The 70,071-nt window shown below is 39.1% G+C and overlaps 7 protein-coding genes across 24 annotated transcripts in view; 5 read left to right on the plus strand and 2 right to left on the minus strand.

Annotated features, from left to right (window-relative positions):
* Window positions 1-917: 917 nt before the first annotated feature.
* LOC113460950 lies at window positions 918-8,301 on the plus strand. 2 transcript variants are annotated; one of them, XM_039130165.1, is made up of 3 exons: window positions 919-1,387; window positions 1,925-1,997; window positions 7,103-8,301. In XM_039130165.1, exons 1-3 carry the CDS (start codon window positions 1,154-1,156, stop codon window positions 7,141-7,143), a joined length of 348 nt encoding a protein of 115 aa, XP_038986093.1. In that variant the 5' UTR covers window positions 919-1,153; the 3' UTR covers window positions 7,144-8,301. The 2 variants fall into 2 exon arrangements, 1 of the variants encoding a protein (XP_038986093.1); XR_005513351.1 differs by lacking the exon at window positions 1,925-1,997 and having other exon boundaries at window positions 918-1,387.
* A 1,603-nt stretch (window positions 8,302-9,904) lies between these two features.
* Window positions 9,905-13,429, plus strand: LOC103717049 (triacylglycerol lipase 2-like). Of its 3 annotated transcripts, none has more exons than XM_039130142.1 (9): window positions 9,905-10,906; window positions 11,070-11,183; window positions 11,282-11,422; window positions 11,528-11,641; window positions 11,800-11,943; window positions 12,033-12,073; window positions 12,498-12,577; window positions 12,685-12,780; window positions 12,857-13,036. In XM_039130142.1, exons 1-9 carry the CDS (start codon window positions 10,697-10,699, stop codon window positions 12,865-12,867), a joined length of 951 nt encoding a protein of 316 aa, XP_038986070.1. In that variant the 5' UTR covers window positions 9,905-10,696; the 3' UTR covers window positions 12,868-13,036. The 3 variants fall into 3 exon arrangements, with proteins under 3 accessions (XP_038986070.1, XP_038986064.1, XP_038986066.1); XM_039130136.1 differs by having other exon boundaries at window positions 9,906-10,906; window positions 12,901-13,429; XM_039130138.1 differs by having other exon boundaries at window positions 9,906-10,906; window positions 11,800-11,850; window positions 12,901-13,429.
* A 1,870-nt stretch (window positions 13,430-15,299) lies between these two features.
* On the plus strand, window positions 15,300-20,885 carry LOC103717051 (ubiquinol oxidase 4, chloroplastic/chromoplastic-like). Of its 7 annotated transcripts, XM_039130154.1 has the most exons (5): window positions 15,303-15,620; window positions 15,856-16,031; window positions 17,803-17,896; window positions 18,059-18,174; window positions 19,581-20,885. In XM_039130154.1, exons 2-5 carry the CDS (start codon window positions 15,912-15,914, stop codon window positions 19,674-19,676), a joined length of 426 nt encoding a protein of 141 aa, XP_038986082.1. In that variant the 5' UTR covers window positions 15,303-15,620; window positions 15,856-15,911; the 3' UTR covers window positions 19,677-20,885. The 7 variants fall into 7 exon arrangements, 3 of the variants coding, with proteins under 3 accessions (XP_038986082.1, XP_038986081.1, XP_038986087.1); XR_005513347.1 differs by lacking the exon at window positions 19,581-20,885 and having other exon boundaries at window positions 15,300-15,620; window positions 15,856-17,554; window positions 18,059-18,493; XM_039130153.1 differs by having other exon boundaries at window positions 15,303-16,031.
* Window positions 20,886-23,501: 2,616 nt separating this feature from the next.
* Window positions 23,502-26,972, plus strand: LOC103717050. The gene is made up of 3 exons (XM_008805281.4): window positions 23,502-24,648; window positions 26,043-26,346; window positions 26,472-26,972. Exons 1-3 carry the CDS (start codon window positions 23,773-23,775, stop codon window positions 26,606-26,608), a joined length of 1,317 nt encoding a protein of 438 aa, XP_008803503.1. The 5' UTR covers window positions 23,502-23,772; the 3' UTR covers window positions 26,609-26,972.
* A 2,575-nt stretch (window positions 26,973-29,547) lies between these two features.
* LOC103717052 (formin-like protein 5) lies at window positions 29,548-34,032 on the minus strand. 9 transcript variants are annotated; one of them, XM_017845182.3, is made up of 4 exons: window positions 33,298-34,032; window positions 32,544-32,607; window positions 30,935-31,008; window positions 29,548-29,827 (listed from the first exon to the last, which is right to left on the minus strand). In XM_017845182.3, exons 1-3 carry the CDS (start codon window positions 34,006-34,008, stop codon window positions 30,935-30,937), a joined length of 849 nt encoding a protein of 282 aa, XP_017700671.2. In that variant the 5' UTR covers window positions 34,009-34,032; the 3' UTR covers window positions 29,548-29,827. The 9 variants fall into 9 exon arrangements, 4 of the variants coding, with proteins under 4 accessions (XP_017700671.2, XP_026664235.2, XP_008803508.2 ...); XM_026808434.2 differs by having other exon boundaries at window positions 29,548-30,519; XR_005513337.1 differs by having other exon boundaries at window positions 29,548-31,008; window positions 32,544-33,098.
* A 16,134-nt stretch (window positions 34,033-50,166) lies between these two features.
* LOC120111061 lies at window positions 50,167-52,799 on the minus strand. Its single transcript, XM_039127435.1, has 3 exons — window positions 52,781-52,799; window positions 50,792-50,934; window positions 50,167-50,760 (listed from the first exon to the last, which is right to left on the minus strand). The coding sequence occupies exons 1-3, from the start codon at window positions 52,797-52,799 to the stop codon at window positions 50,332-50,334; spliced, it is 591 nt and encodes a 196-aa protein (XP_038983363.1). The 3' UTR covers window positions 50,167-50,331.
* Window positions 52,800-65,126: 12,327 nt separating this feature from the next.
* Window positions 65,127-70,071, plus strand: part of LOC103717053 (probable plastid-lipid-associated protein 2, chloroplastic) — a 15,925-nt gene continuing 10,980 nt past the window's right edge. The window contains exons 1-2 of the mRNA XM_008805287.4: window positions 65,127-65,748; window positions 65,838-66,024. Of these exons, the coding sequence (XP_008803509.2) occupies window positions 65,255-65,748; window positions 65,838-66,024 (681 nt within the window). The 5' untranslated portion in view covers window positions 65,127-65,254. The remainder of the gene's footprint in view (window positions 65,749-65,837; window positions 66,025-70,071) is intronic.

Genomic DNA, 70,071 nt, shown 5'->3' on the forward strand with positions numbered 1-70,071 from the left:
TCCCAAGAACGCTGCATATACCGTAATAAGAACTCTGAAAACTGGAGTGGGTCAAGAGTAAAGAAGCTATTGCAGGGAGGCGTAGCTGCCTAAAATACTGAAGCAACTAGCCCTTTGTAAGACAACATGGCAATGGAAGACAATTCCATTTTGAATGGAGTGAAGAGGCACGAAGAAAAATCACCTGATTTCCACCATCTCGTACGCAATATACTTAAAACCCGGGAACGTCACGTGGATTGATTTTTGGGAATTAGAAGCTCCATGTTTGAAGCATGTTGGAGGAAATCTTATTCAATCAAAAAAAAAAAAAAGAAAAACGAGGCTTTCTTAGGAATGACCAAAACTACTTGAATGACCCAAATTTGGTGGTAGAAAGTAGATTAAGATAATTTGCACCTAATTTAGCTAGGTTGAGATGATTAACAGGGTCTCCAAATTGCTACCCCACCCAAATCTAATTGACTTCAAATTTTGTAATCAAACCCAATAAAATATTTGGGTAATCCTACTATACATGGCTCAAGTTAGTATGCTATGGGTGGGCCCAAGCCCAATGTCTTTTACTGTACCAAATCTGTTTTGCTAAATATGTCTAAAATTCCCTCTTTATTTCCGTTCCTTTTTTTTTCTTCTGTGTTTCTTGTAGTATAACAATAGCATAGGAAGAAATAAAACTATAATATTAATAACAAGCTTACTTGTCAAACTCTTCATCCCATGTCATCAAAAATGACCAAGGCAAACCCTTAATCCTCGAATTGCAACTAATATTTGATCTTAACTCGAAAAGTTAATTGTTATCTAAAATTCACAATAGCAAACTTTTATATGCACATCACATGCTAAAGAGTTGAAATCCACATGTCCTGATAGCTACTCATCTTCATGGAATACTTCCCTACTATTATAAATTTATAATATAACCCCGGAATATCTCTGGGTTTGTGGAGTCATAAAACTCCACCAACAAAGGCTAATAGTGGGCCGGATCATGGGCCAGTTTCCACGGCCCATGAACTAACTCCGATTCATAAGATGGTATCGGCGGGATAAATTTAGAGGATCTCGGAGAGCGAGGGAGGGAAGGAAGACGGGTAGCGCCTCCTCCTCCCTCTGATCTCGTCTCTCTCTCTCTCTGCCTTCCTTCTCAATGTCGCTTCTTTTGGCCTCCCAATATCCGGCCAATCGGTTGTCGACTTCGGTCGATAACGAGATGTTGTCACAGCGGCTCAGGAGTTCCGGCCACGCGGTCCTTCGTACCGTGAGCCCGGGGACCTGGGCGGTGGAGGGGAGCTCTATTTTTGGGAGCATAGCGCTCCCCCACCTCAGGAGGAAAGCGTCGAACAGTTGGTCGGCAGTCCAGGAGTCCTACGTCTCCACCAAGGTTCCTCCTAACTTCACCCCACCGCCTTTTTCTTTCTCCACCTTCTAGGGCTTAATTTATTATAGTTTTGTTCATTTGTCACGATGCGTGTTCTTGTGTGCCATCTTCGACTGCAATTATTTATATATCATGTATTTATATTTTCATGCTGGATTTGGTCGGCGTATGCGGTGGTTGTTAGTCTTTTCACGATACTTTCTTATTTTTCGTGATGATCGTGGGGTCCTTGTAGCTTTGGATCGTTTGGTAGGCGGCTGCCGTCTGCTTCAGGGACCTGTGCACTGAATGATTTGCTGAAAATGCATTTTATTCCCATAATTCCTTAAATCGTCGGGCTTTTTCTAATGTTCAATTAGATAAAGTTTGATCGTTCTTCTTGTTCCGGCGATTAAATTTCACGCGGATTGGTGTCTATTGCAGTTTCACTGATTGATCTCTATTGTCAGAAATGGAATTTGTTTCAGATCGACCTTGTAGTAATTTTCTGTCCATATCTGATTTGAAAACTTCTATCGTTTTCCCTGTTGAATGTTGTAGCAAGTCTTTGAGAGTCATCGGGTGGTTTGCACATTTGGGACATCTATAGCATCTATTCTGACTGCATGGGCAGGTTAGTTATCTTGGCATTGTTCTCGTACATTGCTTGCTTTTGTTGTTTTCTCTTGAGAATTTATACTTATATTTAATTAAATTGTAGGCATTTCATTGAGGCAACATTACGTGAAATATAAAGAAGTTTCTTCTTCAGCAATATTTGCTTTATAGTATAATTGTGGCTGAAGCAAGTTACTGTAATCGAATACTCTTTTTTATAGTTTTACTGGTTGAAATCAAACTCCTTTTTGGTGCTATGTCATCCACGAAACAACATAATTGAACATTTGAACATGCAATTAACCTTTTTCTTTTTTGTGTATCTGTTTTCAGAAGTTGTTCGTGTTTCACTGAGTTGGTTGATTGCTTAATTATTCTTATTGTACTCAAGGTCATGGTTTTTGGATATGGAGGCCCAAGATTGTCTGCTTTCACCCCAAAAAAGTTTGTAGATGCATTAGGATTGCACCTATTGCAAAACTGCTTATATTACATTTCATGGGTTCAAAATTTTTCCAAATGTGATTTTTGCCAACTTAAACACTTGAGTGGCTTTTTTTTTTGGGGGGACACCCATGTGTTCAATTAGGCCCAACCATGATGTGCATGAGCTTGACTTACCATGTTGTGGCTTAAATATGCCTTATGCTCTAGTGTCTAATGGGTGCAACAAGGTTTCAACCAAGGCCCGTCAAACCAGTACCTAAATCCGTATCAGTCAGTGAACGGATCGGTTCGGTATCAGCTCGATACTATACCAACACACGGCACGCTTAGGTGTACCGGTTCTGAACCGACACGCCTATTTTTTTTTTGACTTTTCAAGTTTAATTAATTGGTAATCAATTTTTTTTCAACTTTTCTTAATGATTTGAAGTCTAATTTGATATTTTTTATATTTTTTTGATATTTGTATGATAACCTAAATGATGCATCTTATTGTTTTAAAATGATACACAATCTAAAATGCTTAGTGAGATGTTGCATGCTACAAGAAGCAATATGAAATAATCTTAAATCAAGTAGTGAGATAAAAAATATAAAATAATGCAATCAATTACATATATTTAAAGTACAACACGTATACTGATATCTAAAATCTCAAACAGCGTTATAGTCTTGTATGTTCATCTCATAAGAAACGCACTCTAGGTTATAAGCACTTTTAGATCTTTCGCTGAAGCTCTAGCTCTGAAAGTATCCTCTGGATGATAAAATGGTTGTAAACATGCCTATCCGAATAAGCCGATAGCAAAATCCGACCTGTAAGATATTTCGGGCTGCGTAGGGTAGTAGCTACCGAAAGATGTCTCAGATGCACCATATCCATATGTGTATTCATATGGTTCATAGACTGCCTGTGGCTGCAGATAATAGAATCTAGTATATGACTCGAAACCTGATATGTCTATGGATCCTACTCCACATGTGAGATTATTTGCAGCTACGTAATGTCCTCCTGAATGACCTCGAGGAGCCCGTCTCCTATATGCAATTGTATCCTTGCGGGCTCTAACAGATCGTGTACTATGATCTTTATCCTGTGTAGCATACGTAAACTAGGACTCACCAGTGAATCGAAGACCACCCTGCGGCCGTGTCTCATAAATGGTGGTTTTATGTCTTCCACTTCTCCATGGCCAGCAGATTCATGACCATCAGAATTGCTGCTCATAGTCTCTGAATCTGAGTGAACTGGTTCCTCTTCCACACTCACAATTGGGGCTGTAGGTATCTTTTGTTTTTCTTTTTTGGTGTGCCGGGCAGCTGTTTGTTTACCCTTCGTGCCACTTTATACCTACTTATCCTTCGTGCCCCTCTTTCTTGGCTCTGTTGGGAGGATGTATTTCGCCTTTCTGATCGAGTCGACTAAGTAGTGTAGTAGCCTCGTCTAAGCATCTCTCGTTCATATCTCTGAGAGGATGTCTCGGACAAGAAGTCGTATGGTGACCCCTATGACTGATCATTCATGCACAAATAATGAGAAACAATAATTCCATATGCACAAAAAAATGAGAAACAATAATTAATATTTGGCAACACAAGCACTTTCAAACATAATAATGATATGTTACTTTTGTTATTAACCTCCAATATACCTCTACTTAAGGTTTAAGATGTTGCAGTTCATGTCCATATCTTTTGGGCTCAACATGTTATGGTGCTATACCATATCTTGCTTTCTTAGCACACGATGACCTACGAAAGTGTGCAACTATGTTGATGTATCCTTTAACATATATGTTATTTCTTTAATATTTTAGTTCAAGGTTTTAAAACCAATACAGAATACCGTACTATTTTCCAATCAGAAATGCATTGTATTGGTATAGTATCGATATTGATGGTGTACTGAAAAAAAAAAATATTTTAACAAATGAAAAACCATCACTATTGACCATATAATACCATTGGTACATACCCGTACGACTGATACATACTAGCATGGATTGTTTCAGTGTCCCGACACTTGTATCGCTCCGATTTTATGTTGGAATGGTGTGATACCAATGATAACATCTTTGCTGGCAGTTTTGATTATGCTTTGTGGTTTTTTTTATTTATACAAGGTTTGCCTTGTGGTTATGATAGAGCTCTTGGGCACGCATGATACAATAGTCAAATTACTTCAAATATCTAGCAAGAACGTTGATAAAGCAAATCATGCAAAGCTTGCAAGTCAAATTTTATGATGAAACCACAAGTTCAGAAAGTTAGAAGTTTAAAAATTCAAATAATATCAATTAGGTAATATGACTCAACTTTTATGTGATAAAGATGCTGCCAACTGACTGCATCACTCTCCTAGTGAAACAAGAAGCTCCTTGATAGTGGAAAGTTGCACTTCCACCTCAAGGATGCTTTGCAAAACCTTTCAATAATTGGTTTTCACCATGACTTCATGTGTTTTGTAGTGCATCATGGTGATCGACATCAGTCCTAATCACCGCACTCAGTAATTTGTGTATTTCTAAAATGCATCTTAATGATCGATATTAGTCCTGATCACCACGTTCACTACGGAAGAAATGCCGAAATCCCCTTTTCCTCCAATCCTATTTTCATTTGCATCGTTGACTGGAGTTCAATTGAAGATAGCCATAGTGGAACATTTTCAAATGATTCAAGTGCTACTTACATGGGGTGTGCTGGCTGGTTGCTGGAATGGCCATGCTGTGCCAAAAAACCTTGTGCTGTGCAATGGGTTGCCTCTGAGCAATATCGACCAAGGCTGCATAGTGTTATTGTCTGGCTACTTGGATGACGGAGGAGATTGACACATATTGTGAAAAAAAGATATCTCGGACCAGCAAGAACAGTGTTAGCCCTCATGGTCGGCATGGGTTGGCATTTTTTCATTTATGCGTGTGTATAATTATTTTTCCTCATTTTTTAACATTTTAATAACATTTTAATATTTCAAATTTAATTTCATTTAGTTCATTTGAATCTACTCCATAAAATGTATTGCCAAAATGTATGTTAAAACTGAACTTGTATACCAGGCTTTCGTGTGGTAGGTCCTAGCCTATGCTCATCACATGATAGTTAAGAGGGATGAATAATGTTAAGCGCTCCTAGTAGTAGGCTTATACCAAAGTTTAACTGTCAGACAAGCATTATTTTGTGCCTTATATTAATTATATTAATATTTGATTATAAGCAGACAATCATCAATTAACTCTTGTAGACACTTGTATAAGCTAAAATTCTTTCTTAAACATGACTTAGAGGTCACATAGTCTTCTGCTTTTGGGGGAATACATTCAGCCTCTACTTCAATTGGAGGCTAGGTATGATTGACCTAGTCAAAAGACCTTGCTTTTGCACCTAGGATTGCTGTATAAATGCTAGCCACAATCATCTGTAGTTTTGGGTTTAGGTTGTTTAGCTTTCATTAGGTTCCCAAAGTTTGATAAATCTTACTTTGGTCATTGAAGCTAATCACGTGTGGATGGCTTTTGTTAAGCTTTTTGTGAAGAATATGTAGAACACGAGAAACATCTTATTTTAAGACATTGATACTCGGTTTTACCACAACGCAAGGGAGTCTTGTTTATTGTAGTTTAGGCTTTACAGGAGGCTAAACCTATGCTTCCCTCTAAGTCAAGTTATCTGACTTCCCAAACTCATATTGTACACACCATCTGATAGTGCCCCCCCTCTTCTTTCTTCTGCTCCTTTAGTTCTCTATGAAGAAGTTTATACCCATCTTTCTACTTTAGATTATATTTTGCATTTTGTTGTGAGGCTTGTAGGTTGAATTTGCCTATTGACAACCTTTAATATTCTAAACCTTGGATTTTTGTTTCTAATTGTGAGGTTAATGAACAGGTTATTCTTGACATCAGCATCGTCGATCACAAATTGAGAAAAGGCTTGAATCAATTGAAGAAGCTGTAACTGCTTATTCAATAGTTGCTTGAGTATTAGTCATCAGTTTTGTTTGTTATTCTTATAAAAATTAATTGAATTCTATGATAATTTATTGTTTTCCTACAAGCCGTTCCCACCCAGTATATCATATTAGCAGACAATGCATTTGGGCAAACCTGTCTGGCCCTTATTTTTTTTAGTTATTGTTATAAGCTCCATCTAGAATTAATATTTCATGATCTAAATTATATCTTTTATGGTTTTAGATGCAGTTGAAAAATAACTCTAACCATCAAGAGATTGAAAAAATTGTTAGTTCTGGAAATGTCAGCACTGTAGCTTGTATTGCTACAGCTTGGACTTCTCTGGTTATCTTGTTTGTTCCTAGTCCTATCTATTTCTTTTTAAGCTATTATTACTGCTGAGATATGGATTTATCTATTTTATGATATGGTGTCTGGAATAGGCAAGGTATGCAATATAAAATGATTATCGTTCTTATTAATGAAATAGTTAACTATCATAATGTTTATTCTTCTTCAATATGAACAATTTTATGTTGGGAATTATAAGAAAATCTTTTGGGGGAAGCTCCTATTTTCTTTAAACTCATAATGGTTGTGAAGAGCAAATCAGTGTCTGCGTGGTCTGGCCCAAGTAGATGAGAGGTGGCATGCTAATTTATTTATTTATTTATTTAGGCATAGAATGGTTTTCTTATGTCTTGTTACCATTCCAATGCAGCTACGGTCTGGGTTGGAGGGTGGAGCATGGTATACCAATAGAAAATTCCGAAGGGAGCAGCTCAAATTGATGGGTCAAATGAAGCCACAGAGATGGTAATTTCTGAGAAGACCATTTGTAAGGTTCAGGAATTCTCAACCTGTCCATAGAATTCAAGAGTCCCCTCCAGTGGCTGATGCTGGCTCACTTACTGCTCAGCAGTTACACAAATCTTAGTGACCTGTAACAGCAGCTGTAATTTTGGTGTACTGTAGATATTTCTTAAAGAGAAGACTGATGATTGCTTAGACATGGTTAACCATATAGTTGGCTCCAAATTTGAGAGGCTTTAATTTTGGATCATATGGCATGCACAGTGCTGCCACCTTGGAGGAATGCTGAGTTCGTGGTTGCTGGTATTGAGATTTAGGTCTTTCTTTGCTTGTTTCTACTTCCAGCTCTGTTTCGTTGGCCTTGAGCACCTACTGAGAAGTGTTCTTTTAGGGCTCAAGGTCAAGAAATTTATCTACCCCTTATCAGAAAGCTTTTCAATATAATCTGTTCTAACAGCATTGTCATCTCTGATTTAGGATTATGGGAGATGTTTGCTTCAGGTTGCTTATGGTCAAGAAAAAAAGGGAATGAGGAAAAAGGTGAAGGAAAAGCACTTGCCAAGAACAGAGGACTCTGCTAAGGGGCAATTATTCACCAGGGTAACACTTGTTTGTGCGTCACGTTATGGTTTGTGTAGTGGCCCAAAAATAATAGAGTACAATTCTAAGATTTTTACTGCTTGTTTGATGCCCTTTGAGCTGCATGGGGTAGCCTTGTATCCTTCTATCAAGTGCTCTAGCATCAATTTTTGCTTTTTTTTTTTCATTTTTCACCTGTTTACATAAACTTGCTAGGCTTTGAATTCACCCAGAAGATTTAATTTCTTTTATACAGTAACTTGGCTTGAGAAGTTCCCACTGCTGATTTGTAATCCTCCTTTGAATGCAAGCTTGCTAGCTATTGATGTGGCCTTTCATTCTTAATGTGGATTGCCTTAGTGGTAATGTGGTTCTGCGAGCAGAAACTGTCAAATTGTGTTGCCATCTTACTATTCTTAATATAATTGGCCATGACTTTAAATTGTTAAAGACTCTTGAATTATTCACGAATTTTTTTTTTCATATACATTCTTTGAACTATATGAGAACAAGTGCACAACTCTTGGGCTATTCAAACATGAAAGGTTTTATGGTCTATTGATCATGAGTAATGCGAAATAATCTCATGAAGTGCAAAGTGATGATGCCATATATTGTTTGTGGTGGAAAGCTGCTGCTTGGCGTCACCTTTCAATAAATGCTTTGGCATGAAGGAAAATATATTACGCATTTTTCGTATTCTATTTGCTTGTCTCATGATCTATCCCAATTCTTTCTAGATTTTGATGTGGTCTTTATAATTTATGAGTTTCCCCTAGCTGAATTATTCCAAATTCCCGAGCTCAAGACTATAATTCTTGTAGAAGGAAAATTTCTTGATATCTTTATTAGCACTGACATGAAGGATAATTTCTCTAATCTCAAGAGTACCTTAGGAGAGGTTTAATGTGGTTTGACGAAGAAAGCATTGCTCACAAATGAGAGAAAATATCGGCATTAACCTTTTGAGTGGGAAGCACCTCAGACTTGCAACTTGAAGGAGTTTCTTTTCCTCTCTCTCTCTCTCTCTCTCTCTCTCTCTCTCTCTCTCTCTCTCTGTGTGTGTGTCTCTGTGTTTGTGTGTGTGTGTGTGTTTGTGTGATTTTTTGAGGAGGAAATCTCTTAAATATGCCTACACAAAATTGACCATAGCAACCATAAGAATGCAATACTTTACCTCGTCTCCAATTGGGAACCAATTTCAGTTGTAAGGGTAATCCAGTTTTCCCCTCGTAGGCAAAATAGTTGAAAATTTGAACTAATCAATCAAAACATGCGTTTTTAATTATTGCACCTTAAAAAAAAAAAACGTACAGTTCTCAGATTATTTTGAATGCAGTGTCAGGTTGTTTTGATTTTTTTTTTAAATTATTGCACTTTTATTTTCCTTTAGTGATGTTGTGTTTCTTTCTTAAGAATATCTAGAAACAGGGCAGCATGCTATTTTACGTAGGGGGCGTTTGGTATGGGGTGATCGTCTTAGGATCAAGGGTGATGTGGGTGGAGGTGATGAGATCACCGCGTTTGGTTGCACCATGGTGATCCTACGTGGCAGTGATATGAAATCACCTCCACTCCTCAAATCACCTTCCAACTCGGTGATGAGATACCCGTCCTTAAGGTCGGAAATCCAAGATCACCCAGGGCAGCGATCGTGGGTTGAAAGTTAAAGACAAAAATACCCCTTAAATTAGCAGAAAAATTGATATATCAATATACCATCAATATATTATATCAATGTTATATATATATTATTATATTGATATTATATATTATATTAATGATATATATTATATTATAATATATTACTAATCATATTATTATCCTATTATTATTGAAGGATAATTTTAAATTCTAGTAGAAATATATTATTATATTTTATATTTATATAATGAAAATATTTAATATATTACTATATTACTCCTATTTACCTTATTTTTCTAATCAAAATAATTATTAGTATTAAAAAAATCTATTATAAGTATAAATAAAAATATTAATTCTATAATGAAAAATAACATATTTTTATAAGATTAATAATTTATAGGAGTAATAAATATATTTTTATAGAATATATTAATAATTAATATATTGATAAATATATTAATTTTTTATTATAATATATTTTATATAATTAATAAATATATGATAAGGGCTACTAAAAGTAGAATATGTGACAAAATTATGGAGTTATTATAGAAATTAGTATATTGACTTACATTTTTAATTCATGAGAATTAAAAATACATAAAAAATCCATTTAAGATATATCACGGGTATTGTGGTATTATGTAGTCATAGATCTTGGATCTCTGTACCATACTAAACAAGTTACTCATGGATATTCGGAGATTTTTAATCACTGGACCATAGCCTACCAAACACATTGATCTTAGATCACCGGGGATCAAATCACCCCAGCATTCGGATCACCGTGGTGATCCTGTTGGGGTTACCAAACGCCCCCTTAGCCATTTGTCCTTGGGGTTTGATGTCCTCCTCGAGGATGACCACGGCAAATGGTTGTAGTCTACGGATTTTTAGGTTTCACATTTGTCTTCCAATATGTTTCTTCCAAAAGACTCTTTTCATTTGTAACAAACTTTCAAATCACCTCATTAGTGTGAACTAATTTCAGAAGAAAAGGACACCATGGTTGCCAATCATTCAGATCCAGTCAGTCTTATATTTTAATTTGTCAGTTTCTTACGGAACCCTTAGATGATTATTCTGTGCCTTTGTTCTCTAATGTGCATCTAGACTAATAGAAAAGGACCAAATGGTTCCTAGATTTTGATGCATCCATCTCTCACAATTAAGATGTTTTCATTAAGTGGGGAGCCAGAAGAATGGCTCTTTCTGCAATCCTTTACAATGGGAAAGAGTTCTACCAAAAGTTGTGCAGATAGAGGAAACCCACATCATGGCTAACAACCTGCGTTCCTTGCTTCCATGGGTTCTTTGCTCTGTGTTCATGATTGATGCTGCTATAGGGGTGAGGAAGGACTCAAGTTCCAGTCATGGCACTCGTGATTCAGCTTCACTGGGCCTCGTTCAAGCTCCAACCTCGAGTGACAAGGGTACATGCAAATCCCGCGTGGAGATTTATGGCTACGAGTGCGAAGAACACCATGTACTGTCTCGAACCTCATTTCCTTACTAATTATTTGGTTGCTTAATTACAGGGTTATACACCAAATCTAGTCCGAGTCATATACTGGATCGGCTTTTTGTAGAAGCATTTTTTCATGCTCATGCTGAATGAATGACGAAATTTAGGACTCAATATGCTGCAGGTGACAACAAAAGATGGTTACATTCTCAGCATACAGAGGATTCCAAATGGTCGTTCTGCTACAACCCAAAGAGCAAGGAAGACACCAGTCTTGCTACAACATGGGGTCTTCATGGTACGTCTGAATTCCGCTGAAGGAAATAAGATCCGAGGGAATAATGGAACAGGCAATGCTTCCTTCTAATGAGAAGTTAACTCTGTCATGGTTGGCAGGATGGGATCACATGGCTGATGAGTTCGCCGGACGAATCGCTGGGCTACATCTTGGCGGACAAAGGATATGATGTGTGGATCTCCAATAGTCGTGGAACAAAATACAGCCTCCAGCATACCAGACTTTCTCCCAGGGACCCGGTTACTCTTGTTCTCTGGCATAATTGAATGCTTCTTGCTTTCTGACTGATATATGAGCTATCTTAATTTCCTTTCTTTTCATTTGAACTGTGATACTGATTGCAGGCATACTGGGAATGGTCATGGGATGAGCTTGTGGCATTTGATCTTCCTGCCACCTTTGAATATGTGTATCGCCATACAGGCCATCAGAAACTTCACTATGTTGGGCATTCTCAAGTGAGTCTTTGTGGTTTCAGTCAAATCAGAAGATTAGGGTTTGTTAAACATTTTTTTTTGTGTGCATGTGTGTGTGTTGTTGTTGTTGTTGTTATTATTGTTGTTGTTTGGTGCTTGGAGGAAAAAGGAAGACTAAAACATTGAGATTGCTTTGTTAGGGAACCTTGATGGCCCTCGCATCCTTCTCTGAGCATCACTTACTGCACATGGTAAGGTCAGCTGCCTTGCTCTGCCCAATAGCCTATATGAACGAGGTGAAATCCCCCATTGCCCGAAACGCAGCCTATGCCTTCGTCGCAGAAGTAAAACAGAGTTGAATGGTATTTTATGTTCTCTTCAAGCCTCTATATCAATGTTGTTCATAAACCATGGGTCTTGGCTTGTTTTGCAGACCTATTACTGGCTGGGTACTTACGAGTTCGATCCGCTTGGGTGAGTGACCAAACAACCAATTCAATTTCAATCAGAATAAAGATGATCTTGATTTTGAGAAGAACTTCACATAAAACAGGCATTTACACCATGTACAGCTTTTTTTTTTTTTAAAGATTAATTAAAGTCATGTAGCTATCGTCATGAAGTAGCTTGACCTTTTAGACATTCAAAGAACCATGGCTTCGTCATCTGGGAACAGACTTGATTTCTGCAAGCATCAACTCCTTCATGATGTTCGAAAACTAAGACCATAAATTGAAACATCAGTGTGAATTGAAAATGAATTATACTGTAATGGCAACTTTTCTGTGATTCCAATTAAAATCATAGAGCATTTCTTTGTTGATTAAAACCAACTCACAACACCCCATACTCATTATTTTTCAACTTACTGAAGCGTGAGTTTTATATTGCATGACAGAGATGCTGCACATAGGCTTATTTCGGAAATCTGCAGCCGACCTGATGTCAATTGCAATGATATGGTAACATCCTTCACAGGTTTCTTTTCTTAACCTTGAATTCTCTTATTTTGATTCCTTGGAGAAAAGTGACCACCCTTGTTTAAACCCTCCGATTTTGCTTGTTCTGATTCCTCCTGACTCAAGGAAAAAACTGCTGCCTTAATACTTCTTATGTCCCGATTTTTCTTGAGCATGAACCACAGTCAACTGCAACAAAGAACCTGATCCACTTGGCTCAGAGTAAGTTATCCTAGAAGATCCTAGAGTAAGCTGCAATCAGTCCATATTTGATCTCTGTGTTTCTTAACAATCACAGGAGCTTTTTAAGCTGATGTATGGTTGTTTCTACTTGGGACATAGTGATTAGAAGAGGCACCATAACAAAATACGACTATGGTAATTACGATGAGAACATGAAGCACTATGGCCAAGTCGTTCCCCCAGCCTACAACATGTCCTCCATCCCCAGTGATCTCCCTTTGTTCCTCAGCTATGGGGGCCGAGACTATCTATCCGTTGTTGCAGACGTCAAGCACTTGCTGCAAGGGCTCAAATTGCATGACAAAACCAAGTTGACGGTTAAGTATCGTCCACACTATGCCCATGCAGACTTTGTGATGGCCGTCAATGCGTATCGACTTGTCTATCGTCCACTTATTGCCTTCTTCAAGCGTCATTGAGCTTGTGATCTCATTTAATTGTTTTATTTTGATTCCAATTGGTTATTTAGGATAGGTAAAACGCGATCATTTCATATGAACCATACATAGATTTCACCAAGATGATGATGTTGTTAGGCCTAAATATCATTGTTAGAATTGTTTAGCATATATTTCCTTCAAAAAAAAAAGAATAAAAGGAAAAAACAATTCACAGTGTTCTGATCTTTTGCTGAAACTGAGTTAGCTTGGCTCAGCTACTTGCTTCATGATCATAATATGCCTCACTCAATATCTATTCGATTATTTTGTGGTAATCGATCTGCATTGCATGTTACTACATACCCAATATTTCATGATTACAGGGAACGCATCAAGATTGACCCTCATATTGTTGGAAACAAATTATGCTCATAAAAGAAACCGGTTAAATATCATGGGGAATGAAAGAGAATTTTTGATTGTGCAATACTTGTGAAGATGTCAGTGTAATTCATCAATCTTGCTTGGATAATTTGGCAAACTGATGAAAATAAAGATGGGAGTCGAAGTATTAGAAATTAAGGTTTAATCATGTGTCAATTTAGGTATCACCAATAGCACCTCCACCATTATCATTTGCATAGAAAAATCACCATTACTACCCCAACATCTGACTCTTTAAGATGGAGCATTATTATGTCCTCTAGTTGGGCTTATGAAAATTTTTCCACAAAGTTAGCATGTCTTCTTCTAATTAGGTCGTGTCACAGATTTGTTTTTAATGTTGGACTAGTTGTGTAATGGTTGTTATGACGGGATGTGATAAAGCTGACGTGGGACTACTTGCCAATATCGATTTCACCCGAGAAAAATAATAATAAAAAAAATCCTACTAAAACTGAAATTAAGGATCCAAATGGGCTGCCCTGCAGATCAAATGCTATCTTGTTTTGGGCTGGGCCGTCCAGCTGGCTCTCTTGCAAATGTGGAGTTCTCACGGGCCAATCGGCTCATGGAGGCATTAAAAAAAAAAGGAAAAACAGTAATTGAATTATATAGTGGACAAAAAAATACTATTATTTATCATTTTGATTACATGGCCTGGATTCCATTATCTAGTTATCCAAGCATTTCCAAATAACCCATGCCAAAAGAAAGGCAATTAATAGGCAAGAACTAAAATTAAGCCCATCCTATCCCATAATCAGGCTTTGCGAGTTGCCATACAAAAGTGAATTATGAAATAGTCAGACGTTAACGAATAAAAAAAGTCTCGGTGCCACCTCTCTTTCTCTCTCTCACTGGTCGTCAAGCATTTCATCATTGCAATCTCACGGCCCAAGCCCAGACCTTGTTTGCTTCCGCCGGACTTTCCTAGCGTTGTACGCAACGCTCACCGCCCAAGAAAAACAAAACATTAGCGGTAACGTGGCCGAGGACTAAAATATTTTTAATGGCTAGATGTGTAAAAAAAAAATATTTATAAAATAATTATGATAGAAGACAAAAATAATTTGAAAATTTTATTTTATTTTTAATTAAAATAAATATGATTTTTATTAATTATGTTAGAAGAATTATTATATTAGAAATATTTGTATAAAGATAGTATTTTATAAAAATAAAAAATAAATATAAATTTAAAAAAATATAATTTCTTTAGAAGGGCATCTGTTAAAAAAAATTATTTATTTATTTTGGCCTAACCCTCACCGTTTCGAGCTTGAACAAAAAATATTTCTGTCACCAAAGTGGTAACCTGATGGTAAGGAGGTGATAATTCCGTTCAAGTTGTCCGAGTTCGAAACGCGCGGGCATCAATTAAATTAGGGGATCGGATGCCTGATGCCTGGATGGCTTGTTGGCGGTTATGCATTCCTTCCATTTGTACCAAGGTAGCGCTGGGTGACATACCCACACGTAAGGCGATGAGCCCAGTGGGGTGAGTCCATGGATCAAGAAAGGTACGCGAAACCTACGATCTGTATTGAACATTCCCTGATAGAAGGAGAGCCCAGTGGAGGCTCCTACGTGGATGGGTCGTTCCTTCCCTCCCCTCCTCTTTTCTACCAAAATAATAAAAATAATAATAAAAACAAGGAATATCCCTCCTTCCCAGTCCCGCGATACGAATATACGATCGCAAGAAGCCAAAGCAGCAGACAAGTCCTTCCTTCTCTCTCAGGCCCGAGACCGAGCAAGAGCAAAGAATTAGGAGGAGAGGAGGTTAGGAAGCGGCAAGAGAAGCCATGGCCGCGACGCTCGCCTTTTCCTTCTTCTCCTCCTCCTCCTCCTCCTCTTCTTCTTCTTCTTCTCCTTCTTCGGTTGCCAATCTCAATCCCAGAAATCCCGGAAGAAGACGCTCTCCTTTTCCCATCAATCCCCTCTCTCTCCACTCTTTCGCGCCGTTTCTACTTCTTCCCGTGGAACGGTTTCAAGGTATGGTTTCTTTATCTCTCCCTTGGAGTAGTGGCTACTTTCTTGGTCGAGAAATTGTGCAGTCTTTTGCTTCGAATTATGAATTATTGAAACGAAATTTTTGTTAGCATATGAATTCCAGTACTCAGTTTGTTTCCGTCATTTCTATTTTTGTGGAATTTTGATGCTTCGGTGAAGTGAGGCCTTGAGAGATTAGCTGCTAGTGATGGGACTCGTCTGTGTTCGTTCTTTGTAGGAAACTATATAAGATAAAGGACCACCACATTGCAAGAGGAGGAGGAAAAGGTGACCATGGAAGGCTCTTTTAATGTGGAGACTTTTCCCGATAACGAGGGGAAGGCAACCGATTGTGATCCGACGACTAGTGCGCCTGGTTCCGTGGAGAGCTCGGTCATTAAGTTTGAGCAGTCCGTAAATATTTTTCTCACTGCATGTTCACTTTTTTATTTGGATTTTATAAACTTTTTATCTGCTTTCTGGATAAATGATTCCTAGGAAATGTTTCTTAGCCTGTGGTCATGTTTTTTTTTTTTTTGATGTTTGTAGGCGCCAGACTATTTCTATCATCATCTTATGAGAATATATGTGTGTTAGAATCATAAAGTTTGTGTCCTTTGTAGTAGTATCTATATGACTTGATGCCAAAATGAGGTATTATGAGTCATGACCAATTGTCCACTCTCTTCGTGTTTCATGACTTCAGTGCACAGGAATGTTATTATAACCAGAACTTTTTGAAGGTTTTGAAGTCATTTAACATGAGATTGAATTGTCAGTTACAAATCTCTGCTGTTAGGTTAAATCATTGCAATTTGCAATGCTTTCGGTTTTATTATATCGTTGCTGGTGGCTTTCCTCAAATCGTCACTGGACTTGTTCAATTCCAACTGTACATTACGAAGTTGATCTGGAAACTCAAAGTTCTTGAATCTAATGATACTTCTGCAAAATCTAATTTGTATTTTATGTATGTTAAAGGCAAAAATCCTGAATCTAACATAATTGGAGAGTATTTGATGGTTTCAGAATAGGCATTCTCGAGTGTAGTTCCGATTTGTACCATATGCATGATCAGCTCAACGCCACATGAGAATGTCTATTATCTTTGTTGGTTCTCGAGTTCTGCCCAATTGTCTGGGCATCAAGGATTGAAGTATTATCACATGCAGGCCTTCCATTGGCACAGTAGGTACTGTTCCACTTGTTGTGCTGTTCCATGCCAATGCTTGGGGCACACTCAACATGCTGTATTAGCATACAGTTGGTATTGTGCCAGCACTTTATGCACAAGGGATTGGCACATTATGTATCATGCCATGCCAGTTGGCATTTAAATCCATGCTAGGCGTTGCTTCTATACTTCAATTCTGATTCATAAATATTTCTCGATTGATTCTATCATCCATTGGATGGCATAGCAATAGTAGCCACTTCATTTCATGTTAGAATTGCTTTGCTAATCACTTTACATGAAATCATGAAGCGAGCTATAATTGCAAACTGTTGGTGTACCAAAACTTCGAAATGGAAATAGGTAAATGTGACTGTAATAAGCAATGATGATTCATCAGTACAGAAAGCGTTGTAATAGAAATGGTTTACATTTAGATCATATTGAACTAGATGATGGCTTCAGTTCAGTGTCTTTATACTGAAGAAATTCTTATGTCGGCAAGCCTGCTTTGAGCATATAGAAGTTGCAGACTTCCCTGGTTATGTGTATTTTGAAGAGAAAAAAGGAGGGGAACTGCACACCCACCCCTCCTTTATTGGTACATGCGGCTGTCTAGATAGTTTTATTAACACATTCCTGTAATCCTGTTACAGCAGAAACATTATAAGTACTGTTCAGATAATTTATTTTTCTTTACAAGGTGGTATTCGTTTCTCGCTAGCATGAAAACAGAATCCATGGCATCAGATTCATTACCAAGGTATCTGCTTTCCTTTGTTGAAAAATACTTTTTATTGCTTCTATAATTTGTAAATTTTGAAATGATAAAGTGGCATTTGAAATACAGAGATTTTCTCTTTTGCCTTTTCAATTTCTGACAGTACTGGTGTTTATCCTTACCTGGTTGTCTCTAACAGAGATAGGCTTCCCATTATATTTTTGTATAATTAGACATATACGTTGGGTTTAAAATCTCAATTTATTTGATGTAAATGTTCTTTTTTATAGGAGTTGGTAATCAAGATACTTGATGCATTTTACCACGATTGCCATTATGCAAGATTTTTCGTGTTGGAAACCATAGCTAGGGTACCATATTTTGGTGAGTCTTACGATTTATTATGAAAAACTCTGGTGCTATTTTCAAATATTTATGCACTCTTCAGTAGATTTCAAGTTTTCATTAAGTAGTAGTGCAGCATGCCTTTATGATTAGGCACTGAATTTGCTTTCTCACTTTGTCTTGACTTAAATGATCGAGCAGCTTTTATATCTGTTCTGCACATGTATGAGAGCTTTGGTTGGTGGAGAAGAGCCGATTATTTGAAAGTGCATTTTGCTGAAAGCTGGAATGAGATGCATCATCTACTTATTATGGAGGTACTACTTTATCCGTAAACTACTGAATTTAGATCCGACAAACTGTGGACGGACCTTGGCCTGTTTTCGTGAAACTAATGCACTGTTTGCTATGAAGTGTTTATTCTTCATAAGAACAAGTCTTATACCACTTGATATTAGCCATATGGATGCTACTTCACCTTTGGGTTCTAGCAGATGCCAGTTCTTCAAATTAAAAACTGTCTTAATCATTTGTCATGATACGAGCCATATGGATGCTACTTTGCCTTTGGGTTCTAATTTATGCCAGTTCCTCAAATTGTAAATAGTCTTTAAGTGTTTGTTGATGATTTCTGCACATCTTTCTTTCATTGCTCCCTCCTTTTTCTCTATCCCTTCAACATTTACTGTGTAATTCCCACTTTTCTTGGATTTAGTATATTATAGTGATTGTAAAACTCACTATATTGAAATTTACAGTCTATTGCAAGGAGAAGCATTTAGAATATATTTCTTTTAGTAAAAAGTGGTATCAGTTTTAGAGAACATAGCTACAGTGTTGCTGAACCCATGGATTTTGGTTGCACCTGTCAGAAGGTTAGCTGGATGTTCAACACTAGGCCTTTGATTTGTTATTTGTTTTTTAGTAGGATCTTGGATCTATTACTAGAATATTTCGGATCTCCATTGGAAAGGCTATTCAGCCTGAAATATTTGTGTTGTGATGAATGGTGTCTGAGCTAAAGATTCTTGTCATTCTTCTTAGCAGATTAACTAAGTCTTAGGGTGTTAGAAAGTTGTTTTGACTATGATTTCCTCTTTCAGGTTTCAACTTGCCTGATAGCTTCTTATGTGCAATGTGAACACTAGAAGCTCACCATATATTGCTGTATAGGCTGAATCTTACAAGGGATTGTTGTTTCTTGTTCCATATGATCTCATTTACCTTCCGATTCGCTTTCAGAGTTTATGAATGGAGTTTGAGCTTCATAAGGTCATTTTTTATGGTATTTTTACCTACCACTCAGATTAGGTTCTTTTTTGTAAAATCTTCTTTAGGTTGAGTTTATATGCCACACCCACAACTACTGTGTGCGCACATGCATGCTCTCAAAAGAAAGAAATAGAAATACTTAGATGTAAACAAGCTACATCCATTATGAATCATGATGAGATACTTTTATATATTATGTATCAAGTATATATGCATACATTACTAGACTTTATGGATTAATTCACCTTAAATGACTAAGTTCTTTTACATGTCCTAGTATCCTACCTGTAATATGTGCCCTCAACACCCTGTATGCTACTAACCTTGCCCTTCCCTTTCCCTTAAAAGAAAAATATTACTACCTTTATTTCTCTCCCTTTGCTTTTGCTCCTCGGTGCCATTTGAATTTCTGAATCCTGACTGGTCTGACCTCTTGTACTCTTTTTTCTAGGTCAGAACTCCCTCACATTTTCCATCATTCGTCCATAAGCATGGCAAGTATAGAGTATCTTCTCTCTTTCCTCTATTCCTCTTTGTGGTCTCATGATCTCCCTTTTATGCATGCAAGGACTTCCATCGACCTTCAGAAAGGAAAAGAAAAGTTGTTTTGGGGTTTTACTAAATGATGGTATTCCTAGCTTTGCTTGGACATGGATCAAGGTACAATGTTGTGCCAGTCCATACATATGCTATGCAGCATACAAATAGACCATGGGCACGATACAAGAATATATGCCCTTTATCACATTTTCCAGTTTGTATCATTCCATTGTGGCGTCTACCTATCTGGCATGCTCCAGCATGGACCATATGTACCGACACAGATAGTTCTTGTTTGCCATGAACCCTAGCAAATGGTTAGGTACCTGACTAGCATGGCAAGTATGTACTGCCTCAGCTAGAGACTGGCATGGTACCTTGATTTATTTCCAACATTATATTGACAAATAAATGAACTTTTCATTGGCTAAAGGTGTCCAGATTTTATATTTATTCGAGCTTCGTAGGGAGTCAGGTTGATGATATTGAAGGTGTTTTTGATGGCATTAATCCATTCCAAATTTCAGAATGGTACAGTGTGGATCAAATAGTTCTTAGATGAAATAAACCCTACTACTAAGTTGTTTTTCATCTAGCTGGGTTCAGGTTAGGGTATCATGAATAACCTAAAAATTGAGAACTTTCTTGCATTGGATCTCAACTTCACATCAAGCTCTGTTGAATTGGTGCTAAAATTCTGGTCAAGACTAAAGGCAAGAAAGGGGCCATGAATCTTGTAAAACTAATTGGCAGGAAGGAACTGTAGTTGATTGGTCTTGTGGTTTGCTTCGTTTTGACCTGGGTGTCATGGATCTAAGACATAAAAATAACCTTTCCATACATAGAGGTAAAGCTTAGTACATCTGATCCTCTCCAAATCATATAGTGGTGGGAGTCTTGTGCACTAGGATCTTTTTAAATTGTTAAAAAAACTTATATGCTGATTGCAACACCTTAATGCATATTAGATGGCAAATTTCCTCGTGCCGTCCGCTACCCGAGGGCTTTTTTTTCGGTTCAGAAAGTCATTTGCCCCTGCCTAGTTGATCATACCCTTTTGATCCCTTGGTCCTATGATAATGATGGAGCTACAAAGTTCATCTACCAAGTCCTGTTGAGGATTCCATCAATCAAAAAGTTTAAACCAGGCATATATATTATGCAAGTCTTGTTAATAGCAAATTGTATTTTTTATATTTTCTCATTCAATATATGCATCCAGTATTAGAAAAAAATCCAATATATATTGTGATTGTACAGTTTTTCCTCCGACGAAGCCTTAAGGCCGACACTTGTTAGGCTATAAATCCAAGTTTCATCTTCTCAAAGACTGTTCTTATGCAAATTATCACAACTCCTAATAAATTTACTCGAGTTCTAATTACCAAATACTAGAACTTGATTGATTTCTTATCTGCTTGGAAATAGCTACCTTTTCCTTCTGGTTTATAGATAATTCGCCCAATTGGGTCAGTACCATCTCGCTCAATTTGAGACAGATTTGGCCCATGGCCGAGCAACTTCTGTGTATGGGCACCTGCAGGCTCCACCCAGCCAACAGACTTCCTATTGGTGGCACGCAAGCACATCATATCTGGGCCAAGCTGTACCCCCGTACACTGTTCCTACCGAGCCATCTTCATCATAAAGGGCACCACAAAAACAGAAAAGTACTTTCTTGGTGATTTTTTTTTTGCTACAGGATTTGCTCACACTATGCGTGTATGAACGCACCCAACAAAATCAAAAAAAAAAAAAATACATGACGAAATAGAGCAAGAGCTATATCCTGATCCACCTAGATAACCTCATCTGCATGATGTACCACATAGGAGATGACAATTTGCTGCACTGTTCGCCTTACGATATGCATGAAAAGCTCAGAAGGTGCCACACTCTCTTGCGAGCCTACGAATATCTCGAACTCATACTATACATGTATAAGCGCACCCGACAAGATCAAAAAAAAAATACATGGCAAAATGGAGCAAGAGCCATGTCCTGATCCACCTAGATAACCTCATTTGCATGATGTACCACATAGGAGATGATAATCTGCTGCACTGTTCGCCTTGCGATAGGCACGAAAGGCTCAGAAGGTGTCACACTCTTCTGTGAGCCTACGAATATCTCGAACTCACACTATACGTGTATGAGAGCGCCCAACAAGATAAAAAAAAAAATACATGGTGTAATGGAGTAAGAGCCATATCCTGATCCACCTAGATAACCTTATATGCATAATGTGCTGCATAGGAGACGAGGATCTGCTGCACTATCGTCTTACGATAGACATGAAAAGCTCGGAAGGTGCCACACTCTCCTGCGAGCCTACGAATATCTCGAAGGAGATTTGATACTTTGTTTCAAGCACAAAATAGGCACTTGAGAGATGAATGCCAATTGCAAATAAAATCCTGCGATCGGGTTTGCCCAAATATGATGCAATCCGATTTGCTTCCATACTGGTTGCATTAGCATTTTTTATGGAATGCATGGTCCAACAGCAGCACTTCCTTGATACGTTTACCCACTTATATCTTTCTGCATCATATTGCGGAGATAGATTGACACGCGTAAGCGTAACCTAGCACCTCTTAAGCAACGAAGGCCCTTCCATAGTTCCATGACAAGGGGGTTCTATTCAGCCCCCATTTTTTTGCCTGGCTGGAGACCGACAGCTGGCACTGACCCGGTTGTCTGGTTCCGCGCCGGAACGCAATCCAGCTAGGCCTTGTCTTTTTCACCTTTTTAATATTTTAAAAGCGCCGATAATGATTCCTAGCGGCGAAATAATTGCAGGCGTGATGCCTGTCATTAGCCAAGGAATGGATGTACGTGTGGCCCACTAATTAATTAAAACAAGAAAACACCAAATAGGCGAACGACTGCGGGTTGGCGCGACCGCTTGGCTGCTTGGCGAATGGCCGATTGGTGGGAAATGCTGCGTGGGTGTTCGAGCCAGAAATTGGAGCTGCTGCTCTCACCATCAGATGCCGTGTGGCGTCTGGAGGGGTTCACCGCCGAGCGAGACCGCGCGGTACGCCCGTGCCCTTTGGGACGAAGGCACACGGGTTTCCCGCTCCGTCCGCTCGGAGCTTTGAAGGCAGGAGTCCATATGCGGCACCTATAAACCCGACCGACCAAGGAAACCATTTACCGTGTTGTATCTACATGATGTGATGTGATATCATTAATGGTAATTCTCAATTTTTACATCTTACTTTGACTAAGTGATTAGTGAAACAATAATCTTTGTTCATCTCTGAATGCCAAAGCTAGATGCCGCATTTAAACTTCTAAAAGATAATTACAAGCTTGGCTCCGTAGAGTCAGACATTTAATCTAATCTACAACAACTGTTCACACTGTTTTAATGTGAGTGCAGTCTACAGTCAAAGAAATAAGATGGCTTAAAAGTGAAGAAGCAGTTACAAAGTATGTCCAAAAGGCCTCTTCTGAATGGTCAGTTGTAAAGGAGATGGCTCAGTCTATAGCCCTGTTTGTCTTATGATATATATGAGCAATCTAAAATCAGACGACGGTCATCCTTCCACTACTCATCGCTGACCCTCTCCTAGGAAAATATGATCGGAACACAAATAGTTCCTTTGAACGCGAACCACTGGTAAGCTAGCTAGTCTACGGCGTAGGATGCTGTGCCGGGACTCAAAAGCATTGACGTCCAAGATTCATCTCATCCAGCAAAAAGGTCGTTTTAGTAACCTAGTCGCTGCCGTCCACCTGGACTCCGCCGCGTTGTTGTTCGCTTTGCGTTTTCATCCTTCTCTTATTTTTTTATTTGTGATGGATGATTCCAGAAAGAGCAGCTCGAGGGGTCCTGGTCTCTCCTGCGTGGCGCGGTGGTATCCTCCTTCGGGCAAACGTACTCTCGCCTTCTCAAACAACAGCTTATATAAGAGCCCAGGGAGAGAGTAATCCATCGGATCGCTCCTCAATTTGCGTGTGTGTACAAAAAAATTCGACTCCTCGTCGCGTGCTCTCCCTTGTTCTCCGCCGCTGTCTCCGATCCCAATTTCCCTTTCCCCACCTAAATAAATCATTCATCCAAGATCCAATCTGATCTAGTGAGAGAGAGAGCGATGGCGAGAGGAAGCAGCGGCCGGGGAGGGGGAGCGGAGGAGGCCCTGCTGGCGCCGGCGACGGCGGCGAAGACGTGGTACGGGCGGTGCCTGTCGTACCGAGGGGACGAGCTGGGGGGTTTCCGGTCGTGCCTGCGGTGGATGTGCATGGACCAGTCGGACCGCTGCCACGGCCTCATGTCGTGGTCCCTCTTCTTCGTCCTCTCCCTCGCCGTCCCCATCGTCTCCCACTTCGTCCTCTCCTACAACCCCCACCGTCGCCCCTACGACCTCGCCGTCCAGCTTTCCCTCACCGCCGCCTCCGCCCTCTCCTTCCTCTGCCTCTCCGCCGTCACCCGCCGCTACGGCCTCCACCGCTTCCTCTTCCTCGACAAGCTCCGCGACGAGACCGAGCACGTCCGCCTCGGCTACACCGCCCATCTCGACCGCTCCTTCCGCCTCCTCTCCTACTTCGTCTTGCCCCTCTTCGCCGCCGAGATGGCCTACAAGATCTGGTGGTACTGCGCCGGCGCCGGCCGGATCCCGTTTCTGGGCAATCCCGTGGCGAGCGACGTGGTGGCGTGCGTTCTTGAACTTGCCTCGTGGATTTACCGGACGGCGACGTTCATCCTGCTGTGCGTCTTGTTCCGGCTGATATGCCAGCTTCAGATACTGCGGCTGCAGGACTTCGCGGCGGTGTTTCAGGAGGAGTCCGAGGTGGGGCTTGTGCTGGCGGAGCACCTCCGGATCCGGCGGCAGCTGCGGGTGATCAGCCACCGTTTCCGGGCTTTCATCCTCTCCTGCCTCGTGCTTGTCACCGCCAGCCAGTTCGCCGCCCTGCTGCTCACCACTCGATCGCACTCGGACGTCAACCTCTTCAACACCGGAGAACTCGCGGTGAGTCAATTACCCACTCTCCGCTGGTGCACGTCTCGGTGTTCCATTAATTCGTACAGGAAGACTGCCCGCTCTGTTTATTAGTTTCCACATTCACAATTCATAATACTTCCTTACTTTAGGATTTTATTTTATTACATTGTTTTATTACATTAACAAAGGGGACATCTAAGTCACCTTTAAGGGTAGGATGGATTCTTGATCTAAATCAGCATATATCAAGTTCAGGAGAAGTTTTTTATGAACTGTAAGCGACACAGTAAATTTGAAGTTGAGAAAAACTACTGCCTTTCTTAATACTGGACAATGACCAATAGGTTTCAGGCTGCACCTAAACAAGGTTAGCTATGAACTACGAAGGACAACAAGAAGGTTTAATGATTCTTGTGAACAATAGTGTATGAGTTTTACTGGTAGAAGACAGGAAAATTTTGTTTTCCACATCGAGAGAACAAGCAGTTCTTTGAAATGCTTGGTCGTCCTCATGATCCAAGAGGCCAACATCTGTTTTCTCTCTTAAATGGAAATCCATTACTTTTGAAGTTTGGACAGCACCGTTACAATTTCAGATGTGAAGGATGTCAAAATAAGGGAAATTGTTGCGTGTGAATGAAGAGCAAGCTGAAAAAACTAACATTTGCGATTACATGGCTGGTTTTTGCCTTTGGACGATGCAGAAGACATGTCATGTCATTCTATATATCAAAGAGAAATTCAAAAGTGATCTACTTCACCAAGCTTATACCGGAAGTCTTATCAATTAGTTTTTAAAATTAACTTTTCTTTAAAATGATTTATCTTAAGATTCTCCATGTTATGTATGACTTTTATTAACCACCAGTTCCCTCGATTTAGAAACACTTATTTGGAATTTTCAGTTGATTTACATTTTCTCTCTCTTTTGATGCACTAGCTCATTCAGTATGATCTTATTTTCATTCTCTCTATTACTTTTCAAATACTTCCAGTTTGGAGGCATATAAACTGTATAATGAATATGCAACAGGCAAAACACATAGCAAAAGTTGTGATAATAAGTTAATTTAGGGGGCCTATTCCATTATATTATATTCATTGAAAAGGTGGTATATATGATTTTCATGGTCTTTAAGCACTGAAAAAATTTGGAAAGAGCCTAGGCTCCTTTCTGATAGTACAGCCCCGAGATCAACATGAACATATCTGAATCAAAGGCTGTTGCTTAACCCCACCCCATCCTTGTATGATTGTGCTCAGTGTATTCTAATCTATAAGACGGCACTATTGCTCAATCACCCTTTGTTACTCGGGAATCTCAGGGCTGTCTACGAAGTTTTATGGGTTAAATTTTTGCAGCAGCTAGATGCCCATAAATCAATACCATTGTTCTAATCTGTCTGTTTATGATTTGGCAGCTATGTTCCATTGTACTTGTGACTGGACTGTTCATATGCTTAAGGAGTGCTGCTAAGATCACACACAAGGCCCAAGCACTCACAAGCCATGCTGCAAAGTGGCATGTCTGTGCTACTATTGATTCTTTCGATGCAGACCCTGAGACACCTGGTGAGGTTACTTTGAACCCCAACTGTGTCTTTGCAGTGAATGGTGGTGAGGATGAATCAGATGAGGATGTCAGTGCTGAGGATGAACTGGAAGACATGAAGATTTTGCCACCTCATGCCCACACCATTTCCTTTCAAAAGAGACAAGCTCTAGGTGAGGCACCATATTAATTCCTACTATTGGTTAGGTGCATAGAATTAATATGTATTATGTAATAAGAACTTGATTGAAGACCTGTGCGTATAGCTCATCTACTTGAGATTTTTTACTTCATGCAGTGACATATTTGGAGAACAACAAAGCAGGGATCACCATTTTCGGTTTCACGCTGGATAGAGCATGGCTCTACACCATTTTTATGCTTGAAACGACCCTGTTCTTGTGGCTATTGGGCAAGACAACTGGGATTTCTTAAGGTGGAACGCCTTCTGGTTTTTTCTCCATAATTTTGTTCACTCTTACATGTAGATTCTCTCCCATTGTAGAAAGTTTTGAGGTGTACAAATGAAGGCAGTTGAGGAGGCAGTCAAGTAATGTAATGTAATGTAATATAGGTGTTGCATCGTTTGATCATTCATTCAGGCGTTGATGAAGCTGTCCACAATACCAGCCTCCTGCTGTCCCTTGAATCTTCCTCCTCTTTTATTTTATGGTGTGCGAGTTCGGGTTTGGCAGATTATCTGTGATTGTATCTTGTTTTATTTTTTTAGACAGCCTCCTGCTGTCTTGCGAATCTTCTTCTTTTATTTACTGTGTGCAGGTTGGGGTTTGGCAGCTTATCAGTTTATTTATGGTATCGTTTTTTTTGAGAGTTTTATCAATATTAATATAAAATGATAGCATCTTCAAAATTAATACTGATAGAGGAGCAGCTTGAACTAGTGTACGTTGTTTCATTCACCGTGGCGAGGTAGCAGTTCTAATTACTTGACCGCTTATGGTAGACCAAGTTATTTATTCATTTAATTGGCTTGCTTTGTTCTAACAAACACCCGTAAATCCTGGTTCGTTGTTAAGGATGGTTGTCGACCTTGCGCGCACTTATTATTTGTTTGAAAAGATTAATATTGGAAAACTGATAGATGAATCGATGGCTTCCGTGGGCATCATTAATTAATCAGACATTTCCAAGCCATTTGAATGTTTTGAGATCTTACAAAATTCCTATTAGTTAAATGAAGTTGCAACATTCATCACGCTGCATCTTTTAACTTGCAGATAGCAATATGAGGATGACCGATATTTTGTCGTGGTATATCTCCACCTTTAATGGGGAAAGTGTTATGGATCGATTTCATAGTGCAACTCTCAAGATTTTTGAGAGAAAAAAAAAATCTAGCTTCACGAAATCTCTTAAGTAAAATTTTCCAACCTTAACAGACAGCAATCGTCAAGCAAGCCTTGTGTCTCAAGAAGCCTAGTGTCTGATCATATTCAACCTAACTAGTTGGCTGGATGTTGTTATTTGAGTTTTGCCAACGATGTCAGGCTACTTGTTATATAAACAAAAATGTATCCACACAAACAGCGTCCTATTTATAAAAAGACTAAGGACCCAACTTTGATGTAATACTATCATTTTGGACATGTGTATTGCTTAGCTACTTGTTATTTCTATCCTCTACAAACACTCCTTTCTCAGAGGGGAATCTGTGAAAAGTGCTTTGACAAAGTTCTCTATCTGCCTAAGGAAACAGGGTGTCAGGGCCGGCAAAATTTTCACCCAAAAGAGATTTGTATAGGCCTAACTTTCAACTTTGGAATGAACCTCCAACTGTAAAATTTTTTTTTTAAAAAAATCTGATAGACAAGTGAAAAAAAAATAAATTAAGTGGCTCATATTAAACCACTAGATCATTGTACCTAGAGTGTCTTCCTTGGCAAATGAAATCCACTCATTCAGAACTAATATTTAAAAAAAGAAAAGAAAAAGAAAAAGAGAAAGACAATCATTTATCTTGAGTAGAAGATTGTGATAGACAACTCTGTAGCCAAGCTTCAAAAACCTACTTTTGAGTTATGTTTCAGTTGGGCCTGTGGAGTTTCAATTTCAGCAGTTTTGCTTCAAGGTTCAGAGTTTTGGTCAACAAATTCAAATAAAAAAACAATTAAAAGAATCAAAGAAAAATGAAAAGAAGCCAAGAAAAAATACTAAAGAACATTTTATTCTGTTATATGAGTTCCTTATTCGTATAGTTTCAGTAGTTCAAAGCTGGAGTCAGTACTACATACAGGTGAAAATCATAAACTGTACCGATGTATTAAACTGTGAGAATGTAAATTATGTACATATTGAAATTCAGCTGTTTAGCGTTTCTGAAGCTTCTAATGCTTACTGTATAGAAGTCTTTTTCTTCATTCTGGAGAAAATGCATATAGATTTTGCATTTGGCATCTCTGACATTATATAGATAAAGATAGGTATTATTTTCTTGCCATAGATATTATTTTCTTGCTATTTGTTTCTCCCAGAGACATGTATATACTAATAAGGGAGCACTACACTTTGAGTGGAACCCAAGAAAAACTGTAATATCTAAAATATAAATTTACTATTTTAAGTGTTAAATAAGCCATGCACATCCAAAATTCTTGATGTAATCCTTAACAACTAGCATGATGGACAACTAAGGACGCCTGACAAACTCTTATCATTTTTGCTAAGACAACAATGATACAAGTTCTTCTATCATCTTATTGTAAGTTCAATAAAAATTTAGTAAAAAAAATTCATAATTTATTTACATTCACATATACCTTACGGTACATTAAGGGCCTGTTTGGATTAATCCCATGTGATCCAATGATGAAGCTGGGAGAGAGTGCGATATAAAAGGGCTGGGTCTTTTTTTTCCCAGTGAGAATAGGATGACATCCATGCACACTCCCTCCTCCTCTCCTGCTTTGTTCCATCCTTCACCATCATGCTATCTCCTGGCTGCATCCCATCGGATTGCACGGGATTAACCCAAATGGGCCCTAAGAATGTTAACTTACTGAAATAGTTCTAAATGCAATTATATAAGTAGTTGAATCAAAGAAAGCTTGATTTTTTTCTTCTTAGTTTGGCTCCAGCATGATCACCTGGGCTCCAAGCAACCGCCTGGGTTAGCAAGTGTATTGCCTGGGGTTGCCTAGGCTATGTGACAACTACAAGCTTGAGTTAGCTGGTATCTATAAGAGGGTGAAGGAGCGCCCTAGGTAAGACGTAGACTTGCCCTTTTGCAACCATGTCAAACTAATAGCACATTCATTTTAAATAAATATCAGAGCTCCTCTCTCTGGAACCGCAATGAATTTTGTGGGGTTCTCATAATTTCCTACAAGGATTTCAGACCTGCAGTACACTCATTATTGTAACAAGAGTCAACTTCCACTATCAGGCTTTTACAAGCTATACCCTAGCAAGCATGATACCCTAATGATTCTTGTACCGATTCATCTTAGAGTAATGGAGAATCTAGATGATAAAGATCATTACAAAAATGAAATAGCATTGCAGACCATCTCTCCTCCTTATTGCATGACGTTATACTATTTATAACAAAAATGCTAGTGTTAAATTTAACAGCAACGAGAATCCTAATTTACTCTCTTAACCTCCGGAGAAGTTGCCTCTACAACCTCTTTGATCCTGTTGAACAAAAAGAAAGTGAAAGCTGAGGAAATCAAAAGGTCATTCCTTCCAAGCTTAGCTGCATATGGACAAGCTTAGAAGATGGCCACATTGCAATGAAAAAATAAATTATAATGGCTAATTGAAAAAAATTAAAAATTTGGGGCCAAAGTGTTTCTTGTCCAAACTTGAAGCAGTGTCGATGTAACAAGTGTACCAAGTGTCGCTGTAATGAAAAAAAATCCTAATTTGCAACAAAAAAACGCCCCATTTCAGTGATGTTGCTTGCGTACCAAGTGTTGGCTAGGAATGCCTATTTAATGTTCCAACAAATTGTGCTACGCAAGACGAACACCCAAAAACTAACTAGATGAATATTAATGTACTTTGCGAGCTGAATCTATGACCTTTGCAACAATAGGGAAACAAGTCTAATATGATGGCAATTCTGGGTCAGCAAAATACTGAATTAATGCCATTACAAGACCATATTGAAAAGATAAATTCTACTTAGTACAAATAAAATTCAATTTCATGTAAATTTAAAATATCTACAAGCAGTCAGGAAGTTCAGATAGTAAAGTTCTTATATATGCAACAGATGATGAAGTGCAAACCCTGATTGGCACAACAGCTCTCTATAGAAGTAAAGCATCCCATGCAGCACAATATAACTCATTTGCAACTATTGTGGATGGCAAACAAGCATCCTGCACTAATTGTTCACAATTAAATTTATGCACATCAAAATAAAGTTGATTGGTAAAAACGTCAAAGAATAAAGTCTGAATTACATTAAACATAATAACAGCACACGAGATAGGCATAGAGTAATAATATGTGGACACTGAATCAACTCGGTGTTCTTATGGTGAATATAACTAGTGGAAATCACTGTAAAGATAGACGCAAAGATCTGTTTTCTTTATATATGAATGAATGCAGGTTTAAGTTCATGCCAACAAGTTCTTTTTAAGTATGCAATGCCACAGTGATCTTGAAGAAGGAACATATTGACACAGCAAAGAAAACAGTGGTAGAACAGAATTGTCGTGTCCACAAATTGCTCATGGATATATAAAGGTTATTAACAAAAAGGAAAAAGGAAAAAGGAAAAAGACAAACCTATGAACATATGATGGAGCAGCAGTTATCTATTAAACATTTTACCCAGCATGTTAATATAATAAATTTGAAATCTGCATAGTCACAAACCACAATTTAATCCTAATGATAGTGGATGGAGATATGGATAATTGCATTTATAGGAAAAGAAGTGTCAAATAAATGCGCGAGAAGCACTACTAGAATTTCGTGTGATCACTGCATGATCATGTAATTGTCACAGATTTAATCTGAAAGTCAGAAAATTAATTTTTTTCTGAAAAATTGTATGACAAATATGAGGGTGCATAGCCTTGGGTAACACTTAAGAAGATGACAATATAGAACTCATGCTGGATATGGTTGAGCTACACTGAGAATTACAGCATAAAAGCAGCTTAGCAACGTAATTGTCAATCATGAATTATGACATGCCACTTCTTAACCAGTCAACAACAAGCAGGTAGAAGTTTTAGTGTCAGAATGTCAAACAACAGAACATGGGTTATTTGAGTATAAGAATCCCCAGCCCAAGAGCCAAGACACCATGAATCCGAAAGAATAAGGTGAAGGCCCCATTATAACATCCATGACAAACACATTCCTCATGATTTCTTGGACTATAACAGAGTTTTCTAATTTTAATCCAACATGGATGAAATGTAATTTAGGCAATTTAGTTTAATATTTATTTTTATTTTTTTTAAAATTTATTGCTTTTGCATGTTTTAAGTCTTACTGTAAGTAGGATTTGTCCAATCCCTCAGACAAGGCATCCGTCAACAGAGTGAGTTTGGTTCAAGATTATTTAGCCAGACACAAGCTCAGATTGATCATAATTTGAACTGAGCTTGAGTATGGCCTGATTCACTCGAGCTTGGGTTGATGAGACCCCTAGGCAGCTACATCCATGCCTTCAAGCATGCATGTTTTGAAAGCAAAATACCTGTATTCTTGGTCATTCCATTCCCTTCTTTTGTCCCTTTTAACAATTTGACTACTAATAGCACTTACCTATTTTGCATCAAGACAGCCTCACACTACAAACAAATATCAATGGTCATATCCTTGGTTCTTACTTTACATGTTCTATATGTACATCAACTTTCACGAATCATTTTTCACTTGATCAGCTCACTGATTACAGATACATTTATCTGTTTGACTCTTCTTCTTTTTCTTCCTCCCAGGAGACTGATTAGGACACCACAGACATGGAAGCTTTTACTAAAAAGGAAGCTAAAAATGAACAAGTAAGCTTATGTTAAACAACATCGGAGTGCACCTCCCAAAATCAAAAAGTACATAGCCAAAGAAAAAGGTCACATCAAATGCACTGTGACCTGATAAATCACTATAAAGAGTATGCTATAAAATTTATTTGCTGTATGAAACTAACGATGACATACTTACAACCTATACAGCAAGAATATTTTAATAAACTTAGCAGTTCGAAACACTGTAAAAGATAATGAGCTATAATCCAGGGTAAAACCTAGCAATACTTTACCATCCATATTTTCCCCAATAATAGATATAAAATCTGAACAAAATATAACTAAATAGATCTTGAAGATAACTTGTACAAAATATTATGACACTTGGACTACAAATGTAAAATATGTGTTACCATTCCGATTCCCAGGAGAAATGGGATTTACGCTCCAATCCTCCAAAATCCAATCCCTGCTCTCCTGCAATATTCAAATTTCATTCTGATAATTCTGATTATGGTCACGAACCAGATGCATTGGAGGATATAGCCATTCCGATTTCCATTCCAATCATTCTGATTCTGGTCGCGAACTAAATGCATCCTTAGAAGAAATGCCAATTCGTGGGATGTAAAGATCCATACACTGTCAATGAGAGGAACAAAGGATGTGAATAAATGTCAAATATGGGTTTGTTTCGTACAGATTAAAACCAAGATAATGCTATCAAAAGAGTAACCACAGTAGGTCAGCCGCTAGCGAAGGGTAATTAAAGGATTTGCTTTTCCCAAGTGGTATTCGAAAACTAAGAACGTATGTATTGAGGAAACTTACCTCCATTGCCTCCAATGCCCGATGGAGCTTTATTTCACCCATATCTCCAATGGTGGACCTAGACCTTACCGTAACTCTGTCATTTTCTGGTCAAACTGGACAGAACTTTCTATACCTTTTGCAAGCACCTTTTGCAGCTTTAAAATTTAAACAGGAAAAAAAACTAAATTTCAACAAATTCTGGGAGACTTTAACTGAACCAACAAGAAATAAGTCGATAAAATGCAAACTCAATTTCTCCATGTCGATGCATCATTCTGACTACCAAAAAAACGGAAAGAAAGGACTTTGAAGGTAAGTGTGAGAAATTGGAAGGAACCATGAAATCTTTTATACCTCATTGAAGCACTCCATCCACTCTTTCCACAATAACCCAAAGACTGCCGTTTCTTGCTCTCCGCTCCCACCCACCGTCCCGGAAACCAACAGTCCCACCTTCAAATCCTGCACGGCTTCGGACGCCCCACCAAACTCCCGAACCTGAGATCCTCCCTCGCGGACAGCAGCCTCTCCAGCAGCAGAGAAATGTTCCGCACCAGGGCGAGCGCCTCTCGCCGCTTGCTCCGGATCTCCGTGGAGATGTCCCGGATCTCGTGGTCGAGGAGGCGGTGGGAGAGGAGGCGGAGCGTCAGAGAGGGCGGCGGATGCCCTGGGAGCAGCGGGAGAAGATGTCGGCAAAATCTTGGCGGTGGAAGAGGACGTAGTCGCGGACCCTGTTCCTTGATGTGGAGGGATCGGATCTGGAGGTGGTCGATAAGGAGGCGGAGGTCGGGGGCGGAGAGTGGGGAAGACTCGTCGAGTTCCTGGGTCGAGAGGAGATCCCTCACGTCGATGGAGCGCAGGAGGACGTCCATGGTCCATCTCTTCTTCTTCGACCTTTCTTTCCTTCTTGTTTCTCTCTCGCTCGTTTCTTGAATTCTTGGTTGGAGATAGCGGAAAGAGGAGCCGAGCGTTGAAGGAGATCGCACCTCTCCGCCTTTTTACGGCTGCATCGGCGGTTGGAGTTTTCGGCTTTGTGTCGCGGGATGCAAGTGTCAATGGTCCCATAACGGTTGATAAAAGAACGCCACCCTGGAGATATTGGCTTCGGCCAGTCCATCCTTCAATATTTTTTTTAAAAAAATCATAAATATTTTTCTAAAAATTTAAATTTATATAAATATTTTTTAAAATTTATATTTATTTTTTTATAAAATACTGTTTTTTAATGCCCTTTTTTTGAAAACAAAATAAAATTTTTTAAATTATTTTCTATCACGATCGTTTTATAAATATTTTTTTTATACATCTATCCATTAAAAATATTTTAGTTATTTGAATTTAAAATCGTTATTTTTTAACGGCTCTAAATGGCATGGGTACACATACAAAAATAAGAATAAAAAAATACACTAACAAACAATTATTTTATGAGGTATATATGCAAATATTAATTTTGGAAGAATATTTATGCAAAATTTGATATATATATAAGAGTATTTATGCAAAAAATAATAATATTTAAACTTTTTATCATGAATCGTATTAGAGTCGAACCTGATATCGTGGTTATGCTTATAATTTTTAAAAGGACATAGCAACAAATATTCTTTTTTTGAAAAATAATGTGTTATTGCAATATATTGCTCGGGCTGAAGGAGGAGTCCAGCTTTCTTTCACAAAGGATATCACGTGATGGTACCTAATTAACGTCCCGAAGGAGGAAATCATTAAATTTTATAATATACGTGCATTCTTTGACTTCTTGGTGCACTGCACTGCATTAGTTAAAACTAATAATTAACAAAAAAGTAGGTGAGAAAAATAATTTGTTAACAAAATGATAATTTTTTAATAATTATACCAATTTATCATACACGATGTTAATAATATACAAATAAATTATGATTTATAATAACAGAATGTGTTTATTGGATGCTAGACATTTATCATAGATATACATTCATCAATTGTACTTGCTAAGTTGGCTGGTGCATCTTTTTTCTCTCTCCATATTTGTTGCTTTTAAATCAATGATCACTATCATCGTCTAAATTTACTTTATTCGATAATTTAACCTTTTTTTCACTAGGAAAGACCTACTATTAGAATAAACGATACATTTTTCAAGATTAAAAAAGATATTGATATTTTTTATTTACAAAGCTAATGAATGTACTTAAGGACAATCTAAAAAAGATATGTTATTGCTTACTATGCATCTAGTTAAAGTTATTTTTCTATACGTATTTTATGATAGCTGCAATAACTGTAAGGTGGGATAGTTTTGCAACTTAGATTATGTTGGAGGTTTTAGATCTAAATTTCATAATTACATTTATTTAAAAAATTAATATTTAAATTTTAAATATGATTTTTTAAGAAATGTTTGTTGTTAAAGATGGAAAGCTCGATGAAAAATTCAAAGGCAGCTAAGAGAGAAAAATATTAATTTGAAAATTTGAAAAGAATTTATTATTTATTTTTTTAAAAAAAATATAAAATAAATATCTTAAACTTTCGAAGGCCATTTTGATTACTCCTCAACTTTGCTATCATCATCATCTTCAATTATTTTTTTTTTTCTTTGACATCTTTCACCTTTTTAAAGTTCAAAACATTAGATAATAAGAGAGATAAAAATACTCTACCAAAAAAAAGAGATATAAAATAAATGATTTAAATAAAGAATACCGATATTTTATTTTCTTTGGTTTTGACTAACTTTCTGGTTATATATATATATATGAAGAGAAAAACTAAGATCATTTTGTCACAAAATTTGGTAGATATAATATAAAATAGTATGCTTATCACTCATTTAGTAATATAATATATAGACTTTCTTTTAATGCAATTACAAGATTAACAAGCTCTTCATGCATTTTATTTTTTCCTCGTGCCACAATCCACTCCTCAATTAAGCCAAATGCTTAAACTAATATGTTGTCAATTGACAAGTGGGGAGATCTTTGTTTGGCTCCATATCAAGGGAATCAACATATAGGTTGCATTATTTCCAACTATTAACTTTGATTTCTTGGCACCCATCTCTCCATTGTCAAGAGAACTTAGTGCAGAAAGCAAGAAATTTGGGAGAATGATCTTATTTCATTGAATGAAGAACAGCTTGTAAATAGCCTTACAAAATAACTGAAAAACAAAAAAATGCAGCCCACGTTTAACAAACCTAAAGACGTAGTAAAATTACTAAGGAATAGGTCAAATGACAACACATGCCTTAACAATAGGGAAAGTAAAACAGAACAAATAACAAACTGAACAATAAACAATACTCTAATAACTTTAACATCCTCCCTTAAACTGAATGCTTTAGCAATCAGTTTACACATGGATCTGAGCAAACACCCAATAAGTCACGTATCTTCAAGAATGCATCAAGCTTTAAAGGTTTAGTCATTATATCTACAAACTGTTCTTGAGTATGACAATGAACCATCTTCACAACTCCATCTTTTGTGAGCTCACGAAGAAAATGAAAATGAACATCAATATGTTGCTGCGACCATGGCATCATGGGATTCTTAGAAAGCTTAATTGCAGAACTGTTATCACAGAAAACTGTTATGGAATCATGTTGAGGCATAGCTGAGACTTTCCAATATCCTTCTTAACCATATTGTTTGACAGGCACATGAAGTTGGAGCAATGAACTCGGCTTCAGTAGTGGACAAGGTGACTACAGGTTGCTGATGGAATGATTAACTTAATGAATTATAAATCATACCTTGATTCGCTAAATCCATCTTTAATTGGGACTCTGAGAATGCGTGCGCAGCCGCGGTCAATCTAGATTTTCTCTGATCTGAAGAGAGATTAACGAGAGATCTTCTGGAGAAGATCTCTTAATATATCCTTTAGAGGAAGGGGTCTAACAAGCTCATTTATAGCCCTCTCCAGGGACCCGAGAACGCTGCAGGTGGTTACACCCGTGAAGAGACTTCACCCCCCCATCAAGGTAACCCTTCACTACTGTGATAAATACCTTAATGCCCTTGTGATTATCAGGATTTACGAAATTCAAGGAACAGACTTGTCAAACGTGGGGTTCTAATTAAACGAGATCAGGGTTTAATTAAAACGGGATCCAACATTCTCCCACTTGGACCATATTGACACCCATTTGTCAATGTGGCCCACAACTTGACGACGATCCCAACATTCTTCCACTGGACCATATTGACAAGTGAAATATCCTTAGCACTTGAATGTTATAATCTTTATACGCGTGTTCTTTCTATCCTGATATCAATTTGGGCAAGCTTTATGTTTGATTACTGTTGAGAATAATAATACGAACCATGGCGGAAATAACAACTATTTTGATCGGCGTTAAACCTTCCATGATCACTATATTACTAAACCAATCATAACCAAACCCCTATGAATGAACTTATCATAAAATCCATTCTTTGGTCACCATATCTGCTACCATAATATGCATAAACTTACATGAATTCATTAAAGTAGAAAATATAATAAATGTGATTTACAACCATCTGAAATGTGCACAATAATACATCAATTAATTTATACAGAAAAGGCCCATTTGACTGACATGCTCCTTATGCAATTCGGGGTTATTGCTTTGGTCAAAGGATCTGCCAACATAAGCACAGTATTGATGTATTGAACTGAAACTTTATGGTCATCACATTTTTCTTTTATAACAAGATATTTCACCTCCATGTGCTTATTTTCATTGGATATCTTGTTATTCTTTATTGAGGAAACTGCTGCTAAATTATCACAATATAACTTTATGGGCCTTGAAATAGTGTCATGATCTGTAGGCCTACGATAAAGTTCCTCAACTAAATAGTCTGTGTAACTGCATTATAGCATGCTAATAACTCAGCCTCCATTGTTGAAGCAGCTGTCATCTTTTGCTTCGAACTCTTCCACGAGACTGCACCACCAGCTAGTAGAAAGATATAACCTGATGTTGATTTTCTACTATCTGACATCCCGCAAAGTCTGAGTCTGAGTATCCAACTATCTTCAAAAGATCGGATTTGTTGTATGTGAGCATATGATCTTGAGTTCCTTGAAGATATCTCAATACTTTCTTTGCAGCTCTCCAATGTTCCATTCCTGATTAGCTTAAATCTCCCAGTAATCCCACAACATATGCTATATCAGGTCTGGTACAGACTTGAGCATACATTAAAGTCCCAATTAGTGAAGCATATGAAAATGCTTCATATGCTCCCTTTCAATTTCATTCCTCGAGATTGTGATTGGCTCAACTTTCACCTTTAGTAATAGGCACTGGGCTTGGTTTGGAATTTTCCATACCAAATCTCTCCAACATTTTCTTAATGTAGGCTTTTGAGATAGACAAACTTTTCCTTAGATCTCACTACAAGAAATGTTGGTTTTGCGACTAACTTTTCTCGACGCTAGGGAAAAGGTCGGTAAAGGTTGGCTCACAGCCAACCTTTCCCGATGCTTTGGGTTAGTGTTGGAAAAGCGAAACAAGCAACGACGCTCTAAAGCGTCGTTATAAGTTTAAGAAACAACGATGCTTATAAGCATCGTTAGAAACCTTAAAACCCCAACACCTCGCTCGATCGGCCCCTCTCCTGATTTCCTATCTGCAACGACGCTCTAAAGCGTCGTTATAGTTCAAGAACAACGACGCTTATAAGCGTCGTTTGAAAACTTTAAAACCCCACCTCGCTCGATCGGCCCCCTCTCCTCATTTCCTATCTGCGAGCCCTAGCCCCTCTCTTTTCTATCTGCGAGGCGCGCGACTTCCCGCTGCCGTCGACCTCTCCTTCTGAGGTAATCCCTACTCGATCGGCCCCCTCTCCTTCTGAGCCCTAATCTCACCTCCATCCCTAGCCCCGATCGGCGATCGAAGACTCCGCTACTCCGCCGCCGTCGACCTTGCCGTCGTCTGAGGTAAGCCTCCTACTCCTCCTTCTTCCTTCTCCTCCTCTCCTCCTCTTTGTTTCTCTTGTCTTTAACTCTCGCCCGGCCCGTCTCCTCATCCTCTGCGGTCGATGCCTAGCGCCGACATCTCACTCCCATCCCGAGCGAGCCGTAGCTACTCCGCCGCCGTCGACATCGCCGTCGTCTGAGGTAAGTGATCCTCATACTCTCGTAAAGAAATTTTCGGGTAAATAATTCCAGTTTTCATGTTACTAGCAGAAATTCATTGCTATTTGTATGGTATTTCCGATGATTCTGTCTAATAATGGAGTCTATTTCATTCCTTAGCATCAGGTGGTCTTTTATCTAATTATTTCATTGACAGTCTGATTTGGGTCCTGAATAAAATTAAATAGTGGAGAATAGATGGTGTTTTCTTCGAGAGGTAGATTTCTGCCTTTTATTTGTCAGATAACTTCTATTATCTGTGATTTTTTCTTCAAAAAATTCTTATTCGTCAATTCTTCACAATATACAGTTGTAAGATAGTTTATATTAATGATTATATACGAAGTTTCCATAAGACGTGCAAAGGGTCGATTCCTTCTACCTTCCTTTTCTTCTCTTTATTTCATTAACATTTTAAGATCCTGTAGGTATCCCTTCAGGGGCTTGCCGCCATTCAAGATGCAGCCCAAACTCTTTTAAGGCCTGTCTCATGTGACCAATTTGATAATAGCACGGGCTTTACAAAGTCTGTGGGGGCAAAGCTCATGTGACCAAAGGTCAAACTCTATAGGGGTTTTTATAAATCCCTAGGCCTTCCTGACCTTGTTCTGTATCTAGGAAACATTCTCAAATTGGTCTTTCCATGCTAGAAGACCTTGAGCCATGCAAGAAAATGGTTTTGGTCATTGCCCCTGCTTCTGGTGTGCTAGACTTTTGATTGGACCATAATTGGGTTTGCACTTCGGTGCCACATGTTACTTTGTTAGCATGTAAGGACCTTGTCTTAATGGTTTTGTTTCAATTTTCATGTTGGAACTCAAATGTCGGCCAGATACCTTGGCAATTCCTAGGAAAGATGTCAATACCATCTCTTGAGCTTGTGATGGGCCTCAATGCCCTCTTATCTATATGCATTCTTTTTGTTGGTAATCAAATGATAAACATTTCTTTTAACTGTTTATTACTGTCCATTCTTGACTTCACTTACTGGTTCCTCTAAAAGTCACGTTTCTTTTTTCTGTCAACGAACCCTCTCTATTAGTCCTGTCATTGGTTATGCCAAAAACTTCTATGGACAATATCTGGTTCGAAAGGACCATGGAGGGCGAATCGAGTCTCAAATGGGCATCTGATACATGGGGGGTTCCACCACTCTTCCTTCTGGGTAACTGACAAATGTTCCCTCATTCGACTCACCTCGTTTCATCTTTGGTCTTCGCTCAGGTAGGTCTTAGTCGGCATATGTAAGTCAACATAGACAATTGATGAAGGCTATTCAAAACACTTAAGAGTAATTGTCAGAATATCGTGAACTAGATGATTCCAGACATCTTCCATCAGAATGTAATTACTCTAGTCACCTGTGACCTCGTCTGCAGCCAATATAAATATAGAAGAAGCAGAAGCCATGTTACCCTTTTCATGTCTAATAAAATGCGGTGGTTCTCCCACCATTTTGCTTAAAGAAGAAAGAAAGAAAAGAAAGAAAGAGATAGGAGAGGACAACTATTATGCTTGTTTCTCTTTAAGACACATATGATAAAAATTTGTAAAATTATCATCAATAAGTTAAGCGTTGAACCAGTGTGGAAGAAATTAATGTTCAAATCAGCTCAACTGATGTCATGGTTGTTCCTCTTTTATCAGTGCATGTCAATGTCTAGACTAGTTCAAAAATAGTGATAAGTCAGTGCTTCAGCCCCAAACAAAAAAGCCTAGAACAATTTGATTCTATCTATGATTTAACCTCTGAACAATTTGACTCTGGTGAACACCTAGTATATGGCTGGAAACTCTAAGATCATATAGACCTGCCTGTTTTGCTGTCAGCTTCACACATTGGTCACATTGATAGCATGATTGCACCCAGTTATACTTCAAAATAACTGAAGTCTCCAATCACTGAACATATATGGGTATATCTTACAATTAAGTTATCTTTGTTGTTAGTTATAACAATACAGAAACATGGCTTAAATCCTAAAAAGAGTCCCTAGAAGATAGCATGAAACACGTTTCCATAACTTCAAATAAGGAATGCTCTAGGTCGCTGATCAAATCTCTTAAAGTGCATACAATCTCACTACCATGCAAATAGAATTCCTAAAACACATTACTTTTGTAAGATAATATGATTACTGATGTTTCATATCCTGCAAAGGCAGTTCACTTGAAGATAAACTCTGCCGCAACGTAAACATCAGTATAAAAAAACCATACCTTCTGTGAACTGGTACTCTTCATGTGCCACATGTAGCTGGTGATGAGATAATTCTGTGTGTGGAACCTTATACCTCCTGCCTTTGTATCCCTTATGAGTGAATTACTACTGTTGCTTGACCTCTGGATTCTTTCATGATCTAGCTTGGGTTCGACCGACCTGGATCAATTACTGAACAACATATGCTCTCGGAATCTTATATTTTGTATTAATAAAATTTGCCAAGATCTTTTTGTACCACGATTTCGTATTGTGATTCATACCCTAATTTCGTTTATTATTGTTTATATTACTTGCAGTTCAATTCAGTATTTTAATAGAATGGACAAAAGTTGGATAAATAAGTCGAGATCCAGTGCCGAATATTTGAATGGAGTTCAGAATTTCGTTAAATTTGCTTCTGAGAAATCTAAAATGAATGGGAATATTTTTGTCCATGTCAAAAATATTTTCGTTAAACAAACTCATAGCACTAACTATATACCTGTAAGGCATTCAACAGTTCAAAGAAGCGGGGAAGGGGGATGTTGGCAGTCAGTGACACAGGTTTTTGAGGACGCTGACAACTTCGAGAATGATGACAGTATTTATGAACAGGAAAATGACGATGGCACAAACTCGGTATCTACACAGAAGCAGTTATGGAAGAAAAGAGCATTTTCTTTGAATTACCTTATTGGGAGTATAATCTTCTTCGACATAATCTTGATGTCATGCTATAGAAAAGAATGTTTGTGATAATTTGATTGGACAATGTTAAATCTTGAAGGAAAGACTAAAGACAACTTGAAAGCGCGTCTTGATTTGAAAGACATGGGCATAAGACAAGAGCTTCATCCGAAAGAACAACCCAATGATAATATTTTATACCTCCTGTATATTACACAATGTCTACTCCAGAGAAAGATCTTTTTCTAACGGTTTTGAAAAATATGAAGGTTCCAGATGGGTATACATCGAATATTTCAAGATGCGTTAATCTTAAAGAGCGAAAACTTACGAATCTTAAAAGTCACGATGGCCATATTTTGATGCAAGATATCTTCCCATTGGCTTTAAGATCATCAACACAGAAACAAGTTCTTGCAATTGTGACTCAGTTATCATCCTTCTTTAAGGCATTATGTTCCAAAGTTCTAGATCCAAGGAGCTTGATCAATTGGAGGTCTAATGTTGCACTAACACTGTGCCATATGGAGAAGATCTTTCTCCTGGGTTTTTTACTATTATGGTTCATCTACTCATTCACTTAGCGGCGGAAGCTAAACTTAGTGGACCGTTCACTACCGATGGATGTATCCTATTGAGAGGTGATATTCTAAACTCTAAGTCCATATTTATTATTAATATGAATATATATCCTATTATTCTTCCTCGATGTTGATGTTGAGCATTAAAATTTACTGTTGAAGGTTATCTTGTGCGCTTAAAGGAATATGTACGCAATCGAGCCTATCCCGGGGATCGATTGCGGAGGGATATATTGCTGATGAGTGTTTGACATTCTGCTCGAGATACCTTGAAGGAGTTGAAACTGCTTTTAATCGACCACAAAGGAATTACGATATTATACATAATGCAGAGGAGTACAAGTTCTCATCTGGTGGAAGATTTGTGGGGAAAGCTGAATACTGTATCATCATAAATTATTGGCACAGGCACATCGTTATGTCTTACTTCACAGTGACTTAATATCCGAGTATCGCAGGTCAGTATGGTTATAACAAATCACAATTTACTGTCATATCAGATATAATATTCAAAACAAATAATTTTTTTCTCATGCAGAGATTTTTAGTGGCTCAGCGAAGCGCCAACAATAACATTCATCCTACCCAAGGATTGAGCAAAGATGGTTGGTTGAGTTATTTCCTGAATGGTTATTAAAACAGGTTAGACGTTGAATCCTATTAGGTCTTTTATTATATTCTACGATCGGAACTTTGTAAAATTAATTATTATCTGACTTAAATTTTTTAGGTACCGACCATGATGGAGAGACATTGTTCCAATGAATTAATAGTCCTTGCTCGAGGTCCGAACAATATTGTCAACAGATATGATGGGTTCATTATAAATGGTTTTAAATTTCATAAAAAAAACGTAAAAATTTAGAAAATCCCAAAATAGTGGAGTTATGTTGAGGCGGACGGAAAAATTATTATGGTGCCCTAACAGATGTTTATGAGTTGGATTATTACGGAACTTTAAGGTAGCATTATTTCGATGTGATTGGGTGGATATAAACTCATCTAGAGGTTTGAGGCAAGATATAAATGGCTTCACACTAGTAAATTTTTCAGGTTGATACATACTGGTGTGCTATTGAAGATGACCCATTTGTTTTTTCATCTCAAGCTCAACAAGTGTTCTTCGTGCAAGCTCTAAAGTAAAGATTGGTCTGTTTTTTTAAGACTAAACCTAGGGACTTGTATGATAGGAAAAAGGGTTAGCGAGGAGGATGATGGATTTACTCAGTGTATGCTTTTAATGTTCGCCATTGATAACTGATTCTACTAGTTTGGTTAGGATGGATGTTGAATGAGAGCTGGCTAGTTTCTTAATGGTGAGTAAAACATATTTTATGCATTAAATTATTTTGCAATTTATAAATTATTTTATACTTTATATTTAACTATATTGATTCTTTTTGTGCATACTAGATTACATATGCCGCGAAAAAACGTTCAGAATATTGAGTTTCAGCACATCCGTGGGATCTACTTCTGATCGTTCCCAGCAGCCGATGAGCCCCTACTCAGTCCGGGTCCCAGTCTGAGCACGCCCACCTGCAGATGTCCGACACGGATGACTGAGCGTCCTGGTAATTTGATTATAGTTTTATATTAATTTCTCTTACAATAACTATTTTAAATCATTTACCTTTAATGGACTTGTTATTTTATAAGTGATGGGGAGAGTGAGGAGAACACGAGGGCCCACTCGAGCCGGACGTATGGAGCCTACCTGAGGATGAGAAGATTGTCGTCCATTGCAAGAACTGGGCAGCCCTCAAATGCTGCAAGCATTTTATCACTTTTTTGGATCAGTTGCGCGGAAGGCAATTGTGTCCGCTCAACTATACGAATGGATGAAATGCTTCCTTCGTATAAGATTGCTTCTTAGAATTGTTGAGGTAAAGATTGAAGTTGCTATTTTCATTTATTTTCGATTTAACATTGATATAACATTTTTGACTTTGATGTAGACAAAGTTTGTCCTTCCTGCAAATAGCATGATTGGTGCTGAAGTCCGTCAACCGCAAAGAAGTATAAGGCAAAGCTATAAGGCGGATTGGAAGACGAGGCGATGACTGAAGAGGAGGTGGCCGTGTTTGTCCTCAGATGTAATCTCATCATGGAGGGAAGCTTGTCCCTACTGGTTTTCCGAGAGAGTCAGGTTGTGTATATTTTCAATACCTTAGATTGTATTTAATATTATTATAGATTAGAAATTTATACATTGTATAAATTACATTGTTTATTGTTTTTCGGGAAGACTTTCAATATTGTAGAGCTGCTCGAGCTCGCAGATGTTCCTCACACTTCAGGCTCATGATTATGCGAGGCGTAGAGCTGAATTCGTAAGTTTTTTTGAAACTCTTTAATTTATCTTAAATTATTCTATCATAGCATGTATACTCGTGATAACTTTTTGTTGTAGGTGGATGATAATGGGAGGGCCTGGTAGGGTGGAGTTTATAGGATGACTCACACCCACCGAGATGGAAGCTTTGTCCGGAAGAGTCAAGAATATAGTTGTATGTATCATCTTTGACTTGTGCTGTATTTTTTTGGTTCTATTTTCGCATACATTAATTTGATTTTTTTTTTGAGAGATATAGAATAGGAACAAATCTTATTTCAGAGCGCGTCGGGGTATCATCAATCCGCGCGAATATTGAAGCTCAGTGCTTACTGAATTGTGGGCCAGAGCTTATGGTCGAGTGCGAGGTTACGGCGTGGAGTTACCCCCTCAGTTGTCTTCAGTGGGCATATATAGAAATGCCAGAGAAGGTAGTACACTGAGAAGTTCGTCTCTTAAGCAACTATTGAGAGCTGAAGCAAAAACCAAGCAATTTGCAGTCTCAGCGTAGAATATTACATCATGTTACAACGATTTCTACCTTCTCAGGTAATTAACTTTTTATATTTCAATACTTTACTATTATCTTTGATATATGAGTTAATGTATCACTTATTCTACTTTTATGTTTCTCTTCTTTTTTTTTTTTGTAGATTCCTGATTCTTCAAACGCTACTAGACAAGATGATGATGGAGCTGAATCCCGTCCCTGATGCATTCTAGATTTTTATGAGTTAGATATGTATAATACTGATTATTGTATAATACGAATGTTTTGTAATTTGTATTTTATAATTTGATTGTTTTTTTTTTTTTAAATCAGGAATTCCTTGGGAACTGGAGGGCTGTGCCTACTAGTACTGGTAATTAAGCTCCTCTAACCTCTCTATCACGCCCTTCTGCGTCCCTTTTGACAGGATGGCCTCTCATCATATCCAAATGAGTTAGCTATTTGCTGAGGCTTTATGTAGTTTTGATCACCAAAAAGGGTGGCCTTCCGTGAACTGGTTAGTTTTTTTTCTATTGTGATGTTTGGTGTGTGTTGATTAGATATCCTTTTGAGTTCTTCTTGGTTAGTTTTTTCTTCTGTCGTGATGTGTTAGTGTGTTGATTAGATATCCTCTTGACTTCTTCTTCATCTCTCCTTCCACATGGTGAGCTTACTAATTGAGACCCTAATTTAGTTTGGATGCAGAGGGTCTACAAATCTAGATCTAAAAAGGTGGTCTTTAGTGTCAATTTTGTTTACGCTGTGTAGTTATTCGTTTATTAAATCCTCTCTTGTGTTTGGTAGGGCTGATGAGATGCAACAAGAGCTGTAGGCTAAGATGGACTAATTACCTGAGGCCAGGGATCAAGCGAGGCAACTTCACAGAACAAGAGGAGAAGCTCATAATCCATCTCCAAGCTCTTCTTGGCAATAGGTAAAATATCAGACATGCCTTAGATCCCGAAAAAAAAAAACTTTAGAATATATGAGCTTTCTTTGCACAATTTGAGTCAACTTATAAATTAATATATGTTCTTATCATATAATATGAAGTACTTTGGTCCTAGGCTCACTGTGGTTTATGCCTATATTGGTTGGGACTGACTCATCTTGTCAGTAAAAAATATGGTTGGGACTGACTCATCCTCCAGCGAGGAATCAGCCAGTGCAGCCAACCATGATCTCACTGCAGCGCCAACTATGCTTGAATCATTGCTCAATGTGGACTCGTCGACACCAGAGATGTCTGAAACAAGCTTCTTCCAAGGTGAAAGCAGTACAATCTCAGATTCACACATGCCACTCTCCTCGCTTGAGACCTGGCTCTTGGATGTTTTTTGGTTCAGTGAAGGTAGAACTAATTGACATGCCATTAGGTGATACTACCGAGCTGATCTAAACCAAGTGCTGTTGGAGTGGGTTTTTGGTTCATTTTTCGTGTAGGCCTTGGACTGATTCCGATTAGAAAGAGCTCTCAATGCCAATGAAGAAGTGTGAATTCTAAATATCCACATGGACATGCAGTGTTTTATAAGTCAACTCGCGGGAGTTCGAGAATAATTTCTATCTGTGAGGTCTTCTGTGAAGTCTTTGAAACTATCTTTTGTAAGGGGCTTTGTATCTTGGGTGATGTCAGATAGATTAAACTATAGGACTTTTTTAGTCTTGTTCACTTCTGAATTGTAATCAAGCGGTGTGTAGAAAGGAAGGATTGTCATGTCCAGAAAATGTGGTTAATTATTACTTCTTGTACTCTGTTAGTTTTCTGATTTGGCAGTCTAATGAATGTGTTTTAAGAACGTTGCTCACCAAAAGAAACAAACAAAAAAAACAGTGTTTTGGGGATGAATTCTGATGGATATCTCCTATGGATTATATCATCTTGCTCTCTGTACACGGATTAAAGAGGTCCATGAACAAATATTTCAAATACAAATTACAAGCATGAATAAAGAGGTCCATGAATAAAGAGGTCCCTGATGCTTGTGCCGACGCTTTTAAGCGTCGGTAAAAAAGGTCGTGGCACCACGGCAATTGAGCAATTTCCGACACTTAAAAGCGTCGGGAAAAAGTTAATGTCGACGACGCTATACAAGCGTCGGTAAATCAGGAATTGCCGACGCAAAAAAGCGTCGGGGAAAACGCCCTGTCGGTTTATCGCCGACGCTATATAAGCATCGGTATAGCATATTTGCCGACGCTTTTCTCCTGCATCGGCAAAACTTTTGCCACACTGGTATATCCGACGCTTTGCCGGCGCTTGGCTTTGCGTCGGGGTGTTTTTGCCGACGCTAATTAGCGTCGCCAAAGCTCCAGGAAAGCGTCGGGATAGGTCCTTTTTCCTGTAGTGTCTATCTCTATGAACCTCAATGCCGATGACATATGAGGCTTCACCCATATCCTTCATATCAAAATTACTGGAGAGAAATTGCTTAGTCTCCCTAAGCAATGCCAAATCACTACTAGCAAGCAAAATGTCATCTACATATAGGACTAGAAAAATAAATCGACTCCCACTGATCTTAAGATAAATACATCTATCAACAACATTTTCTACAAAGCCAAATGTAGAAATGACGTTATTGAACTTAAGATACCACTGTCGGGATGATTGCTTGAGTCCATATATAGACTTATTTAGCTTGCAAACTTTTTGACTCTGACCTTCTGAAACAAAACCTTCAGGTTGTTTCATGTAAACTTCTTCCTCTAAATCTCCATTAAGAAATGCAGTTCTCACATCCATTTGGTGCAGCTCTAAGTCAAAATGAGCCACCAAAGCCATAATTATCCTTAAAGAATCCTTCTTTGAAACTGGAGAGAAGGTCATGATAATCAATACCCTCCTTTTGAGTAAATCCTTTGGCAACAAGTCTGGCCTTATGTCGCTCTACCTTGCCTTTGGAGTCTCTTTTGGTTTTAAAAACCCATTTGCAGCGTACTGCAGTAGCTCCAGGAGGTAGTTCAACTAGATTCCAAACATTATTTTTAGCCATAGAATCTATCTCATCTTTCATAGCATCTAGCCATTTGGAGGAATTTACTGAACTTATGGCTTGTGAGAAATTTATTGGATCATCTATATTCTTATGTCATAATCGTTTTCTTGAAGGTATACTATATAATCTGGTGGAATTGGAGATCTCCTTACTCTTGATGACTTCTTAAAGTTGCTTCTTGATCCACTGGTTCTATAGGTGGAGGAGCAACATTTTCAGTGATAACTGGCACAGATTCAAGTGGAACATTAATAGTAGACTCATCCTCTCCAAATCATTATCATAATAGTGGAGGAATCATTGGCTGCTTATTTGAATCTTGCACATCATACGGAGTTTGCTTTTCCTCAAAATTAATTTCTTGAGATTTTATACTCCCACTGATTTGGTCATTTTTAAGAATCTAGAATTTCTTATCTCCCAATCCTCAAAGTATGATTAGGCAATAAAATCTGTATCCTTGGACTTTTTCTGGATAACCAATAAAATAACAACTAATGGTTCTAAAGTCAACTTTTTCTCTTGTGGGTTTGTACACCCTTGCTCAGCTTGACACCCCCAATGTGTAGATGTCTTAAACTAGGTTTCCTACCTGTCCAAACTTCATAAGGTGTTTTTTGGGACAGCTTTAGTAGGAACCCTGTTTAGAATATACGCCAGCGGTTTTTAAGGCATCACCCCACAGAGAAATTGGGAGAGTTGAGTGACTAATCATACTTCTTACCATCTCCATTTAATGTTCGGTTTCTTCTTTCCGCAACTCCATTTTGATCAGGAGTACCAGGCATAGTGTATTGTGCAACTATACCTTGCTCTTGAAGAAATCGAGCAAATGGACTAATGCCTGTCCTGTTTCAGTATACCTACCGTAGTATTCACCACCTCTATCTGATCTCACAACTTTAATCTTTTTATCAAGTTGTAACTCTACCTCTGTTTTTGAAAAGCTTAAAGGCATTTAATGCCTCAGCCTTGTCATACAACAAGTAGAGATACCATAGCGTGAGTAATCATCAATAAGATGATAAAATATTTATGACCAGTAAAACATGGGGTCGAAAAGGGCCCACATATATCTGTATGTATGAGATCCAATAAATTTGTGCTTCTTATGGCACCTTTCTTAAACTTGTTAGTCTGCTTTTCCTTGATGCAGTCTAAACAAGTTTCAAAATCACCATAGTCAAGGGTTGGTAAAATTTCATCATTTACTAATCTCTTGATTCTTTTTATAGAGATATGACCTAATCTTCGGTGCCATAACATAGAAGAATTTTCATTTATCATGCTACGTTTTAATCCATAATGATCTTTATTTTGCAGGGATAAAAGGGATAGCTCAAAGGATATATCAAGGTCTAATTTGAATAAACCATCCTCTAACAAGCAATTACCAACAATAATATTATTCAAGGAAAGGTTTACAAATGACCGTCCAAATGAAACGGTATATCCAAAGGAAGTAAGTTTAGAAACAGATATCAAGTTTCTTGAAAATCCAGGTACATAGAAGGTATTTTCTAGATACAAAATATGGCCAGTCTTTAAGGGTCAATTTGAACGTTCCAACAGCTTCCACATGTGAACGCATCTTATTTCCCATTATGATGCTTCGCTCACTTTCCGTTGGAATTCTTTTGTTCAATAATCCCTGCAAAGTTTTACATATATGGATAGTAGCACCAGAGTCAATCCACCATGTGTTATGAGGTACATCAATAAAATTTGATTCATAACACACTAAGGAAAGAGAAGTACCTTTCTTTTCGAGCCATTTCTTGTACTTTGGTGCAGTCCTTTTTCAAATGTCCCTGTTTCCTACAGAAGAAGCACTTTATTTGCCTTTTATCAGTCACTTTGGCTGACACTTTCATTTTCTTCTTCTTAACAGGAATATGATGACTGGTACCGCCGACCTCTTTATGTCCTTTTCCCTTATGAGAGGTGAGATAAATACTCTCTTGCCTCTCTTATTTTATTCTCTGCTCTTCATCAACACACATGGCTAAAAGTTGATTCATAGTCCATTTTTCTGTATGTGTGTTGTATGAGATCTTAAATGGTGCATATTCCATAGGCAGAGAATTAAGAACAAAGTGTACAAGAAAAGTCTCTGACATGTCTACTTCCAATGATTTTAATTGGGCAGCGATGTCACGTAATTCCATAATGTGCTCGCGTATGCCACCATTATCATTATACTTCAAGGAAGCAAACCTTGATATTAAGGTGCTGGCTAGGGCTTTCTTTGAACTCACAAATTGCTCTTCTACTGCTGTTAAGAATTCTTTTGCAGTTTTGCAATCAGGAATTGAACCCCTTATCTTTCTGGAGATATGATTTTGTATGAGTAAAAGACTTAAGCGGTTTGACCGCTCCCACCTCTCATACAACTTTTTCTCCTCTGGCGTAGTTTCCTCTGTGGGGGACAGGTGGCATGTCCTCACGAAATGCCAGATCAATATCCATGCACCCTAAAGTAAATGTCAGTCTTTCTTTCCATTCCGAGAAATTTGAACCATTAAGTATTGGGATGCATGATGTGGATTGTGAAAAAACTGTCGGAAACAAAGCTGCCAAAACATATGCTTACTATCAATATGCATGCTACAATTATGCTAAAACCTTATCTAAATCACTAATCCATATTAGCAATTTAGTGAGTAAATCAAAATTAACTTTATATGATTTACCCCTTTACGATAAAAACTAATGCATTAAGTGTGATATTTAATGAACTTTATATATCTAGTTGGAAAAATCCAAAGAATAACAGGCAAGATCAGCTCCAGATCGGTGGTGGAGCACTAGGCTCACTTAAGTACCAGCCTTTCTTAGGCACGTATGCCTTTTTGATAAGCTTTCTTAGACACCGTTATTCAATGGATAAAATTTTACTAGATATTGTTCAATATTAATGAAGAATTCAAGGCCTTTGGGCAACAAGATTCATCATAAATATCATACTAATAACATTATTTCATCCCATCATTAACTTTGTATAATGATTTCCCTTTGGGGCCGGTTCATTATATATGATGCAACTATTTAATTTCATGAGATGATGATAAAAAGACTCTTTATTGATTAAATTAAACTAAAGCATTCTAAAATTTATGGGATGCTTTGGCTCGTCACCACAAATATGCAAAAATTTAATCATTGATATATCTTTTCCTACATAAGATGCTTTGGCTCGTCTCATGCATATATCATCCTTTTATCATGAACAATATGAATAATTTAAACAATCATGTATCATCATAAGAAAGCATATAAATTGATCATTTATGTAATAAATTCATTACAGAGACCAATATGTAATAATCAGTGTACCGTTCTGTAATAAATCCTAAGTACAGGGATCAAATAAATATACTTTAGGACCTTTCTGTAATTTAAACTTTCGGCTGGGGACCATAGATGAATTTCGGAATCCCCTTGTTTAGAATAACATATTGTCAGGGGTTTCTTTGCAAAACTCACAGTTTAGTCAAAAGGATTCGGGTTTCGGGTTGCGGGTCGAAACCCAATAACCCGGAAACCTGTTAATCCCTTCACTTTTTTTTTTTTTAAAACCGGATTCGGATTGCGGGTTTAGAAACCCGAAACCCAACACTATTCATCTTCTTCCCCAAACGAAAAGAGGAGAAGGGGGCCAAACCGGTGGCCCCTTCTCTCCTAAAACGACGGTGGCGCAACCGCCGCCGCCGGCCGTAGGCACGGCCTGCAGGCCGCGGGGCGGCCACAAGGCGGGGGGCCGGAGGCCGGGGGTCGGCTACGGAGGCCGCGGGGTTCGGCCGCAGGGTGCGGCCGCAGCCCGCGGTCGCGGGCCGCAGGGGCGTCGGCCGGGCGCCGTGGCAGCGGCTGGCGCCGCTGGCAGCGGCCGGGGCCGCTTAGCGGCGGGCCGCAGGCCATGGCGGCCGAATCCTCCCTTTCCTCCGCCCGCGGTGGCCATGGCGGCGACGGGGAGCCGCAGCCGCTGCGGGCTCGCCGGGACGGCGGGCCGCAGCGGCTGCCGGGGAGTCGGGCCGCTGGACAGTGGCCCTGTTGGCCACCAGTTGGACGGAGAGGGCCGCGACCGAGACCCGCCGCTGCGACGGCCATGGCAGCGGCTCTCCCTTCCTAACTTTCTTAGCAAAGGTGGAAGAGAGGAAAAACAGATGAAGGTTTTAGTCCCACATCGCCCAACGGAAAAGATTTCAATGCTTTAAGTAATATGGGCAAAAACCATTCATCCCGAGATAAGGAGTTTAGTCCCACATCGGCTAGCCAAAATTTATTTCGATGTTTAAATAACATTGGGTTCTCAAGCAGGTTAAACTAATAAATCAAATTGGTATGATTTATTTTGGAATCAAATCCACCCGCTCTGATACCATTGATGGAATGATTAACTTAATGAATTATAAATCATACCTTGATTCGCTAAATCCATCTTTAATTGGACTCTGAGATGCGTGCGCAGCCGCGGTCAATCTAGATTTCTCTGATCTGAAGAGAGATTAGCGAGAGATCTTCTGGAGAGAGAGCTCTTAATATATCCTTTAGAGAATGGGTCTAACAGGCTATTTATAGCCCTCTCCAGGGACCAAACGCTGCAGGTGGTTACACCCGTGAAGAGTCACCCCCCATCAAGGTAACCCTTCACTACTGTGAAAATACCTTAATGCCTTTGTGATTATCAGGATTTACGAAATTCAAGGGACAACTTGTCAAACGTGGGTTCTAATTAAACGAGATCAGGGTTTAATTAAAACGGGATCCAACAGTTGCTTCTTTGAGGACCAAGACATTGCTCTTGAGCTCAACATAAATATATAACCTGAAGTACTTTTCCTATCATCCAAGTCCCCAGCATAATCACTATCTGTGTAGGCAATCAATTCCTCTTGTCCTCCCTTCTTGTAGAATACACCAAAATCAATGGTTCCCTTCAAATATCTTAGTAATCTCTTTGCAGCTTGCAAATGAAGTTCTGTAGGGCAGTCCATGAATCTGCTGATGAGGCTCCACCACAAACATGACATCTGGTCGAGTAGCAGTCAAGTACATAAGACTTTCCACAATCTGCTTATAGAAAGTACTGTCTATCCTCACTCCACCTGCATCTTTCATAAGCTTGAAACCAGAAACCATAGGATTATAAACCGGATTACATTTGTCCATGTTAAACCTCTCCAACACTTCTTGTGCATATTTTTTTTTACTGATAAAGATGCCATCTGCTCTTTGCATCACTTCAATACCAAGAAAATATCTCATTTTTTCTAGATCAGTCATATCAACCTCAAGCATCATGGACTTTTTAAATTCAGCAAACATAAATTCATCATTTTCAATAAATATAAGATCATCAACATAAAGACACACAATCAAGATCTTACCTCCATTTCCAGTTTTGATGAATAAAGTATGTTCATGTTTGCATTTTTCAAAACCTTCTTTCACAAAATAGAACTCTATACGACTATACCAAGCTCAAGGGGCTTGTTTAAGTCCATACAAAGCCTTTTTCAATTTGTACACCTTCTGTTCATTCCCTTTCTGTTCAATAGCCAGGAGGTTGTTCTACAAAAACTTCTTCACTTAATTCACCATGTAAGAAGGCTGATTTTACATCTAACTGATAGATTGTCCACTCCTTTAAAGCCGCAAGAGAAATAATCAGCCTAATTATATCCAACCGAGCTACAAGTGCAAAAACCTCAGTATAATCCACCCCATGTTCTTGAGTATATCCCTTTGCTACCAATCGAGCCTTGTGTTTATCCATCTCTCCATTCACATTGAGCTTAGTCTTGTAAACCCATTTTACTCCAACCTTCTTTCCTTCAATAGGTAAGTCTGTCAATTCCCATGTATCATTCCTTTCTATAGTTTCTATCTCTGCATCCATCGCTTTTCTCCATTTTGCACTCTTCATAGCCTCTTTAAATGAGATAGGATCACAGCTTGCAAACATAGCTAAATGTGCAGTGTCTTCTTCCCCAGAGAGACCTTCTCCACTCTCATGGTCTCTCCTCCAAATGGGTGCCCTTCTAACTCTTGCTTCACTGGAACTAGGTGGATCCTCATTTGACTCATCCAAATCATCACCCTCCACATCTGCTATTGTGTTATCATGATGATCAGCTTCGTTGTTTCCTTCGGTATGTCCTCCATCATTATCATCTGTGATTGCTTCAGTATCACTTTCTCCCCAGTCAAGATCAGCTAGAATGACTCCTTTATGACTCTTGTCCCATTCCCCACTATTTTCTTCTTCAAATATCACATCTCTGCTTACTATTATCTTCTGTGTGACTGGATCATATAATCTATATGCCTTCGATTCCTCACTAAAAAATACATTTCACACTCTTATTATCAAGCTTAGTCCTCTTACTATCAGGAATATGAACATGCTCAATGCAACCAAACACCTTGAAATGATCCACTGATGGTTTAGATCCACTCCAAGCTTATTCTGGAGTCATGTTTTTTACTGCAAGAGTTGGACTTCTATTTAGAACATAGATAGTCCAATTGGCTGCTTTAGGCCAGAAAGTTTTTGGAATCTTCTCCTCTGAAAGCATGCTTCGAACCATATTCATAATGGTTTGATTTTTTCTCTCCGCAACACCGTTCTGTTGAGGAGCATATGCAGCTGTCAATTGTCTACGAATGCCATTTTCTTTACAAAAATCTGTAAACTCATGTGATGTGAATTCTTCTCCATGATCAGTGCGAAGACATTGCAAATATGAACCAATTTCTTCCTCAACACGATTCTTATAATTCTTGAAAGTGACAAAAGCTTCTGACTTCTCTACCAGGAAATAAACCCAAGTTTTGCGGCTAAAATCATCAATAAAAGTAATAAGGTACCTTTTCTTGCTGTTTGAAGCGGGGTTAATTGGTCCACATATGTCAACATGGACCAATTGTAAGATTTGAGAAGCCCTCCATGTGCTCTTCTTTGGAAAAGAATCTCTTCGTTGTTTTCCTTTTAAGCGGTCTTCACATACCTTCGAAGGAGGTTTAAAAAGTGGCAGTTGTGGCAGTCCATTCACCATTTTTTTTTGTTGGAGAATGTTCAAGCCATTGAAGCTTAAATGTCCATATCTGCAATGCTAAAGTTTGAGCTTGATCTTCTGTAAGAGAATTCAAAACAGATCTCTTCTTCTTTTGGTTGTATCTTATAGAGCAAGATGAACATTCTGTTTAAGGACATTGTAGTCACCATAATTAAACCTCTCTCAGGATGATAAATCTTACACTTCCCATGTTGTATGAGAATTGTAAGTCCCTTTTCTTGTAGCTGTCCAACACTAAGTAGGTTATTTTTCAATCCAGGACATAGAACACCTCAATGATGGTCTGCATAATTCCATTCACCAGCATCTATATATTGCCTTTTCCTATCACAGCCATGCTTGAGTGTTGTGATTACTTGGGCACAATAATTAATCTATCCGGCTTACCAATTAACAGTTACTCTCATTCAGGCATTTCACCAAGCACATCACATGCATGAATAGACAAGCACAAAGATACCAGATTTACGTAGTTCGGCAGCAAGTGCCTACATCTACGAGGAGGAGGAGCAATCCACTATGTCAATCTTCCCAATAGGGTACAAACAAAGATACATAAAAGCCCAAAATATGGACTGCCAAATGATCACAATAGGAGGCAAAAATAAACCAAATATAAGGCAAAACAACCTGATCGGATCAACCCTTCTGCAACCACAATGACAGATCAAAAGTGTAGTATGCAAAGCAACCTTTCTACGGCTCCAATGGTAGATCAAATAAATATCAAAATCATACCTTCCCTTGTTGCATATGCTGTGAACAGCAAAGAAGAAAGAGGGTTCACGGAAACAAGAGGCCCACTGTGAGGAGTCACGGCTGAAGATGAAGAGTCCCCAGCGAGCGGAAGAAGATGTCTTTTGAAGCTGGAACACCAAGAGCAAAAGACCGAGAGCAAGAGAGCAGGGGGCGGCGATCGGGGTCCTTCCTCACAGTATCCTAAAAAAAAAAACTTGCTGCCTTATATAAGGAACCGAGAAGCCACGGTCCCAAAGAAAACCTGTTAACCCAAAAGAAGAGGGGCCCAGCTGAAAGCGTGAAAGAAATAACTTATTATGCCCCTTTTGCAAAAAGGTCCTTTTCAAATAGGAATTTGGAGCAAAGTCCCAAAAACTATCAACAATCCTCCTCCTTGCGACAAATCATGTACCTATCATCAAATATGGATTGATAAAAATAACCTCCTCCTCACCACAAGCCCGGAAGGGCATTAACAAATGCTCACACCAATCAAGTTCAGGAAAGTCCTGAACTTAACTGCTGTGACTGGTTTAGTGAACATATCAGCTGGATTATGAGCAGTGTAAATTTTCTGAAGCCGGACATCACCATTCTCTACCAAGTCTCTGATGAAGTGATACCTGACATCTACATGCTTAGTGTGTTCGTGATACATCTGATCTTTGGCAAGATGCAAAGCACTCTGACTGTCACAATTAATATCCAAACGTTCCTGCTCGAAACTCAAATCCTGTGCTAATCCTCTTAACCAAATAGCTTCCTTTGCTGCCTCTGTCAACGCCATATACTCTACTTCTGTAGTAGACAAAGCAACTGTAGGCTGCAAAGTAGCCTTCCAACTGACTGCACAACCAGAGAGAGTAAATACATATCCGGTTAATGACCTCCTTCTGTCCAAATCACTGGCATAATCTGAATCAGAAAATTCTGTAACAGTACAATTACTCTGTGCGGAGAATACCAATCTCAAATTAGAAGTGCCTTTCAGATATCTAAGTATCCATTTCACAGCTGACCAGTGAGCCTTTCCAGGCTTATCCATGTATCTGCTTACTACGCTTACTGCCTGTGAAATATCAGGTCGAGTGCAGACCATTGCATACATGATGCTGCCTACTGCACTTGCATATGGCACTCTGGACATATATCTCTCCTCATCCTCAGTCTGGGGATAGAGTCTGGCAGATAATTTGAAATGACTGGCAAAAGGAGTAGTGACTGGCTTGACTGTAGACATACCAAATTTATCCAAGACTTTCTTAATATATCCATGCTGAGTAAGAAAAAGTCTACCCAACTGCCTGTCACGACTGATCTCCATCCCAAGTATCTTCTTTGCCGGTCCAAGATCCTTCATCTCAAATGCAGTACTGAGCTCAGCTTTCAGATTTTGGATGACTGATATATCCTTGGCTGCTATCATCATATCATCCACATACAGCAATAAATAACAAAAGGATCCATCTGAAAACCGCTGGTGATATACGCAACTGTCATATGGAGATCTGTTGTATCCATGGTCGACCATAAACTTATTAAATTTGTGATACCACTGTCTTGGAGACTGCTTGAGACCATATAATGATCTCTTGAGCAAACATACATGATCTTCCTTGTCTGGAACCTCAAAACCAGGTGGCTGTTGCATATAAATCTGTTCCTCTAAATCACCGTAAAGAAAAGCTGTTTTAACATCTAGTTGTTCCAGCTCTAAATTCTGAGAAACAACTAAGGCGAGCAACACACGAATAGAAGAGTGTTTAACTACAGGAGAAAATATTTTCTTATAGTCAATTCCCTCCCGTTGACAATAGCCCTTAGCTACCAACCTGGCCTTATATCTAAAATCCTGATGACTGGCTCCCTCTTTATTCTTGAAGATCCATTTGCAGCCAATTGCCTTCTTGCCCTCTGGTAATCTGACTAATTTCCAAGTCTGATTCTTCTCTAAAGATTGTAATTCTTCAACCATAGCCATGGTCCATTGTTCAGCCTATGGACTACTAATAGCCTCCTGATATGTGGTCGGCTCATCACCAATAGTGTCTGCAATGCTCAGAGCATAATAAACTAACCCAGCACAAGCTGAATCCTCAAAGCCATACCTTTGTGGTGTTCTGATCTGACGCCTGGGTCTACGAGTGGCAATGCTATCAATCTGATCCTGACCTTGCATGGTAACCTCCTCCTGAGTCTGTATCTCTGCATCTGTCTGCTGTTGCTACTCATTCAGAATAAAAGTATCTTTATTTGCCTGCTGCTGCTGTGATCTGATAGTCTGATCAATATTCATAACAGTCCTATCCATCTGATCTTGACCCTGATCCCTTTGAGAAGAACTTGGCTGTAGCTGCCTTAAAGGAGTAGCTATCTCATGAAATGTCACATCCCTACTGACTAAAAAACCTTGGGATCCAGGCTCTGTGCACCATAGTCTGTAGCCTTTTATCCCATATGTGTATCCAAGAAATACGCACTTCTTAGCCCTGGAGTCCAACTTTCTATCTCTTACATGTGCATAAGCTGGACACCCAAAGACTCTGAGTACTGAATAGTCTGCAGGTCTTCCTATCCACATTTCTTCCGGAGTTTTCATGCCCAATGCTGATGCTGGAGATCGGTTTATAATGTAGCAGGCTGTGTGAGCGGCCTCTGCCCAAAAATCTCTAGTTAATCCAGAACTAGATAGCATTGATCTGACTCTCTCAATTAGTGTGCGATTCATTTGTTCTGCCACACCATTCTGTTGATGTGTACCCACTGTGGTTCTATGTCTGACAATGCCCTCTGATTTGCAAAAGTCATTAAACTCAGTAGAACAAAATTCTAATCCATTGTCAGTTCGGAAGGTTTTCAACTTCCTATCAGTATGCCTCTCGACCATAGCCTTCCACTTCTTGAATGTGTCAAACACATCACTCTTATTTCTGATAGTGTATATCCAGACTTTGCGGGAGTAGTCATCAATAAAAGTGAGTAAATACCTAGATCCACCCTTGGATGTAATTGGGGCAGGCCCCCATAGGTCAGAATGAATATAATCTAATATACCAGCTGTCCTGTGCACGCCTGTAGAAAAGCTGACCCTGTGTTGTTTTTCGAACACACAATGCTCACAGAATCCAAGTGCACCAACCTTCTGACCACTTAGCAAATCACGTCTGCTCAGCTCCTGTAAACCTTTGTCTGAGATGTGGCCCAATCTCTGATGCCACAGGTGTGTCAACTGCTCAGTAGAAGACTGTACTGCTGAAGCCTGTCCAACTATTGTACTACCATCCAAATAGTAAAGGGTCCCACACAATTTTCCTTTCAATAAAGTCAATACTCCTTTATTGATAGTTATTGATCTTCTACCCCATCTCCCCTCGAAACCTGCACTATCGAAAGCATGTACTGAGAGAAGGTTTCTCTTTAGTTGAGGAACATATCTGACATCGTCCAAAATCACCACAGTGTTTGCATTAGATTTAATTTGAACTGTACCAACACCTTCCACTTTGCAAATGCCATCATCTCCAAGAAGAACGGTGCCCCCCTCACATGATCTAAAAGAAGAAAACCATTCCTTATGGGGTGTCATGTGGAAAGATGCTCCAGAGTCCACAATCCAAGTATCAGGATGACTAACACTGCAAGCAGCTGTAAATACTGCATCATTATCATTACTGTTGTGACCTGCTGATGAAACTGCTACCGTTGCCGAGTCTAAGACGGTTCCTTTATCCTTTTGTTCCCTCTCTTTCTTAGACTGTAGTAGTCTACATTCTGATTTCCAGTGGCCTGGCTTCTTACAATAGTGACAAACACCTGGTCTTCTAGACCTAGACTTTGATCTGGTTTTGGATTTGTTTCTATCTTGTCCACCTTTCTTCTGCTCATCTCTACCTCTAACTATAGGTCCTTGAGCTGGAGTCTGAACTTGATGTTGTAGCTGTACATTCAATCTAAGCTCATTGGATAACAAAGTAGCTTCTACCTCTTCAAGACTTATTGTCTCTTTTCCATAGAGCATAGTAGTAGTAATATGCTCAAAGAACTTAGGCAATGAGTAGATCAGGATCAAAGCCTTGTCTTCTTCATCTACTTCAACACCAATATTTGATAAATCAAGTAGGAGCTTATTATACTCATCCAAGTGATCTTTGACTGAAGTCTCTTATGCCATACGAAATGTGTGCAACTTTTCCCTCAAATACAGTCTATTAGTAAGGGAATTTGCCATATATAGACTCTCCAATTTTTCCCATACTCCCTTAGCTGTATCAAGATCCACAACATTGCGTAGGACTTTATCACTCAAGCCTGAAAATAGAGTCCCTAGTGCTCTCTCATTAATCTCTTCTTTGACAGCCTCATTATCTCCTGGGATTGCATCCATACCCTTGAGGGCCTTTGCTACACCCTCTTTAACCAACAAGTATTTCATCCTTACCTTCCATAGTGAGAAGTCCCCTGTGCCATCAAATACAGGCACTTCATGCCTTATGGTAGTGGAATGAGAAACAGAAGCCGAATCGTTAGCCCTAGATGAATTTTGTTGCCCAACAGTAGCCATAGCTCTGATACCAATTGTTGTAATTACTTGGGCACAATAATTAATCTATCCGGCTTACCAATTAACAGTTACTCTCATTCAGGCATTTCACCAAACACATCACAGGCATGAATAGACAAGCACAAAGATACCAGATTTACGTGGTTCGGCAGCAAGTGCCTACATCTACGGGGAGGAGGAGCAATCCACTATGTCAATCTTCCCAATAGGGTACAAACAAAGATACATAAAAGCCCAAAATATGGACTGCCAAATGATCACAATAGGAGCCAAAAATAAACCAAATATAAGGCAAAACAACCTGATCGGATCAACCCTTCTGCAACCACAATGACAGATCAAAAGTATAGTATGCAAAGCTACCTTTCTACGGCTCCAATGGTAGATCAAATAAATATCAAAATCATACCTTCCCTTGTTGCATATGCTGTGAACATCAAGGAAGAAAGAGGGTTCACGGAAACAAGAGGCCCACTGTGAGGAGTCACGGCTGAAGATGAAGAGTCCCCAGCGAGCGGAAGAAGATGTCTTTTGAAGCTGGAACACCAAAGAGCAAAAGATCGAGAGCAAGAGAGAGGGGGCGGCGATCGGGGTCCTTCCTCACAGTATCCTAAAAAAAAACTTGCTGCCTTATATAAGGAACCGAGAAGCCATGGTCCCAAAGAAAACCTGTTAACCCAAAAGAAGAGGGGCCCAGCTGAAAGCGTGAAAGAAATAACTTATTATGCCCCTTTTGCAAAAAGGTCCTTTTCAAATAGGAATTTGGAGCAAAGTTCCAAAAACTATCAACATTGAGTTATCTCCCAACTTCACAGAAGTGCTAAAACTTTCATCTAGCTTGCTGAAAAACTTCTTCTTGCCACACACATGATTGCTGCATCCTGAGTCAATAAACCATAATTCTTCTTTGCTAGCTTCCTTGACATCCTCATAGGCCATTAACAATATCTCTTCACTGACCTCAGTATAGTGTGCTTTCTCTGTCTCCTTGCTTGGACATTCATACTGAAAATGTCCAAGCTTGTGGCAGTTATAGCACTCAATGGTAGACTTATCAAAGCTTTGTCTACTCCTACCTCGTCCTCGTCCTCGTCCTCTAAATCCGCCACGACCTCGTCCTCTTCCTCCTGATTGATCTTCATAAGTAACCTTCAAAGCTTGTTCTTCCACAACATGGCTATTCATACGATGTTCATGTACTAGAAGACTGCTCTGTAGCTCATCAATGGATAAGTTGTCTAGATCATTAGACTCCTCAATAGAGCACACAACATAGTCAAATTTTGGAGTCAGAGATCTTAGAATCTTTTCAACGACCACAACATCCGTCATCTTCTCCCCATGATTCCTCATCTTGTTTGCTACAGTAAGAGTTCGAGCAAAGTATTCATTCACAGATTCTCCTACCTTCATGTTGAGAACCTCAAATTCCTTTCGAAGTGCTTGTCGTTGTGCATGCTGCACTCTTGCGGTCCCCTGATACTTCTGCTTTAAGGAGCCCCAAATACTCTTCGCTGTATCCTTGTTCAAAATTGTTTCCAGAACTGATCGATCAATGGCTTGGAATAGATAACTCTTAACCTTCAAATCTTTCAGTTTGGCATCTTCAATTGCCTTCCTTTGTCCTTCAGAGGGTTCTACTTCTCCAGCTGTAGGAATCCCTTGTTCTATCAAGCTCCAATATTTCTTAGAGCGAAGAAAATTCTCCATGAGCATACACAGTGATCATAGTGTCCATCGAGCTTTGGAATTGCTGGTTGGACAAAACTACTTTCACTTGCCATTTCCTTGCTGCTACACACTTAGAAGACTGCTGCTTCTCAGGTTTCGTTCAGACCCAGTTGTTGTGCTCTGATACCAAAATGTCAAGAGAACTTTGTGCAGAAAGCAAGAAATTTGGGAGAATGATCTTATTCCATTGAATGAAGAACAGCTTGTAAATTGCCTTATAAAATAACTGAAAAACAAAGAAATGCAGCCCACATTTAACAAACCTAAAGACGTGGTAAATTACTAAGGAATAGGTCAAATGACAACACATCCCTTAATAATAGGAAAAGTAAAACAGAACAAATAACAAACTGAACAATAAACAATACTCTAATAACTTTAACATCCATAATCCAACATATTGCTTAGAAAAGGGCTTTAACTTTAATAATTTGGTCTCCCCCTCACTCTAATATGTCTAAAGAAATAGAATATATTAATGATAGCATTAGCAGATATCTTGCTTCCATTGGCAATAGTCTTTTTCTCTCCCATCATATCATAGTTGTACACCATTAAACTTTCTTTGAATATGGACTAAATCAAAATTGCGAAACTTGAGTTAAAAACCTTGGACACATCAAAGGATGAAATAGCTCAATTCAAACTACAATGGTATAAAAGTGCAGCATAATTCTTGTTCACTTAACATCTACAAAATATGGATCTTTGAAATTTTCATCTAAGCACCATATGATTTTAATAATAAGGACTAGTAGCAAGAATAGGAAACCAGTAAATTTACATAGAAAATCACTACGGAAAAATACATGCTCTTAAACTAGTTCAAACATTTTTTTTTAAAAAAAAGGAAAAGAAGGATCAAAAGAGCGTATAAATTTCTAAAATGGGTGATGAAGAGATTATTTTCGAAGCTATTTTGGAAACTTCTCCAACACCATTGAAATTTGGTCCATGCAACAAAAAATATTACCATTCAACTTATCAAATATAGGCTTGGCCTTTAAATGGCTATATAACAAAATTAAATGGAGACAAACCCATCTTTTTGTTTCGCTAAATGATGGAAACAATAATTTTAATGAGCTGCCCATTCTCCTAACATGAGAGACAGATTCTAGCACAGTCATGCTCACTTACGCTATGCACTTATACAACTCTAAATCACTCACATGCTTCATGTATTTCATAAACAAAACTTGACGCTTGGCTATATACATTATTCCGTTGATATGAACTCCTTTCTTAGACAGAGGATATTAACTTAATATATGGTTAAAAGAAATGCAAATCATAATTAAATGATAATTTTTTTAAAAAAAAATGGAACCATATGATTCAAAGTTGAAGCAATAATAAACAAAATATTCATAAAATCATGCTTTCTAAAAAATCACATCACTAGTTAAAAGTGCATTCTACTTTTCATAATATGAATTATGATAGATTTTTAAAGTGAAAAAGACGTCGAGTCATTTTCTGACCAATTCAATTATGTTGAGTGATCCGTCTCTATCCTCCACGACTCATCTAGGCTAGGTGGGATGTTTCTAGCCTCAACCATCTTAGAAATATCCTGGGAAACTTGCTTCTTCATACACTCAACATGAAGGAACTACTCTGAGAATGAAGCAAATGTAGATGGAACGGTAAAACAAGAAGAAAAAACTCACCACAAACAACTTTACCGCCACTGCATATCATATTTGGCTCGACAAATACATGCGCCCATCAATGGGAGAGGTGAACGCTTGGGTGCCCGCTTAAGTGCGCACACCAAGTATAGATTTATTTGGATTTGGATCATTCATAGAATTTCAAAAAATAAAAGAGCTAGTTTCCAAAACAAAATTGGAAAGGCAACCCTTCCCAAATCTTCAATACATACCTGACACTCTGTGGATAAGCTCACATCCACCCTCAAACATGGAAATTTAACATTAAGAATGATAACAGAAGATTTACGGAAAGCTACGTGGTAAAAATCAAGTTGTTACGTATCCATATCCATTTGATACTTGGCAAATGCAAATTCGACTTCACCCATAGATCGGGTACCAAAAAAAAAAATTTATATTTATTTTAAATAAATATAGATACACATGGGATGTTAAAACTATGGAAGTAGATATAGATAGAAGTGAGATAGCTAAATTTTATGTTCATAAAATAAAAAATATCATTGGATTGAAGATAAATTAAGTTAGTAATAAGTTAATATGCTAATTTATTATTTTTAAACGTTTATGAGTGTGATATAAAAGCATATAGAATTATGAAAAAAATTAGATATTCCATATGAATATAGATAAGATAGTTTGAATCCATATGTGGACTCATTTTTCTTTAATCGATATGGATATAGATATATATAGCAACGGGATGCTTAAATATTTTTTTTTGTATTCGGATAAATTTAAACATAAAAATAGACCTAGATAGTTATTATTCAGTCCATCCCAAAATTGCTAATATGTTTCAGTAAAAACATACGGCATTACACGCTACATATTCAGACATTACGTATCGAACACCACAAGAAACATGTGAACGTGGAATAATGAACCAGGCCCCGGACAAGAAGTGAGGAAATTTTCCTCGTGGCAAATGTCAATTTCTCCAATGCCTCACCGGTCACCGCCAGCTGGAAATAAAGCTTTATTAAGTTCGTCCACCGCTTCCATTCAACCACCAAGAAGCCAAAAAGAAGCTGAAAAGGAGCGAAGAGATCGCTTGATAGTCTCGATATCGGTTAATCCGAGCGAAGAAGGAAGAAAAGAAGAGATGGCGGGGGTGGCGTCTTGGAACCCCTTGGCCCTGAAAGCCCTTTCGGCGGCGGCGGGACCCCTGAAAACCCCTCCGGCGGTGGCGGTCCCGCCGCACCGCCACCACCCTTCCATCCACCCCGCCTCCATCGGCGCCCCGTCGCCCCTTTTCCTGGAAGCCCCGATCTTGAGGAGCGCAGGGCGGCCACCGCTCGCCGCGGTGTCCTTCCGGCTCCGGGCGATGGCGGACGACGACGAGTGGGGCGACGAGAGAGGGGAGGAGGAGGCGGCGGGTGGAGTGGCGGTGGCGGAGGAGGGGAAGGTGGAGCCGAGCGAGGTCGGAGAGCTGAAGCGGAAGCTCATGGATTTGCTGCGCGGGACGGACCGAGGGCTGGAGGCGTCGAGCGAGACGCGGGCGGAGATCGTGGAGCTTATCACCCAGCTGGAGGCCAAGAACCCCACACCTGCCCCCACCGAGGCCCTCACCCTCCTCAACGGCAAATGGATCCTCACGTACGACCCCATATCTAAATCCAACCCTCCCCTTTACTTGTAAAATAGTTTGCTCTGACGGAAAAATGGGAGAATTGAATTGATTGCAGGTATACTTCGTTCTCGCAGCTGTTCCCGCTGTTGGGGTCGGGGAGGCTGCCGGAGCTGGTGAAGGTGGAGGAGATATCGCAAACGATCGACTCTGAGAACTTTACAGTGCAGAATTCGGTACAATTTGCAGGGCCACTTGCCACCACCAATGCTAAGTTCGAAGTCCGAAGCCCCAAGCGCGTGCAGGTGATGACCGACAATCTCCTAAGGAAATCATCTCTGATTACTATCTTTCACTAACTGCTGCTCTGTCTTCTGTGTGATTCTTGGGCTATTCCTAGTTTATTCAATCAAACACCAAGTAAATGATTCATGACTTTATTCCTATTGGACATACAGATAGTTTTAGTGCTTTCTTGGGCTGCAAATGAATTCAAGTTGTTCATGAGCACCTCAGGCTGACCTTGATAACATGTCTGTTCAAATTAGGGATACTCCTGCGCTTAATAACAGTATGGTTCAAGCTTGCTCAATTAAGAAACGAAACAAGCTTCTTGCTTTAGCTGATCGTGGCTTGAGGTGGCTAGATCTTCAACACATCTCTGATACAAAATGATGGTACTTGAACAATCTAAAGATCCGATCAGCTCTGGTTGTTTCCCACCTTATGCCACACACCATATCTTGTACTTTGTTCCCTCAAGCTAGGAGCAATAGTGCCAGAGTTAAGCTATCGTGGATTTGTTGAATTTTGTTGGATGGTATAGGCTGTGGGATGGTTATATGAGTCACCTATCCAAGTCAACTTCACTCAGGTTTTGACATGATGTTTATTAGTATGTGGATCACTCATTCAAGTCTAGTTGCTAGGTTTAACAAGTTGGCCTATCCTCAAAGAGGAGGGGGAAAAGAGGATGGTCAATAACTCTTTCAACTTCATTTTTTCAGTAATAACCACATTGCACTATAGTTTTTTTCTGAGGTGATGAGGTGGCTTTCCTTAATAGTGTTCTAATTATTTTTGACATGTTTTTCTGGCACAGATATTAGTGATTCATATCCATCAATTATAGGAAACCATATCCTGTTGATGAATCAGTATATTATAATGAGTAATGATTACTTTGTAGTAAATCAAGTATTTTCTTGTTTATAGCTCAACTCCCATTGTATAGAGGCATCCAGAGTTTAAGAAGATCAACTAAATAGAACACCTGATGGGAGAATTGCTAGTATGGACAAATAATTGGAACACTGTCATTAGAAATCATGATCAGATTGGGCACCTACTTTGTGGAGGATCACAATGCTAACATCTAGTGGACTTCAAATTGTTAAACAATAAGAGGTGAATGAGAAAATAGGCTCCAAAGTGACCCACTTGGAAGGTTGCTTCTTAGAAGAGGTGTGTCTCTTCAAAAGAGTTGCATCAAAAGAGATGCATCTATTCATTTGTATGGATGCATCTTTTCATTTAAAAGACATGACTATTCGTAGGGATGTATCTATTCATTTGAATAGAAAAGACATGTCTCTTCACTTGGTGTCTGTTTTGGAAAGTTACCATGAATTCTATAAATAGGGCCCTCCTCCAACCATTTGAAAACTGAATTTTTCAATTCATTTAGTTCTCTCATTCTAGAGTTCTTAGAGAGCATTAGTGAGTTCATTCAAAGAGAGTACAAAAAGTCGGTATTTTGGTTTGCCGTACAAACAAATTGGTGTGCTTCTTTTGTTTGTGAAGATCATTGTATCCTAGGAGGCAGACACTCAAGAGATCCAAAGCACCTGTATGGAGGGTGAAATCTGCCTTAAGGACATAGTGTCAAACACTAGCCTTGATCTTACATAGTTGTGATAAATCTTCATTTGAGGTCAGTTTTATTTATTCATCTATTTAATATTCAATTTATTTTACAAATTTACAATACACATAAACAACAATCTTAAAACAGACTTTCCCACTTTGTATATTGTGTATATTGTGATTTTGTGTTTATTTAATTTCTTGCAAATAGTTTTATATATACACTTTATAATTCTGTTTGCAAAATTTGTTCATTGTTGGTTTGCATTTATTTGACAAACTAAATTTTGATATTACTTATTCTAATTTGTGATTATTGATTTATTTAGTAATTTGAGATGGCTTTAAGTTCAAGCAATATGGTGCCTACCGCCATTCCTATTGCCTCACATGTGAGCCATGGAGAGAATTCCGAAAAGTTCAATGGGAACGATTTCAAGAGATGGCAACAAAAAATATTGTTTTATCTCACTACGTTGAATCTTGTGAAGATTCTTCGTGAAGAGGCTCCTATTCTTACTGAGGGTGAAGAGAATGCTCAAACTGTAGCTGCTGTAGAAGGATGGAAGCATTTTGATTTTCTATGCAAAAACTACATTCTGAATGGATTGGACAACACATTATATAATGTGTATAGTCCTCTCAAGTCGGCAAAGGAACTATAGGAATCATTGGACAAAAAGTACAAAACGGAAGATGCCGGAGCAAAATTCATTGTGGGCAAATTCCTGGACTACAAGATGGTCGACTCCAAGGATGTCATAAGCCAAGTTCAAGATCTCCAAGTGATCATCCATGACATTCATGCTGAAGGGATGGTACTGAGTCTTTTCAAGTGGCTGCAATTATTGAAAAATTATCACCACTTTGGAAAGATTTCAAAAATTATCTCAAGCATAAGCGCAAGGAGATGAAACTTGAAGACTTGATTGTTAGATTGAGAATTGAGGAAGACAACCAAAATTCTGAGAAAAAGGTTGGAAACCATTCCATGGAGTCCAAGGCTCATGTGGTGGAAGAGGAACAAATGACCAACAAAAGAAAAAGAAAGAATAATGATCAACAAGATACCAAGAGTGGCCATGCAAAGAGGTTCAAGGGAAATTGCTATGTGTGCAACAAACCTTGCCATCGTGCTAAGGATTGTCGCCACCGAAAGGCACAAGAGAATTTCAAAAAGAAGTCTTCATAAGCTAATATAACCGAGGTGGACAAGCTAGCTTCGAATGTTGCAGAATTAAGTTTTTCTGCTGTCATTTCTGAAGCAAATTTGGTTTCCAATACCAAGACATAGTGGGTGGACACTGGGGCTACTCGACACATATGTTTCGACAAGAACATGTTCACCTCCTATGAAATAGTTAGTGGTAAAATACTATTCGTGGGTAATTCTGCTACTTCAAAAGTTGAAGGCAAAACAAGAAGCAAAGTTTTGCGTCCAACGGCTAGTTAGAGCGAGAAATTCTGGTTCTTGAGAGAGAGACAACGGCTAGTTTGCCGGCGGAAAATCTGTGCTCCGGCTGTCCGGTGTGTGACGCGTGACCACGGCGGCCTGGGCAGTTGTGAAAGCTTTACGGTTTTGGGAGGATCCTCGGTGCAGTCGGCGTCTCAGATCGGGTGCACGGAGGAGGTGAGAGGCGGGACACCTGGCTCTGAAGCCGGAGGGCAGGGGGTCTGTGCCTCTAGCAGCTTGCGTCCCGGTGGTGTGAGCAGGAGACAACCCGTGGCCGGCGAGGTTCACTCTGATCGGCTCTGTTTTGGCTAACCCCTTTCTTACAGGTGCTATGGACCGGAAGGGCAAGCTACCGATGGGGAAGACACCGGAGGGAGCGGCGAGAGGACCTGGTAAGGTTTCCGACCATGGTCGAGGGGAGCGCACTGGCGCTTGGTCGCGGCCGGGGCCATGGGTGACGCAATGGCCCACGGCCGCGGAGGTGGAACGGCTGAGCCGCCGCTTCCCGGACGTTCTCCGACTCCCGGAGGAACCGATAGCGGCGGCCCGGCGCGAATGGCAAGGGCGGGCGTTGCTGGCTCGGAGTTTTGGCCGCCGCGTCCCGGCGGAGTGGGTGGCCAAAGACGTGGCGGCCCGGGCTAAACTGAAGGATGTGGTGGCCGTCCCGCTCGCGGACGACCACCTTGCTCTGCGATTCCGGTCGACGGAGGACCGGGATCGAGCCCTGAGCGAGGGTCCGTGGGTGGTGGCGGGGCAGCTCCTCGCCATGAGCCCATGGGTCCCCGACTTCGAGCCCGACGACGGCACCGTGAAGACGGCCCTGGTCTGGCTTCGTCTGCCCCGATTGCCGCCGGAGTACTGGTCGACCTCGACCATTCTCCAGATTGCGGCTCGGGCGGGCCGGCCGATAGCGGTCGACGGGGTCACTGAGCAACAGGAATCCATGGGGTTTGCCCGGATCAAGGTGGAGGTCGATGTCAATGAACCCTTGCTACCGGGGGTTCTGATCCAAGGGGAGACGAAGGTGCGTTGG

The sequence above is a fragment of the Phoenix dactylifera genome, chromosome 1 (genome assembly GCF_009389715.1).
Source record: "Phoenix dactylifera cultivar Barhee BC4 chromosome 1, palm_55x_up_171113_PBpolish2nd_filt_p, whole genome shotgun sequence".
Taxonomy (NCBI): Eukaryota; Viridiplantae; Streptophyta; class Magnoliopsida; order Arecales; family Arecaceae; genus Phoenix; species Phoenix dactylifera.

What these genes read in the sequence shown, in the direction of transcription:
- LOC113460950 (XM_039130165.1), top strand. Translation starts at nt 1,154, where the DNA reads ATGTCGCTTCTTTTGGCCTCCCAATATCCGGCCAATCGGTTGTCGACT. An exon ending in AGTCCTACGTCTCCACCAAG is followed by an intron (nt 1,388 to 1,924) that starts GTTCCTCCTAAC and finishes TGAATGTTGTAG; the next exon opens with CAAGTCTTTGAGAGTCATCG. An exon ending in TATTCTGACTGCATGGGCAG is followed by an intron (nt 1,998 to 7,102) that starts GTTAGTTATCTT and finishes ATTCCAATGCAG; the next exon opens with CTACGGTCTGGGTTGGAGGG.
- LOC103717049 (XM_039130136.1), top strand. Translation starts at nt 10,697, where the DNA reads ATGGCTAACAACCTGCGTTCCTTGCTTCCATGGGTTCTTTGCTCTGTG. An exon ending in CCTATGCCTTCGTCGCAGAA is followed by an intron (nt 11,944 to 12,032) that starts GTAAAACAGAGT and finishes CTTGTTTTGCAG; the next exon opens with ACCTATTACTGGCTGGGTAC. An exon ending in TATGGTAACATCCTTCACAG is followed by an intron (nt 12,578 to 12,684) that starts GTTTCTTTTCTT and finishes TCCTGACTCAAG; the next exon opens with GAAAAAACTGCTGCCTTAAT.
- LOC103717051 (XM_039130153.1), top strand. Translation starts at nt 15,912, where the DNA reads ATGGAAGGCTCTTTTAATGTGGAGACTTTTCCCGATAACGAGGGGAAG. An exon ending in TCATTAAGTTTGAGCAGTCC is followed by an intron (nt 16,032 to 17,802) that starts GTAAATATTTTT and finishes TCTTTTTTATAG; the next exon opens with GAGTTGGTAATCAAGATACT. An exon ending in AGCTAGGGTACCATATTTTG is followed by an intron (nt 17,897 to 18,058) that starts GTGAGTCTTACG and finishes ATGATCGAGCAG; the next exon opens with CTTTTATATCTGTTCTGCAC.
- LOC103717050 (XM_008805281.4), top strand. Translation starts at nt 23,773, where the DNA reads ATGGCGAGAGGAAGCAGCGGCCGGGGAGGGGGAGCGGAGGAGGCCCTG. An exon ending in TCAACACCGGAGAACTCGCG is followed by an intron (nt 24,649 to 26,042) that starts GTGAGTCAATTA and finishes ATGATTTGGCAG; the next exon opens with CTATGTTCCATTGTACTTGT. An exon ending in TCAAAAGAGACAAGCTCTAG is followed by an intron (nt 26,347 to 26,471) that starts GTGAGGCACCAT and finishes TACTTCATGCAG; the next exon opens with TGACATATTTGGAGAACAAC.
- LOC103717052 (XM_017845182.3), bottom strand. Translation starts at nt 34,008, where the DNA reads ATGGGACCATTGACACTTGCATCCCGCGACACAAAGCCGAAAACTCCA. An exon ending in GGATGGAGTGCTTCAATGAG is followed by an intron (nt 32,608 to 33,297) that starts GTATAAAAGATT and finishes TGAATATTGCAG; the next exon opens with GAGAGCAGGGATTGGATTTT. An exon ending in TTCTCCTGGGAATCGGAATG is followed by an intron (nt 31,009 to 32,543) that starts GTAACACATATT and finishes GTGACTATGCAG; the next exon opens with ATTTCAAATTTATTATATTA.
- LOC120111061 (XM_039127435.1), bottom strand. An exon ending in TTCGTGAGGACATGCCACCT is followed by an intron (nt 50,761 to 50,791) that starts GTCCCCCACAGA and finishes ACGCCAGAGGAG; the next exon opens with AAAAAGTTGTATGAGAGGTG.